Below are 72,089 nucleotides of genomic sequence, written 5' to 3'. Positions count from 1 at the left end.
TCTTTTGACAAGGTTAAGTAGTGAGCGAAATTTGAGTATGGAATGAATTAGAAAACATATTTTAGGTGAGGGCGATATTTGCAATAAAACAGGGCTGAGTGAAATGGAAGTGTTTCGACATGAAGAGGAATGATGAATGGAGAGGAGAGGGCGATCTTTGAATTATATCACAGTTAAACCCCGACTTGGTTGACAAGACACTGATATTTTCGTTAAAACCCAAGTCGTGTGAGAATAATTAAGGGTAATCATTATTCTGTATGGCATTAGCAACAATAACTCATCATTTATTTCATAATTCAAATGTTCTACCTTTATTATATAACTTAATATTTACATACCTTTGATCCTTTGTCTTACTGATTTTGATTTGTCTTTTATAGGTTGTTAGTTTTCTCCAGCTGTAATCTTCATTGAATTTTCTTTTTCCATAATCTTCATCTTCCTTGGTCACAATTTGCCAAGTCAGTTGCAGAATTATATTAGAGATGCAGATTGTTGACAATTCCATAGCTTCTTTATTTTTGAAAATAGAAAAGAGGGTTAAAAAGAAAACGGGACTAGAATAGGGAAAAGAAAATCTAGGCTGCCAAGAACTCTTGGTTTTCAACCTGGATTTTCTGTATAAACATGCCAACAATGTTGGTTTTCATGTATATATATATATATATATTACAATTTTTTTTTTTTTTTGAAAAATAAAATAGAAGACTAAGTTGAAGAGGAAGAAGAATCTTCCTTGACCAACTTCAAATCAAAATTATCTTGTAGATTTCTTATAAATTCCTCCCTTGTTAATGGTTTATGATATATTCGTAATCTATGACCACTTTCAAGGAAGGTTACTTTTTCTTCATAATGGTTCTGATTTTGACTGCTCCATTATCAAAGATAGTTTCAATCTCATAAGGACCAAGCCAATGAGTTTGAAAAATTCCTTGAAAATATTTAAATTTTGAATCAAAAAGAAATGCCCAATCACCAAGCTGAAATTTCCTTTATTTAATGAACTTATCATGCCACCTAGATCTTTGTTGTTGGACTATATCGGTTCTATGAATAACATTTTGTCGTATCTTATCAAGTTCATTCAATTGCTCCATTCTTTGTCTTTGGGCTTCTAATAGATAAAGACCCAATTTGGTTGTTGTTTTAAAAGTCTTTATCTGGAACTCAATAGGAAACAGGACTTGCTTTCCATAAACAAGTTCATGAGTGTGTCTTGTTGTATTTCTCCATGTGGTACGGTATGCCCATAAAGCTTCGGGAAGATTTTCTACCCAATCCCTTCTATGCAGATGCACAGTCTTGGTAAGAATTTCTTCAATTACTTTATTGGTAGATTCAACTTGTCCATTGGCTTGTGGATGATATGGATTTGACTTCCTATGCTTGATTTTGTACTCCTCCATTATCTTATGTACCAACTTGGATGTAAATTGAGTGTTTTGATCTGTCACAATTTCCCTTGGGACAACAAAATGAGTGAAAATATCCCCAAAAAGAAATGAAACTACAACATTTTCAGTAGCAAAAGGAAGTGCTTTAGCTTCTACCCATTTTGTGACATAATCTATACAAACAAGAATATACCTTTTTTGTCTTGATGGTGTATTGATTGGACCAACAAAGGCTAAAGCCCATTTCTCAAAAGGTTCAATAAGTACTCGAGGTCATAGAGGCATTTCATCTGAAGGAACAGGATTCCCCATTCTTTGACAATTGTCACATCTCTTAACATATTCCTTGGCATCCTTAAAAAGAGAAGGCCAAAAATATCCTAAGAGAAAGACTTTATAAGGAGTTCTTTTATCAGTGAAGTATCGTCCACATGGTTCATCATGACAAGCCTTTAATATTTCTGGTACTTCATCTTCTCTAACACACCTTCAAATGATTAAGTCAGGTCTTGTCTTGTACAATTCTTCATTTATCCATGAATAAGACTAGTTTGAATAACCTTCCTTTTCTCTCGAGGAGACAAGTATGATGGTAGTTTCCATGTAGCTAAATAATTAACAATATCTGCAAACCAAGGAGATTTAATAGATACTGCAAAAATATATTCATCGAGAAAATTATCTTCTACATGAACATCATTATTATCATTTTGGATTATAGATAGAAAATCAACAACTGTGTTTTGTTTTCCTGGTCTATCCAAAACAGTAATATTGAATTCTTGTAATAACAATAACCATCTTCTAATTATGCCATTAGTAACTGATTTATTCATTAAATATCTAATTGTAGAATGATTTGTGTGAATGAAGGTTTCATAACCAATTATATAATGTCTGAATCTATTCATGGCATGTACAACAGCTAAAAAATCATTTTCTGTTGTTATCACTTAAGAATTCCAATTCCCAAATTGCTCACATTAGTTTGATGGTAAAGGTTCGGTGCTAGTCTAGGTTTGATTTTTTGTTTGCCTTAGAGTCTGGGTCTTAGGAGTCTTGATGGTATACTTAAATAAAGGTCAACTATGCATTCTCATTCATCACTGGTCTCAGTCCTCAAGCTGCAAAAGATCTTCCAACAACAACTGGTCATCAGGCAGAAACAAGATCCAGGAGGTTTGCAAAGTTGAAGGCTAGGAAACAAGTAAAGGAATCCACCAAGCCACTGATTATCCAAGATACACCCCAGCAATCCCTTAAAGAGAAAACTCAGATCAAAGAAGGTGCACATGAATCAAACATAGGTGAAGGGGTCCAAAGAAGAAGGACTAGGAGCCAGGTAGCTAAAGAAAAAGGCAAGTCAGTGATTATTGAGGAAAGCCCTGTTTCAAAGGGAGACTTGAATGATTTACTGCAAGCCATTGATATTGAAGAATCTCCCCTGGTTCAAGAAGATTTGATAGAGTCAGGAAAAGACAAGGCTAAGAGAGTCAAAGCCTCGAAAAAACTCAAGTTTGAGCCAAGAAGACCCATAACGAGGAATTTCAAACACATACAGGAGGTACTGCCAAGAGCAGATGAAACAGAGGAGATAACACAGTCTCATGAAGGAAAAGATAAAGGTAAAGCAGTTACCCTTCAAGAAGAAGATAGTGTTGAAGAGTTGAAAAGGAAGTTGGAATTGGAAAACTTTGAAATTGCTAGACTGAAGAAAGCCTCCAGGAAACATGCAATCAAGGAGGCTTATTTTAACCAAATGCAAGCTCGATGGGAGGACAAAACATTTCAAATACCCGAGGTGGTTGACTGTAATGTTCAATTCCGTAGCTGGACTGTCCCTGCAATAAAGGAAGCACAATTCATCAGAAAGGTCAATACAAAGCTGAGAGCTGGGATCATAGTCATGAAGAAACAAATTGAGGACTTAAAGATTCAGTTAAGCCAGCAGAAAGAATCTCCTTAAGGAAGTCACACATCAAGTAAGGTTATGTTCCAAATTTTGATGGTTTTCCTTATTATAATCTTTCTTGAAGAATCATACATTTCCACTCAGTTTTGAAAACCTTTGGAGCAATTGAAAAGAATGTTTAAATATAAAGAAGCTCAAGATAGCAAATTTTTGGTATTAGGCTGTGTTTTGGTGATTACACAGCAGTTTCGTAGCGCGCTACGAAACTGCTGAAGATGATGCCTAACGCACAGCAGTTTCGTAGCGTGCTACGAAACTGTTGTAGCTACATAATTAAATTCAGTCAACCAATTTTGAGGGACCGAGGGGAAATTTTTGAAAAAGGAATCTCTTCAAAGGATCATGTAATAGGTGTCAACTTTCAACAAAGGAAGAAACAGGTGGAAGAAACCTATATTCGAACTCTAAACTTTTTGTTATAAAGTGATCAGAGTTACTATAGTTCATGATATGTCAGACAGCTTGGAGGAGGTCTTGTCTTCACACATGGAAAAGGTTGACAGCACATCAAGGATGTGGCATTCTAATATATTTTTGTATAATCAAAGAAGAAGGGCATGGTTCATTAGTTTCGAATATCTTTAAGGAAAACCAAAAGTAGATAAACAGGGGCAGTCTCCTACTTTTCAGGAGCAATGGAGAAGATGTGACATTAAGGGCCAGCAGGCAGCTACAAACACCTACCACAGCCAAACTAAAAAAGACCACTTGTCAAAGAACGAGAATTGATTGTAATTAAGGCTATTATTAGCATGATATGGAGTTAGACTCCTATTTGCCTTAGATCTCTAAAAAGTCTAGTTAGCAGTTTGTTACATTTAATAGGTAGTTAAAATTTGAATAGGTGTCATAAGAAGTAGAATTCGAGTTCCCCTCATGTTGGAGGAGGAATCTCAGCCTTGTAAAAGAATTCTATATATAGGAGAAAGAGCAATGTACCAAGGGTTGGAAATTTATTGAAAAAAGCTCTGCTATTGTGCTATGTATATGACTCTGTTTTAGTAATACAAGACTTGGCTTTACTTCTCAGGAATCAGAAGGAGTTTACTGTTCAGAATGTTGTGTATTATCTTCTCTTCAATATTTGCAGTGGTATAGATGTGTGATTACTTAGAAATCACTGATTGTGCTCTAATTTCCTTCACATATTTATAAACTGTGTTGTCCTGTATGTTTCTGGTGTATTCTGAATGGTTAAATTTTGTATGCCCTGACTTCTATGTAAGGTTGATGTCATTGTTATTCTGAAACGAATTTGACTCCATAAGCCCAATGGATACTTTCTAGTTGTGTTTCCACCACTCATATTTTTACATTTGTTTCATAAGAGTTAGCCATCTTTATCATAATCAAAGATCATTAATCCTTTGAGAGAGCCCTCTCAGGTTGGGGAGGCTAAGCCTCAGCCTAAAGTAGGTTTGAAATAGTTACTTGAAGTCTACCTGATCAGCAGCCTGTCAGGGTCTGATTTTGAGATAACATCTGTTACAGTACAATTCAACTCAGTAGGGGTCAATTTTTTACTTGTATAATAAATGGCATAAGGAGATAAATATTTTTGTCCTAATACAAATCCTAAAGCTATATCTGAGACATCAGTCAAAATATGAAAAGGTAGTTTCCAATTTGGTCCTCTTAAAATGGGTGCTTCAGAAATTTTTTCTTTCAATGTTTCAAAATCATTTTGGCAGTCATAATTCCAAATGAATTCACAATCTTTTGTAAGAAATTTGAAAAGTGAAGAGGCAATATTTGTAAATTTTTCTATAAATCTTCTATAATATCCAGTAAAACCAAGAGAACTTCTAACATCCCTTTGACATGTAGGCATTGATAACTTGGAAATGACTTCTACCTTAGATGCATCTACTTTAATTCCATCTCCTGAAATATGGTGACCTAAAAAAATTCCCTCAGTAAACTTCATAAAACATTTTTCATGGCTTAATGAGAGATTTGCTTCTTTACACCTAATGAGAACTTTTTCCAAATTTTTAAGAGCTTCTTCAAAAGAATTTCCATAGACAGTAAAATCATCCATGTAAACTTCCACACAATCATGAATTAGATCAGAGAAAATACCTAGAACTTCCCTTTGGAATGTTGCAAGTGCATTACATAACCCAAAAGGAAGTATTCGGTATGCATAGGTTCCCCATGGACATGTAAACGTTGTTTTGTCTTGATCTTATGGAGCTACTTGGATCTGGTTAAAACCATCCAAGAATGAAAAGTACTTTTTCTTGCCCAATGTGTCAAGAACTTGATCTATAAAAGGAAGTGGAAAATTATCTTTTAAAGTAGCTTTATTCAATTCCCTACAATCAATGCATACTCTCCATTTTCCATTTTTCTTCAAAACAATTACCAATGGTGAAATCCATTGGCTGTCTGATATTGGATAAATGAAATTCACATTTAACAATTTTTGTAATTCCTCTTTAATAATTTCCCTTAAATTTGGATTCATTCTCCTTTGTGGTTGTCGGATTGGTCTAGCATTTTCTTCAATATAGATATAATGCATACAAGTGTTAGGATCAATTCCTTTTATATCAGTGTATTCCCATGCACAATCAGAGGAATGTTCTTGCAATATCTTTATTAATTCTCTCTTTTGAGATTCTTCCACATTATCATTAACATTCAAAGTTTTCCCTGGAAAAAAATCTATTAAAGAATTGCCAAATTTCTCCATAGAATGTAAATCCATTTGACGAGATGATAGATATTCAATAGTACATTGTTCTTGAAAACTGTGATTTTGTTCACAATATGAGGAAGATTCATTATTTTCTATTAAATTCAAAATTTGATCTTCTTCATCTATTTGTGAAGTGGCAAAAATTGGTTGTATGTCAAAGTTTTCATTATCATCATCTATCCATGCTTCACTTTCTACTTCTATCATTGTTTTTGCAGGAGGATATAATGTGAATTTCTTTGTCGAACTTCCATCAGAGATAAACATATCACCATATATACAACTTATAAAAGCATCAGTTGTAGCTAACCATGGTCTTCCTAGAATCAATGGGTGTCCTCCTAGATTATTCTTGGGTGTTAAGATCATAAAGTCAACAGGATACTCCCAAGAATCTAAGGATACAAATACATCTTCTAACACACCATCAGGTTTGATAACAGATTTATTTGCTAATTGTAATAGTGTAGGTGTATATTGAAGATTAGGAAGTTTCAATTGATCCATAATATGTTTATTCATGATGTTGATAGCTTCTCCTAAATCAATCAATGTGTTTGGAATATCAACTCCATTGATGTGTGTTTTCATAATGGGACTTCCTGGATCTAGATAATTTTGAATTGTTGTCTTTCCCATCATGATATCTGCAATTTTTCGAACAAACATGATTCTTTTAACTTCTTTCCTTTTCCTTCCTAGTTTTTTAATACTTAACTCCGTGATTGTCTCTGCAAATATTGGCATTTCTTTGATAGCTTGTAACAAAGGAATTTGTATACAAACATTCTTCAATTCATCTATCATATCATAATCAGGTAAAACAATCTGTTTTTCTACCCCTTTATCAATTTTCAATCTTTCAGGAAAAGGTGGGTTTTGAACAGAAACTGAAGGTTGTTCTATAATGGGAGTTGAGTTTATTGGAATATCATCATAATGTACAAGGGTAGTTTGTTTTTGAGAATTTTATTTTTGATGAGAAGATGTCACTTTCTCAGAGATGTCATCTTTTTTAGACTCCTGGATAACAACAGATGGTGACTTTTTTTCCAATACTCTACCAGATCTAAGTTGGACATTGTTTAGATCTAATGGAATTATCATATAGGTTTGGAAATTTTGTCCTTCTGATTCGGATTTAAACAGGAACGCAACAAATTATAGAGATAACCATAAATACAGAGATGCAGCGGAAATAATACTTCATTTCATTAATGTAAAATACTGAAATATGCTTACAAACAGAAATGGAAATAAACCAGCTAGGGCGATGGTAGCTTATCTCTGAGAAGAGATGTGGTGGCTACATGCCTCTGAACTGTGTTACAATGAGGCTCGAAGGCCTATTTATTATTGAGAAACAATGGAAAACCCTTAACATCCCAAAACCTAACCCTAGAAGATGAAACGCCAAATTGTGGGCCCCGTTTTGGGTAAGTTGGTACATCAACTTCCCAGGGTCGTAACTTTGGCACCCGATCTTCATTTGACGCGTACAATAGCTCGTTAGAAAGATCTATCCAAGCACTACAACTTTGGGAAGAGAAACATCAATCCATGGACCCATGTTGCTCCCATATTTCCAAAAAAATGTCGTTTAGGGCCTCAAAACAGCTCCGGAAATTCAGGACCCGAAAAACTACTAAAAATAGTAAATTGTGCTACAATTACGGAAACTGAAAAACTAAAAGAGACAGTTGTGGGGGTCCAAGTGGGATAGGTGGGTGGCCACCAACATCCACCTGGATCATTCCTCCCCCCTTAGGAAGCAATGGTCCCCATTGTGTTGAGTTCCTCCATATGCTAAACCTGGTCCCTGGTGAGCTGTTCTGCAATCTCTGATGTGTCCAGTAATGGTGGGAAGCATGGTCGAGGGCGGTACACATTGAAAAATTGGTGCAGGCGAAGGAATGGAGGAATGTTGTGCTCCAAAGCATTATTTCCTACAGCCTTGGTAATGGTGTAAGGACCATGTCGGCGTGTTCGGAGCTTCTGATGGACTCTTGTAAGGCATTCTTTCTTCAGATGCAACCAGACTTTGTTGCCCACCTAAAGCTTGTGTGGTACCCCTGTGGGTGAGGAGAAGTTGTTCCTATGCTCTGTCATGACCATATCCCTTTGTTGCTATTGCTGCGTGGAGGAACCCTTCACAGGGGTCATGGATGTGGTGACGATCTTCCCCTTACTTTGGGAGCGAACCAGACAGAAAATGAATTTCCTAGTCTGGGAGATGAGCTTGCTGCCTTTCTTGGCAGTGATCAAAGAGGTGGCGGTAGGTGGGGCTACCTTCGGTATCCTGTATAATGAATTACACAAAGAAATAATGACAGCGCGAGGCCTTGACTCATACATAGCATGTCGCCTCCACAAGTATGGTTGGCCTAATAATACATCACAAACATCCAGAGGTGTAACATCACATAATACCTCGTCTGTGAAGGGCTTGATGCTGTAGGGAAGGCAGCACTGTTGGCGAACTTTGAGATCTCATCCTTCATGAAGCCACCCGATACTATACGGCTACCGGTGTGGTGTAGTCGATAGACCCAACCACTTCACGACCTCTGCTGAAATGAGGTTCTTTTGGCTACCACTATCGACAATGAATTGCAGCAGCAAACCCTTCACCCACATTTGTGAGTGGAAAAGACGCTCCCCCTCCTCTGTGTCTTTGGGCTCATTCTTCTGGATCTTGGCGGTGGCCACAGTGACACTGGGCTCCGCATCAATGATCTGCTTCCCTTTGCCATTCCCCTTGTCGGGTTCTGACTTAGGGTCGGAACATGCATATGATTCTGAAGCCTTCAACTTGGCCACCAGCGACTGCTTGGTCCGACACTCACTTGTGTTATGAGTGGGACTCTTGTGGAACTCACACCACTTTCCTGTGTCCTTCTTCGACTTCATGGTGTTGTTCTTTTCTTGCGGCTTCGACGGGTTGTCTTGGGTCACCCCGCCTTGGCTTTGTCCTTTGGTCTTCGGATTTGCAGATCCAAAGTCTCGCTTCTTCTGTTTGAACTTTTGCTCGATTTTGACAGTGTATTGGTACGTCATGCCGAGCGAGGAGATGTTCAGGAACTCCATCTCTTCCTGGATGTATCTGTGTAGGCAGCCGCGATATTTGAGTACCAAATGCAGCTTAGAGTCCTTGATACCCAACTGTGTGCGAAGGGTATGAAAAATGTTTGTGAACTCCAGCACATCTTGGTCCCTTCCCTGCCGCAGTGTGGTCCATTTGATGTATTTGTCCTCATAGCTTTTGACAGGGTAGTACTGCTCCTTGACAACATCCCGGAATGAATCCCAAGTGGGTGCGGCTGAAAATAGTGAGCCCGTACTTTCATTCTTCTGCTCGCAGTAGGTTTCCCACCAGTCCTTGACGTGGGGGGCTACTTTGAGAAGAGCGAAAACAATCTTTTCCCGACTCGAAAATTCATGAACAGAAAAATACCCATCTAGCAGATTTAACCATTTATCTACGGCATCTGTGTCTATTTGACCCTCGAAGATGGGGATTTCAAAATTAACTTGTACCTTAAACGTTGTGGCATTTCCAGAGTAGCTGTTGGAAGCCGATGCGTCGCCTCTGGGTAGCCACTGAAGGATGTGCACAAAGCTATCCATCATTGCGTTCCTTTGCCGCTCGAGGGCTTCTTCGAGCAAGATTTTGATAGGATCTCCTACCCCCTCGTCTTTCTTTTCATCCACCATGCGAGGCCGTCAGGATTTGCAAGGCTGGTCTTGCAAAGGTTTGACCAGTTCAAGCCCTAACTCCTTATATCCTGACCTTGTTGGGGACATGCAAAGAAAAATAGAGAAAAAGCAGACCGCTTTGATACCACTGATCCGGATTTAAACAGGAACGCAACAAATTATAGAGATAACCATAAACACAGAGATGCAGTGGAAATAATACTTCATTTCATTAATGTAAAATACTGAAATATGCTTACAAACATAAATGGAAATAAACTAGCTAGGGCGATGGTAGCTTATCTCTGAGAAGAGATGTGGCAGCTACATGCCTCTGAACTGTGTTACAATGAGGCTCGAAGGCATATTTATTATTGAGAAACAATGAAAAACCCTTAACATCCCAAAACCTAACCCTAGAAGATGAAACGCCAAATTGTGGGCCCCGTTTTGGGTAAGTTGGTACATCAACTTCCTGGGGTCGTAACTTTGGCACCCGATCTTCGTTTGACGCATACAATAGCTTGTTAGAAAGATCTATCCGAGCACTACAAATTTGGGAAGAGCAACATCCATCCATGGATCCATGTTGAACCCAGATTTCCCAAAAAACGTCGTTTAGGGCCTCAAAATGGCTCCGGAAGTTCAGGACCCAAAAAACTGCTAAAAATAGTAAATTGTGCTACAATTACGGAAACTGAAAAACTGAAAGAGACAGTTGTGGGGGTCCAAGTGGGATAGGTTGGTGGCCAACAAGATCCACTTGGATCACCTTCCATTTTGTAAACAGACTGTGAATTTTTATTGTTTGGATTTGGAAGTAGTTGACCAGGCAGTTGATTTGGCTTTTTGTGGAAATGGTATTGAAAGTTGTGGGTTTGGATTTTGTGGTTGAGAGAGTTGAAGAAGCTGAGGAAAATATTGTGGTGGAAAAATAGGGTAAAGTTGAGGATATTGAGGATATTGAGGGTATTTTCCATAAGGTTTTTTCAATCCTTGTGCCCAAGGTTGAGGCCAAGGTTACCAAGGCATGGGTGCATTCCAATTTATTTATGATGGTTGTGCATATGTTTTAAGTGTTGAAACCTTGGGTTATACTCGATTGTGGATTTTTCCATGGTCTCTTAGAAATAAAACAAATAGGTTCTACTTGATTTAGCATTACTTCCTCTTGATAGACAACTTTAAGACCTGGTATTGAAGGACATTCCTTTGTATCGTGATTTTCTTCACACATGACACAGGTTTCTACACTTTTTAAGTCAAGAGGGTATTCTCTCAAGGCATGCTTCTTTCTATGTTTTGGACAAAAGATAGATAATGCAATATTTTCAGCTTTTTGCTTGTTTTGTACTTTAAGGGTATCAATTTGTTCACTAAGACTCCCCAAAACATCATTTTTAAAGTTGTCAAGAAAATTGCTTATTTCAACCCTACTTATTGTCCCAACTGCAGATTTATTAATCCTAGACATAACAGGGTCTCTTGAATTTTTCTCAGTTCTTGCCTTTCCTCTTGAAATGTGTATGCATAACTCACAAATATCTACAAATGATAACTGAGAATAATCCCCCTTACCCATCAGATTGAGAAGTTTTATCCACTCATCTCTGATAGATTTTAGTAAGAGAGCTTTCAAAGTTTCTTCATCTAGATTATGAATTTTAGCCCTTTTTACATTATAAGCAAATCTTTCAACGAAATCTTCAAGATTTTCATCTTATTTTTGCATCATTTTAAAAAATCCATCTTTAAGATTATGAGGTGTACAATAATCCTTGTATTTTTCTAAGAATGTTGTTTTCATTTCTTCCCATATTCTTATAGAGTGTACTCCTAAGCCCATCAACCATTTTAATGATGCATCTTTAAGAATGGCTGGAAACAATTTCAACTTTTGAGTATCAAGCAAGTAGTCATAAGATCTACACAAAACTTCAAACACAAAGAGAAATGTTTCAGGATCCTCATTTCTTAATCCATGAAAATTAGGAAGGATGGAGGGTGAGATATTTTTCATTGTGATTGTGGTATCTTCATCAAGGATGGGAAATCCAAAAGGTTTTGGACCTCGTCTACCACCTCCTCTATTTCCTCCTCTTCCACCTCCAATCCTAGTTTTTCACCATTTACATTATAGGATTCCCCCTCCAAATGCCAAAGGACTGGAGAGATATGTTCCTAATCTGGCATATTTCCCCTTCCCCTTCTCCTGCCATTATAGATTATTTAGAACTAATGTAAGGTTCTAAAATTGGATTTTCTAGTTCCTCCTCTAGCTCTTATGGTTCTTCTATCAATGGAATGTTAAAATAGGTTTCTTCTTCTTCCTCTTCACTAGGGATTTCTAGTTCTTGTCCTAGAAGTTGTTCTCCAATTGAAGATAGAAAAATTACTCCTTCAGTTGGGGATGTAGGATCTTCTTCTTCTATTACAACTTCAGTTGAAGAAGTTGGTGAATCTTTAGGTTGGATTTCATATCTAAGTACCTTAGGAAGTCTATGTTTTCCTACAATTGATGGAATATGAGTTTGGGTGGATGGTGTGGCACTACGAGGTTGTGGTGGGGTGAGTGGTGATGTTGGAATCGAACCCCTACCTCTACCTACAAATCTACCTATATAATATCTTTCCATATGCATATCATTTTTATTATTTATTTATTTTAATGAAAAGAAAAAAAGAAATAAAAAGACTCCTATATACACTTCCCCGACAACGACACCAAAATGTTTGGTAATTTAATTGATGTTAAATTACTTACATGAATTATCAACCAGGGCTAGTAAACTAATGAAATGTATGTTCATTTTATGTGCTAGGAGTCTTTGTCACTCATGAAATTCCTAAGTTAATTTGAGATATCGAAATGCACATGTTTCTCTACAGCTATGTAAGTAAATAAATCACTCATAAAAATGGAACCAATTCTATTTCTCTTACTTAAAATAATGATCACACTCTTCTTAAAAGAAACTTCACACTTAAAATAAAATCACACTCACACTTTGCTTGAAATAAGATCACTCACACACTTGCTTTAAAATGAAATCACTCTTGCTTATAAATAAAATCACACTTGCTTAAATGAAAATCACACTTGCTTATAAGTAAAATCACACTTGCTTAAATGAAAATCACACTTGCATTCAAATGGAATCACTCTTGCTTATAAACAAAATTACACCTACAATAAAATCACACTATAAATGAATCTTCTTCAACAAAAAGAAAGATTAGCTCTGCAAATGAAAATCCTATCTATATCACTACAATGTAAGGCTATTATACTTTGTCCATGTGCACTAGAAATCTCTCTTCTCCTGAACAATGAAATGATTAGATAACCTGCTACAAAACAATCTTAAACCTATATCTAGCAATCAAAACTTAAATCATTAAATGAACTGATAGAAATCTACAGGAAACATAAAATGAATTTCTAACTGTAAACAAAAGGAAAACCTTACTATCTCGAGGGGGGCCTCCTACAAGAAGCAGGTAGCACTATAACACTTTCACGAGATGATCAACCACACATTGAGATCGCACAACAAGAAAATGGAATGAAACAAAGTTTGTATAACAAAATAGAGTTTTTACAAATAAAATTCAAGTCTGTCTCAGTTATGCCGAGAGGCATATTTATAAAACCCTTACACAATAAATGTTTCATATAATTATGTCTATGATAATCAACATTAACTATAATTAATTGTAAAAGATAAGATATCGTGATCTTCTCATGATTTTCTATCAACACAACAAATCATGAGGCGAAAAATATGCATCTCGCTTGCTTGATTTGCCTTCTACGATGGTTGACTTATCCTTTGACCGAGTTGTTAGAGTACCTTCTTTATTGATCTAGCTTCTACAAATAGGAAAAAATCGTTGTCCCAACTAATTTCCAACTACCCATATGCCCAGTTTCTCAGTTGAAGCTCCGCAACCTATCAAACCTTGGACTTAGCTACAGAAACATACATCAACTACAGAATCGTTGTAATTCAGTAGCTCAGGTAGATATTAAGTTAAATAATAAAGAAATATGATATTTATGAAATAGAAGACGATTATGTACTTGCTATTCTATCAACCTTGTAAACTGATACCCAAATTGTAGTTATGAAGGTCAAAAATGGAGGAATAGAGTCAAAAAGAGTTGTAAAAAGAAGCAATTATGGGATTCAACACACGGAAAGAAACAAGTGGCAAAGTGGAAACTGATGTATTTCCTGAAGAAGCCTTTTGAAGCATAGCAGGTGCAGAAAGAGAACCCATAAGCCTAGTTAGGAAAAGTATGGGTAGACTATTTTGTACAGTTTGCTTTCTTTGTAAAATTGTAATTACTTGTTGTATATTCCCATTTGCGTACTTTGTAAAGTGAAGTCATGTACAATCACTTATATACAACAAGTGTGTTTTCTTTGGCATGTTATGTTATCTTGGCTTGATGATGAGTCCATTTGTTTGGGGACTTTTGGGATGAGCATTTGAATTTCATCCAGTATGTCTACAATTGTCTCAAGCACTCACTCATACAAGTATTTAGATATGAAACTTGTTTGTGAATTTGATCTTTAGTAAAGATTGTGCAGAAGATGACCTTAGTATTGTGGACAAAGCTATGCATGTCATTGAACGAATGTAGCCAATTCATCTAAGAGTACAAATGTGGCTTGAGGACAATGAAGCAAAGTACAAAGCAATGCATGGCAAGCATTTAGTTGCTTATGATTTCCAGTGTAAAATCAAGTTTGGGTTCAGCAAAAAGAAACTTCAAGGTGAAGTTTGTTTGAGCCAAAGAAATATGATTTTGGAGAGAATGTTCAGATTCCATCCATGGAAATTTATGTTCCTCCATGTTTAGAAGAATTGCAGCAAGCCACAAATCTTGTCAGGAAGATAAAGACTTCACACAGAAGGCAAGGTAGAGTACGTTGATTGGAGCTAAGGCACCAATTGAAACAAAACAAGAAGGATTGAGATTGGAAAAGTTATTGATATTTTTCCTCACAAATTTGTTGAGTGAATATATAATTTTGGAGGTCCAAAATTTCTTAGTAGAAAGGTACGATCCAGAGATTAAAAATAGGCTTAAAAATGAAAGTGCTTAGAATCTCCCAAAACCAACATCAAGCCATAGTGTTCATTGTCCTGATTCCAACAATGTTTGAATCGCTTAATTCTGACGTCATATGAAGTTATGGTGTTCTGAAGTTTTTCATCAACAACTAAAAAGTCAACAACAAGGTTGACTGGGCAGTCCATACAACTGATGCCATCATCTGACTATGCAGGGTATGGTTGGTGGTGGACCAATCAAGTTTTGATATGTGGCATCAATGTACAGATTGCATTTGGCACATTTTGATTGGTGTATTGGTTTTGAGGTGGCCCAATAAGAGGCTAGCACGTGGCCCAATTAAGGGTGCCATGTGGCCCTCTATGATTGGACAAAAAAATTATATCGGGCCCAAGGGCCTCATCGGTGTTCGACCCCTCGACCTGCCACAACCAAACTCCACACTCTATCAGTGGGCCATTACAATGGTTCTTAATAACCATAGACCTACACATATATTTAAGTTCCAATGGTTTGGCATTTTGGGAGGAGAGGCCAAGCAGTTAGCCTCGGTCCCTGTTCACGTCAATACCATTGATGGGCTTCTAAATTAGACATAAATTAAGGCCCATGCCTCTAAATTAAACATAAATTAAGGCCCATATAACCATCCTTTAGCATATTAAACCTCTCTTTTTGCATTAGATAATGTATTTTTAACTTTAATATGTTCATTAGGAAGGTTTATGAATAATTGCATATTTGTGCCTAATATTATTTATTTTTGTGGAATATTATGAGAATATTAGGCAGATTATGAAGATTTGGAGGAGGAGATAATTTAGGGAATTTCTCCCTACTACAGGAGGATCAATATTAAATAATAAATCAAAAAGATATTATGGAATTATGGCACATATTGTGGAACTCCAATGATTGAGAAAATCTAGGAATGTGTTCCCTGCCATTTAATGTAGATTCATAGTATTAGGAACTTGTTAAAATTGGAAACTAGGCCAAACTCCATGTAGGTCACCTCATTTATGGCAGCTGATATTTTTATTGCATTCCTCTCATTGAGAGGTGTAGGATTGATCTAACGATCATCCGGTTCCGATATGTATTCATGGAGATATGAATTTATTTGTATTTCTTGACAATTTGCCAAGGTTGGCCAGCAAGCAAAACAATGTTTTACACCCCCGTCTTATCCTCAACGTGGCATATAAAAGGAGGAGACCTTGAGGAATTATGACACTCATATCACCATCTCATTCCTCTCTCTCCTAGTCTATTTGGGTATGTGTAGGAGGAGGCAGACACTCACACTTGGGAAGAAGGAAGGACGTAGGCCTGATTTAGGGTAGCGTTGACCTAGGGTTAACCGTGGAGCAGCAGGGTTGTATTTTGACTACGTTGACCAACGAAGAGGAGATTTGATTGTGGTTTTGGGTTGGGCAACCTCTCCTAGGCTAGCTGCATTGCTGGGCAGCCAAGAGTTGACCTGTTTGACCATATATTTGACCAGCATTGACTATGGAGGGCTAACCACAAACTTTGACTTACGTAGACTGTTGTTTGACCTTCATTTCAGGACTATTTTGGGTTGCCTGTACTTGATGTTGGAGGCCAAGTTGACCAAGGTTGACTTGAGGTCATTTGTGAGATGTTTGACCAGCTTTGACTTTATTGGTTAGGGTTTTATTGCTTCTATTGTAAAATCACAGATTTGTGAAATTGTACTATCTCTCTCTCTGCTGAATTATTGAAGAATATAGAAGAATTGATCAAAGGGTTTCCCCGCATAGGGGTTTGTCCCTGGCTGGTGCCACATCTTGTGTCTCTTGTCTTGGCTTGTCTTCTATTGTTTACATTTATGTTCTATATTCATTTTACTATCAAGTTAATGTGATTGCAATTCTGGAAATTGATATTGGGCCAATAAGAAGATTTGAAGTAAATTACTCTTAAGCATAGAACATACCATAATTTAACATGGAATCAGAGCTGAGGTGAAGACAAATCCCGAGCAAGAGTGAAAGAGAAATCACCAAAGACAGTTGGAAAGGTCAAAAAGGCTTCATGGGTTCCTCATCACACTTCTCGGCCAAAGACAAGCTCCGTGAGAAGTCTGACTATCACGAATGGAAGATGTCTCTTGATTTGACGTTGGAAGAGAAGGAAGTGTTGGACTATGTGAGGGGTAGAATTATGGAACCTCCATCAAATGCACCGGCTACTACAAAGAACAAGTACACTAAGGGTGAATTCAAAGTGAAGAAGATCATCCGAGACTCAATTGACAAGCGTCTAGTGGCCTACATTTCCGAGCTGAACACCTCCAAGGAGATCTACGACAGACTGGTAAGCTTGTTTAAAGTTAGTGATGCAAATCAAGTTTTGTTCCTAAAAAATAAGTTGATGGATATTAAGAAGGGAAAGGTTGAGGATATTCAATTGTAATTTTTAAGGATCACTAAGATCAAGAATGATCTCCTATCAATTGGAGAAGTCATTCCTGATAGGGAACTAACTATCACTACCCTTGGAGGGCTCCCATTTGAATGGTATATATTTAGAACCACTCTTCTCAATAATGATCGAATTCTGGGATTTGAAGAATTTATGTCGAGATGCATTCAAGAAGAGACAAGGATGGTGGAACAAGAAATTCCTTCAAGCAAAGGCAACCCCACTCCTTTCTCCTCTCATGCCAAAAGGAGAAATAATTCTGGGTCTAAAGGTCATTTAAAAGGAAAGCCTGGATCGAAGGGTGGAAGGACGGGAAGATGCTTCGCTTGCAATAAATTTGGCCACTATGCGAGGGAGTGTCCAAATAGAAAGGACACATCACATGAAGATGATCAAAATCACTTTAGGGGCAACTCCAAACACAATCAAAGGAATGGTAGGTTCAATGCCCAAGGAAAGAGGAATGCGGGAAATCAAGGAAGTGGTCATCCCTCCAAGAAATCAAGGAACTCCAGGTATGAATCAAATGTTGTTAACAATAAGCAAGATGAGTATTATCTGATAGCGGCCCTCTCCACTACCTCTCCTCCGGATGCGTTGGGAAATTAACTTATTGGGAGTGGTGCTTCAAGGAACTTCACTGGTTACAAGGAAGCTCTCTCTAATCTGATAGAGAAAGTGACAAACTTGGAGATTATTCTTGGAGAAAATTCCACCTATCTCGTAAAGGGAGTAGGGAATGTTACTCTTCAATTAAATCAGGGTAACACAATCCATTTGCAAGAAGTCTTATATGTACCTGATCTCAAGAAGAACCTGGTGTCCATTTCGGAAATGGAAGATAAAGGCTACAAGGTGGCCTTCATTGATGGCAAGGTATGTGTGTGGAAAAATAATTTTAAAGATGCTTTCACTCTTGGGTTCCGGGTTGACTCTTTATATCAAGTTGGAGGAAGTCCGTTGGGAGTCATGTCTTGCGACACATCTCTATAGTCTGAACTATGGCACCGAACGTTTTCCCACCTTCATTATAATGCTCTACCCGATGTGAGACAGATGGTGACAAGGATGCCTGAGTTCAAAGTAGAGCATGAAGGTGTATTTCCAGGGTGTGCCGAAGGGAAGCTTAAAAGGGGACCATTCCCCTCAAGCCATAGCAAGACCTCCGACATTTTGCAGTTGGTTCACTCCGACATATCTGGTATGATGCCCGTGAACTCTTTGGGAGGATATCTATATTATCTCACTTTTATAGATGATTATTCTCGCAAGACTTGGATATAATTCTTGAAAAATAAGGATGAAGTGTTTTCCTGGTTCTGTCACTTCAAATCTTTGATCGAGAATCAAACCGAGAAGAGTATCAAGATTTTAAGGACTGATAATGGGACTGAGTATGAATCCAATGAGTTCCATGACTTTTGCAAAGAAGTTGGCATTAACAGGGAGACCACAACACCATACACTCCTGAGCAGAATGGTGTGGCTGAGAGGAAGAACCGTACAATTATGGAAGTTGTTCGTTCCATGCTCCATGATCAAAGGCTTCCAAAGTCTCTATGGGCCGAAGCTGCGAATAACGTCGTATATGTTCAAAACCGATGCCCTCATCAAGCATTGGATTCCAAGACTCCCGAAGAAATGTTCACTGGTAAGAAATCCGATGTCTCTCATTTTAGAATTTTTGGAAGTCTTGTATATTTTCATGTGCCGAAAGAGAAAAGAAGCAAATTGGGTGCATCTGGAAAGAAGGGAATCTTTGTGGGCTATAGAGAAAATTTTAAGGGCTATAGAATCTATGTGGCTGGTCAAAGGGAAGTCGAAATAAGTCATGATGTCACCTTTGATGAAGATATGGCTCTTAACAAAGTTGACAATCTTCTTATTCTAAGGAAAGATAAAGAAGCTGACACCAAGAAGCTGGATGAGAAGGAAAATGAAACGATGCCCAATGTTGAAGAACCTATGGATCCTATTGATCCCCCTCTACAAGAGCCTTCCTCTTCTAGGAAGAGGCCCTCATGGCTTAGGGGGACTCTTGAAGATGCCGAGAGACATGTTGCACCAAGAGGGACTTCCCGTGAAAGCATGAAGCCGACCAGGTATCAGGGATACTTGACCATTATGAGCAAGATCATTCAAAATGAGCCTACATCATTCAAAGAAGTCATGAAGCATCAAGCATGGAAGGATACTATGAATGAATGATACGAGTCCATCATGAAGAATGATGTCTGGGATGTGGTCCCCAGACCCCAGGACAAAACAATTTTCACCTCGAAATGGCTTTACAAAATCAAGCATGGAGCTGATGGGAGTGTTGAAAAGTACAAGGCTCGCTTTGTTGCTCGAGGATTCTCTCAAAAGGAAGGTGTGGATTATGATGAGATATTTGCACATGTTTCCTGATACACCATCATCCGCTTGATCATAGCCCGTGTTGCTTCACAAGGATGGAACCTACATCAGATGGATGTCAAGACCGCATTCTTGCATGGTTTGATTAAAGAGGAAGTCTATGTGGAACAACCCAAGGGGTTTGAGATTCATAATCGAGAATCTCATGTATGCAGGTTGAAGAAAGCCTTCTATGGGTTGAAGCAAGCACCCTGAGCTTGGTATGAGAGGATTGATAGCTATCTAATGAAGCTGGGATTCACTAGGAGTGAAGCCGATCTGAACCTTTACTTTAAGGTTGAAGATGATAAGCCTCTCATACTAGTGTTGTATGTTGACGACCTCTTTCTGATAGGTGCACACCCTCTCATTCACAAATGTAAGAGGGATTTGGCTTCCGAATTTGAGATGGGCCTAGGACTGATGCACTATTTCCTAGGGCTGGAGGTCTTGAAAAAGCCAGGAGAAATTTTCCTATCTCAAGGAAAATACGTGGTGAAGATATTGGAGAGATTTGGTATGGTGGAATGCAAGCCCATGACTACCCCTATGGAGTTTAACTTCAAGAAGTTATGCGGTAGTGTTGTTAGACCTATTTTGGGAAATGCTTTTGAGTATCATCAACTCATAAGAGCATTGATGTTCTTGGTGAACTCCTGTCCGGACATATTTTTGCAGTCAACATGTTGAGCCAATATATGATTGAGCCTCATCACTCACATTGGATTGGTGCCAAGAATATTTTGAGATATCTTCAGGGCATAATCACTCATGGACTGAGATACACTGCCGGAGATGTGAGGCTGTATGGATATTCCAATGCTGATTGGGCAGGCAGTGTGGTGGATCAAAATAACACTTTCGGGTGTTGTTTCTCTTTGGGTTCTGCTTTGATATCTTGGATGAGAAGGAAGAAGAAGTCGGTGGCTCGAAGCACCGCTGAGGCAAAGTACATAGTTGCGAGTATGGCCTCTTGTGAGGCTGTCTGGTTGAGGAAGCTCTTTAGTGAGCTGTTTGGACAGATGTTGGATACTACCGTGATCCCCTGCGATGACCAGAGTGGGAATCATTTATCAGAGAATCATGTATTTCATGATCGTTCCAAGCACATCGATATCAGGTACCACTTTATCCGGGATATGGTACAACGAGGAGCAATAAGGCTCCATCATATTAGGAATGATGAGCAGGTCGACGACATTCTGACGAAGCCCCTCGGAAGGGTCAAATTCCTGACTTTCCGAAAACGACTAGGAGTTGTTGAGAGACCTTCTTATGAGGGTCATGTATGCTACATACATTGAGCTCTGGGAGCTCCGGGGGGCTTGGGGTACTTCTTGGAGCGACGAGCGACTATAGGGTGACATACCCTCCCCTAGTGGTGCGCTATGTACAGGGTGAATGGTTCATCCTTCCCCTGTGATACCCCATGGCGACATGTAGACAGGATTAGTGGTTCATCCTTCTCCTGCCGATGCATCCCACCCATGCAGTCTGGGACTCATGGGAAGTACCTCTCATCTAGCCAATGAGTAGGAAAATGAAGATAGGGACCATAGTAGTACCGATGGAAACATCGTGTATCTACCGTACTCCCTATGCTAGGATGACATGGATCTGGGATCAATTGGAACTGACTTCGAGTCAGTAAGAGTGATATAAATCACTCTCTTTTGGAACTGGCTTCAGGTCAATAAGAGTGGTATGGGACACAGTCTTTATTTGGAACTGATTTCGGATCAGTAAGAGTGGTATGACACACTCTCTTCATTGGGATTGACTTCGGGTCAGTAAGAGTGCTATTAGACACTCTCTTTTATCTGGGACTGACTTCGGGTCTGTAGAGGATGGTATGATACATTCTCGATCATTTATTGTTTTTCATACTTCAGAAGAGAAGAGTAGAACAGTGCAGGGCAGTGCATTTGATGGTAGAAATAGTACCGACAAGTAGATGGAGTTCTCCTTAGTTGAGAGGGAGTGTTAAAATCAGAAACTAGGGCCAAACTCCATGTGGGTCACCTCATTTATGCCAGCTAATATTTTTATTGGATTCCTCTCATCGAGAGGTGTAGGATTGATCTAACGATCATCCGATTCTGACATGTATTCATGGAGATATGAATTTATTTGTATTTCTTGACAATTTGTCAAGGTCGACCAGCAAGCAAAATAGTGTTTTACACCCCCAGCTTATCCTCAACGTGGCATATAAAAGGAGGAGACCTTGAGGCATTATGACACTCATCTCACCATCTCATTCCTCTCTCTCCTAGTCTATTTGGGTACGCGTAGGAGGAGGAAGACACTCACACTTGGGAAGAAGGAAGGACATAGGTCTGATTTAGGGCAGCGTTGACCTAGGGTTAATCGTGGAGCAGCAACCTTGTATTTTAACTGCGGTTTTATGTTGGGCGGCCTCTCCTAGGCTAGCCGCATTGCTGGGAAGCCAAGCATTGACCTGTTTGACCATATATTTGACCAGCGTTGACTATTGAGGGTTGACCACAAACTTTGAATTTCGTTTACTCTTGTTTGACCTTCATTTTAGGACTATTTTGGGCTTCCTATACTTGTTGTTGGAGGCTAAGTTGACCAAGGTTGACTTGAGGTCATTTGTGAGCTGTTTGACCAGATTTGACTTTGTTGGTTAGGGTTTTATTGCTGTTGTTGTAAAATCACATATTTGTGAAATTGTACTATCTCTCTCTCTCTGCTGAATTATTGAAGAATATAGAAGAATTGATCAAAGGGTTTCCCAACATTGGGGTTTGTCACTGCCTGGTGCCACATCTTGTGTCTCTTGTCTTGGCTTGTCTTCTACTGTTTACATTTATGTTCTATCTGCATTTTACTATCAAGTTAATGTGATTGCAATTCTCGAAATTGATATTGGGCTAATAAGAAGATTTGAAGTAAATTTCTCTTAAGCATAGAACATACCATAATTTAACTAAACCAGATCCACTAATAAAGGGATTTTGGTGGGGAAAGCTTCCTCCTTTCATGGGGAATGATTCCTAATCATTTTGTATAAGTACCAAGTCGAATTTTCCTCTAGGGATAGATTTTTATTAGTCTTCTTATGGAGAGAACTCGTATTTTTGCAGCTCCATTGTATTTTCTTGCAGGGATGTAATTGTATTGATGGAAATAATGAAGATTGGTGTCATGTTTAGCTTCTAAGTCTTGGTATCCTCCATAGGACTCTGAGTTTCCTTGGGCTTGGCCATCCCTCCTTTTGTATCATTTTCTTTTCTTCTTGTCACTTCTTATTCACATGCATCTCTTGTTCTTGTTTCTTTTTATTTCTGCATTTAGTATTAATGATTTCTTGTTGTAGGATTGGGTTAAATGGTTGATCTAAGTTATTTTGTAGGATCACAAACATCATTTCATCCTTGGAAAATCTTTGGAAGGTCATAGTGATCATTGAGCTACTTGGATTAGTTTTCTTATTCCCAAATCTAGATTTCTGGAACTCCTTTGTGGCAAAGAACAATAAATTTATGCTATTTTTTAGAGCATGCTAACGAGCTTCAATTGAGTTGGTTCCACTTGCATTAGATCACAAAAACATTCTATTTAATAACAAAATTTACCCTATTTCATTTTCACTTGATTAGGTTAGGCATTTGATAGATTTACTAGCTCACTAGTTCTCGAATTTCTGGATTTAGACTAGTAATTGTCTGTTATTGAATAAATCTTTCCCATCTATAGATGAATTTGTGGATAGATGCAGACAATAATGTGTGTTGTTGCAGGAGCTTCTACATTGTAGGGAGACCTCATCTCGTTTGCCTCATCAAAGCCTAATCCCCATGTCGCCAAAATCCACTAAAATCTCAATCCGAATTCTTATTTTATAAGCAAAAATTGTCATTTCCATTGAGCAAATCCACCCATCTTGAAGCCCTTGCTTGAGTTTTGGGTAGTGTCCACCACCTCCATGCCTTATTATTCCATTATCCACCTTTCCCAAGCTCCATTCCACCTTCTAGACCACTTCCTAAGCTTTTGGCCTGTTCTTGTAATAAAACAAGGGATCCTATAGGAACTAGTACATCCTATAGACATCATGTAGGAAATCCTGTAGTAGCCTGTTTTGAGCCCGAATTGAGAAAAATCATCATTTAAGCTAGGATTAGGCCTCTACTTGACCTCCAAGCCATCAAAACCATTGTACCCCTGTTCCTCCACACCTGTCTCCCCTACCAAAGAATAATGAAAGATTAGCATTTGCATTTATAAAATGAAAAGATAAAGAAAAATAGTTATTTTTATTTCTTAATTAGCACATGCATGCAGTAGTTAATACTCCCTAGATCATATTCCATGCTCAGTTAGTTTAAATCATCACATGTGATAAATAGGGTTGAGTTAGGTTTCTTTTACATTTAGTTCATGATCTTTATGCAATTAGAATATGTTTCTTTCCTTGTACTTTATTTCTTGCAATAGGTTAGGGTTTCCATTTCGAGCAGTTCATTTTCTACAATTAGTTTAGGATTTGATTTTAGTACATGCACTCCATTACATCATGACAACAAAGGAAAGACACATTGTATGTTGCACATATAGTGTCGATACCTCTTAAGTTTGTTTGAACCCTGTGTTGATAATTAAAGTCGGTAGCCTTGGGAGTTGCAGCATTCTTGTTGCAATACCGAGGCTCATCACTTTTTGGTGCCGTTGCCGGGGAGGTGTCAAAGTATGCATTGTTTTCTTCCCTAGTTGATTCATTTCTTTTTACTTTTTCCAAAAGAAAAAAAATATTTGCATTAGGCATATTTCATTTCAAAAATAAAAAAGTGCATTGTATTAGTGTTTTCATTGAACCATAAAAACAAAAAAAAATCTCCAACACCAACCCACCCCCCCATTTGATCATGTGGTGCAGTAAGATCCACATCACCATCCACTTTTGCAGGTACAAGAAGAAGAGATGGTAAAGAATGTAGAAGAAATGGAGGGGGATGATGACAATGAGGAAGATCCTCTCGGATTTCCCATTCAAGATACTGATGGTAGTGTGCACATGAAGAACATCCCTCCATCTTTTCTTCCAAAATTTCATGGTCTATGGTCAACAGAGGATCTAGAAACATTTCTCTTTGAATTTGAAATTATTTGTAGATCTTATGGTTACTTATAAAAAACTCAAAAATTGAAATTGTTTCCGGCAACATTGAAGGATAGAGGTCTTAAATGGTTCATGAGTTTAGGGACTAATTCAATAAGATCATGGAATGATATGCAAAAGATATTTTTACAAAAATATAAATATCATGATCTTAAAGAAGAAATCTTTAGAATGAATCAAAGAGAAGATGGGAGCCTTGAGGATCTAATAGAGAGGTTCATGTATAATTTTAAGAGGGAAAACCTACGTCATTTAGGATCTGACACACTAAAAACCCTCTTACTTAGAACAATTAGGGATGAGTGAATTGATCTCTTTGATCTCATGAGTAAAGGTGATATATACCAATTATCACTTGAAGAAATTTGTGAAACATGGAAACACATATCAAGAGGAAGGGCAAGACTAAGTCAATCAACATCAAGATTGGTAAGTCAAGCTAAACTTGGAAATTTTCTTGATAACTTTAAAATGGAAATTCTTAGCAATCTAAGTGAACAAGTAGAAATGTTAAGAACGCAAGATAAAAAAAAATTTAAAAAAAAAAAAAAAAAGATGTTGATATTTGTGTTGTCCATGCAAAATCACATAATGTTAAATATTGTCCATCATTACCAAGGTTGAAGGAAGTTTACCAAGAGGACAATGGAGCAATTCAATCACCAAAGCAACTATGTTATGTAGCTCCAAGAGGACCATGGTAGCCTAGTCAACCTAGTATGATGCAAGAGCCTAATTCACAATTTCAAGTTTATGCATATCCACCTCAAAGTAATTGGAACACACCATTTCCTTGGCAACATTGGCCATCTCAACCCCAAAACCAATATTGGAAATAAGGTTGGCAAGGAACTTATGGGAGCCATCCAAAATATCCTCAATATCCTCCATACCCAACTCGATGTTATCTCTACAATTCACCTCCACCACAACCACAACCCCAACCACATCCATCTCAAATATCCACTCCCACTCAACTACCTGTACCACCATTTCCAAACCCATACAATGAAGTAGTTCAACCCACTTACAATGTTGAGGTACAACACTTCCAGATATCTCATTTCGATCTCAATGGTATTCATCTCAGCTCAAGAATAATATTCAAAAAAAGAGATTCTCTTGATGCCATTGAAGGACAACACACAGAAAAACAAGATTCAAAAGAGAAGATCAAAGGATCATGGGCCGCACTTGATGAAGAGCAGACAACAAAATCAGAGATTGAGAAAGCTCCCTCATGGTTACCATCAAATCCTCCATGTGTTCAAGAGAACAATCAGCAAAAAGAGGAAGATTTGAAGGTCATGGAAGAAGAAGACATCCAAGATGATCCAAATCAGCAAGTGGACCATGGGCATCACAACTATATTGAAATATGGTTCCAGACAGTCATTAAGTTGCAGCAACACTCTCTTCTTCAACTGTGCTTGATCCTTTCAAAGTCAAATCATTTGGTCTGTGAAATCCAGGTACATGTCAAATCATATATTGCAAGCCTACACATCATTTTATCTTTCATCTTGATGTGCACATGGATCCATTGGAAGTATTCTTATACTTGAAAGTAATTTTGTTTTTCAAGTAGGGTAGGGTAGAAAAAAAAATGAAAAATAAGAGGAAAAAAATAAAATCTCAGGTGAAAACCTCCTTTGAGGCGCCTGAGATTGGCTCATTGATTGAAAACCTCTATGAGGCAGTTAATGGGTTGGGAAAAAGAGAAAAGAGAAAAAGAGAAGATCCTAGGTGAAAACCTCCTCTGAGGTGCCTAGGCAGACCTACTAGTTGAAAACCTCATTGAGGCGGCTAGTAGGCCTAGAAGAAAAAAATAGAAAAAATAAAAAAATATGTGCTCCATGTATCTCTCTGATGAATGTAGGTGTCCTCCAACATCTGCAAGCAACAAAAACAAGTTGGCACTAACAAAAGAAAAATAGGTCAAACCTAGTCAAATTTTGACTTTCTCCTCCTTTGTTCAAATGCTCCAACATGACCAAGGCCATGAAAATCCATCACCCTCATCTATTTCCACCATCCACTCATCATTTCCAAGATTCTACCACTCATTTTCCTTGTTGTCCTAAAAAACTACAGGAATGCTCTGTTTTACTACAGGAAACAGAAATACATAGAGAAAAAAACTATTGTTGTCATATATTTCAAACCATGCATCCATTTTCCAAGCTGTTTTAGGGGGAGATGCATATGGATGATGGTAACATGCTCAAGCAATTTCAACAAATTCCAGTGCACAGTTTTCGAGAAATCAACCTCCATCACCAACAACCATTTTTCAATTTTATCGATATCCATGCATCCATTTAAAACGTTGTTTCATGGGGAGATGCATATGGATGATGGTAACATGTCCAAGAAATTTCAGCAAATTCTAGTGCACGGGTTCTAAGAAATCAGCCTCCATCACTTTCATCCATTTTTAGTTTTTCTTGAGATTCATGCATCCATTGGCCAAGATTTTTTATGGGGAGGTGTATAATGATGATGACAAGATGCTTAGAAAATTTTAGGTCAATACATTCTACCATTTGGGAGATATGAACAAAACAAGTCTGCTACAAGAGGTTGTCCTGAATTACTACAAGATCTCTACAGGAAGGCCGAGAAGAAGCTACAAGAGGCAATATGATGGAGAAATGGGTCAAAAGGTCAGGTATTCTTTAGGGAAGGTTGATATCGGTCCCCCAACACCTGCACATCAAAAAGAAGACAACCCATCAGTAAAATGAGATCAACAAAAAAGAAAAAGGCTGTCAAGAAGATGTACATGAGTCATTAGTAGCACAACAACATCAATTGAGTAGCAGCATGCATGTCTCTCCAACAACCATAAGGTAGGTACAGGTATGAAATATTCTTGACCTCTTCTATTGAGCATATTATAGTTAGAAATGTGTTGTCAATGCATGAGAGATGAGGTTTTATAAGCTAAATAAGGATGGGTCAGCAGTCTCGACCACCTTCAACTAGTTAATTTCAACTCACTCATTCACTCATGCAATGTGGAAAAGTCAAGTTATGAAGGGTGATGATTTCAAGGAATGGGGACAACAGTTAAAAGAAGAAATTTTTGCAAAGGCCAAGTCACCACAGCACTCCAAGCCCTCCATCCACTTCATATTCACTGTCTATCCATCATTCATCATAATTTCAAGAACAAACCCTACACTTTGTTTCACCCTGAAATTTTCTTGAAAAAAAAAAAAACAAAGCATCCTCTCCATTTTCACAAACCTACACTACTCTCTCTGAGCCCTAGCATCATCTTCCAAACCCTCTACATCATTTCTCATCACTCCCATACAGTTAAAAGACTATGAAATAGAAGGAATGACTACTACAGGAAGACACAATGTTGCTACAAGAAGGAAGAAAAGAACAAATGGTGCTAAAACCAAAAAAAAAAGGTAGTGCCTAAGAGAGACCTAATCAAAACAGAAAACTCCAAGGCCATTAGGCAATCATCTAGGCCACAAAAGAAAAGAAGAAGACAAGTTAATGGTCTCAAGAAATAGTGATTTTTCTATGCACAAATATATTTTTGGGTTTGTCCTTGCAGAACTTACAACCAAGATTCTTAAGAGAAAGGACTGAGGAATGCACAAGAGAGAGGCCACGAGGGCCATGAATGAGGCACAATGAGGTCACTAAGTTTCTCAGAGGATGATCAACACTTTCAGCAGGGGGGTATGATGGGCCTCTAAATTAGACATAAATTAAGGCCCATCTAACCATCCTTCAACATATTAAACCTCTCTTTTTGCATTAGATAATGTATTTTTAACTTTAATATATTAATTAGTAAGGTTTATGAATAATTTCATATTTGTGCATAATATTATTTATCTTTGTAGAATATTATGAGAATATTGAGCAGATTATGAAGATTTGGGGGATGAGATAATTTAGGGACTTGCTCTCTACTACAGGAGGATCAATATTAAATAATAAATCAACAAGATATTATGGAATTATGGCACATATTGTGGAACTCCAATGATTGAGAAAATCTAGGAATGTGTTCCTTGTCATTTAATGCAAATTTCTAGTATTGGGAACTAGATCCACTAATCAAGGGATTTTAGTGGGGAAATCTTCCTCCTTTCATGGGTAATGATTCCTAATCATTTTGTATAAGTACCAAGTCGAATTTGCCTCTAGGGGCAGATTTTTATTAGTCTTCTTGTGGAGAGAACTCGTATTTTTGCAACTCCATTGTATTTTCTTGCAAGGATGTAATTGTATTGATGGAAATAATGAATATTGGTGTCATGTTCAGCTTCTAAGTCTTGGTCTCCTTGATAGGACTCTGAGTTTCCTTGGGCTTGGCCATCCCAGGAGCCTCAGATCCCTTTTGTATCATTTTCTTTTCTTCTTGTCACTTCTTATTCACATGCATCTCTTGTTCTTGTTTCTTTCTATTTTTGCATTTAGTATTAATGATTTCTTGTTGTAGGATTGAGTTAAATGGTTGATGTAAGTTCTTATGCAGGATAAAAAACATAATTTCATCCTTGGAAAAGCTTTGGAAGTTCATAGTGATCATTGAGATACTTGGATTAGTTTTCTTATTCCCAAATCTAGATTTCTGGAACTCCTTTGTGGCAAAGAACAATAAATTTCTGCTATTTTTTAGATCATGCTAACGAGCTTCAATCGAGTTGGTTCCACTTGCATTAGATCACAAAAACATTCTATTTAATAAAAAATTTACCCCATCTCATTTGCACTTTATTAGGTTAGGCATTTGATAGATTTACTAGCTCACTAGTTCTCGAATTTCTGGATTTTAGACTAGTAATTGTCTGTTATTGAATAAATCTTTCTCATCTATAGATGAATTTGTGGATAGATGCGGACAATAATGTGTGTTGTTGCAGGAGCTTCTACATTGCAGGGAGACCTCATCTTGTTCACCTCATCCAAGGCTCATCCCCATGGCGCCAAAATTCATTAAAATCTCAATCTGAATTCTTGTTTTATAAGCTAAAATTTCCATTTGCATTGAGCAAATCCATGTACCTTGAAGCCCTTGCTTGAGTTTTGGGTAGTGTCCACCACCTCCATGCCTTATTATTCAATTATACACCTTTCCCAAGCTCCATTCCACCTTCTATACTACTTCCTAAGCTTTCGGCCTGTTCTTTTAATAAAACAAGGGATCCTATAGGAACTAGTACATCCTGTAGGAAATCCTATAGCAGCCTGTTTTGAGCCCGAATTGAGAAAAATCATTATTTAAGCAAGGATTAGGCCTCTACTTGACCTCCATGCCATCAAAACCATTGCACCCCTCTTCCTCCACACCTGTCTCCCCTGCCAAAGAACAAGGAAAGATTAACATTTTCATTTATAAAATGAAAAGATAAAGAAAAACAGTTCTTTTTATTTCTTAATTAGCACATGCATACATCAGTTAATACTCCCTAGATCAGATTCCATGTTCAGTTAGTATCACATGTGATAAATAGGGTTGAGTTAGGTTTCTTTTACATTTAGTTCATGATCTTTATGCAATTAGAATATGTTTCTTTCCTTATACTTTATTTCTTGCAATAGGTTAGGGTTTCCATTTCGAGCAGTTCATTTTCTGCAATTAGTTTAGGATTTGATTTCAGTACATGCACTCCATTACATCATGAAAGAAAAGGAATGACACATTATATGATGTACATATAGTGTCGATACCTCGTAAGTTTGTACGAACCACGGGTTGATAATTAAAGTTGGTAGCCTTGGGAGTTGCAACATTCTTGTTACAATACCGAGGCTCATCAACCATACGACCACAAGTGGAGTAGAGAGGGCGAGGCTTTAAGCCCTGGCCCATGGTCACGATCGGCACCAGAAGACCCTACAGAAGAGAGCTTGATGGAGAGGGCATGGATTAAGCCATAGGACCCTGCGGAAGAGAGCTTGGTGGAGAGGGCGAGGATTAAGCCACAGGCCTTGGTCTCATGCATTACCCATATGCCCACAGCATAAAAGGAATGAGGTGAGGCGTTTAGGCCCTGACCCCAGCTCGTATGCGTCACCCACATGACCGCAGACAAAGGTAAACCAGAGGGGGTGAGCGGTTAAGCCTGACCCCCGTTTTTTGTTGTGCCATGAGTCCACAAGCCCACGACAAAGGGGGAAGACCTGCTGGCACCTGGCCCACCCCAGTTGCTGGTCCCATGACTATTATGTGACCATGACCCTGGAGTGGAAGGAGCCAGAGTTGGCGGAGGCAGATAGTTGGCCCCAATCCCCGACCCTATCATGACAACGTGACCACATGTTGATAGACCAGGAGCTTAGCTGATGGGAGTGGGCCTCAGCCTCCGGCCACATGGTTCCACGTGACCCCATTTTCGCGCTTAAGGGGTTATGGCATGTTTTAATCAAGTGACAAAATGCACCTTCTTCATCAGGAATCACGCTAGTCCTTGACGAAATTGTCACTCGATAAATTGTGTAAAGGATGCAATCGTCTCGCAGTTAGCAGGTTTTTCCAAATTGTAGGACATATAACAGAGCTTGGCCTTGAGAAGCATATCTGGCTCAATTTTTAACCTTTTTGAGCTCAAGACGAGCCTAAATGGGGGTTTTTGAGTGTCCTGTACTCAATGGAAGCCTCATTTTTCTTATTTGCGTATTGTACGATGGAATTTTTTACAGATTCAAGTCCTTTAGTGCTAGAGACAATCAGAGTTTTGCAATTGCAGCAAGAAGAAGGCATTTTTTAGCATGGAGAGATCCTAGTCAAAGGTTTTCCAACCTTCCAGTTTCATATGCAATAGTTGTTACTTCTGTAGAGAAGCTCTTTTTAGTATTTTCTCAATGTGTTTAGGAGAAAATCCATTTTCAACTCTTCATTGTGAAGATGTTGCATGTTTATGCTTTTGATTTCAGGTGGACTACAAGGACCTATTGTGGAAGAGTCATTTTTATGTTGACATTTTCATGACTTATTGTAGGGAGTAATCTTTATGAGTGAGAATTATTTGTAGGAGAAAGAAGCCACTCTAGTGTCAACAAGTTGTAATGTACTCATTTGTTGTCAAAATCAATATAGTGATCTAGTCATTGGAGAAAGGCTCGGAGACGTAGCCCAGGAGGGGTGAACTTCGTTATCAAATGTTGGTTTCTTTTCTTCATGTTTATCATCTTGAGTTGCATATGAATTTGTTTCTCTTTTAAGTTCATGTGAAAAATTAACTCACCATATTGAAGAAGTTGTGAAACATATTTTGTCTTTAAAGACCCATTTTTGTTAACTTGCAAAGTATCAGAGGATGATCAGTTTATAGGAGTTTTCCTCCAATTTTCAGATCATGCACACCTTTGCTTTCATAAGTGTTTCTTTCCCTTTTTAGACGGTCATTTTTTCTTGCTTTCATTTTAGCAAGTGGTGCTTTCATGTTATCCTCACTCTAGCATGTGTCACTTTCAATTTCTTTAGCGTTTGTAATTTTTGTTTTCACGTTTTCTTATTGTCGCAAGTGTCGCTTCTAACTATTTCCACTCTTGTATGTGTCACACCTTTGCACAACACTAGAGGCATATCTAGTGCACTTTTCTGCATTAGATGGTCCCACATATTATAATAATATGTGCTATACACATTCCTATAGCTTAGCACACATTCTAATCATAGTTGACACTTTTGTCACAACATGTATTGTAAGTGTCGCAATGTGGTGCTTCAACAGTTTCACCTAGAAATAAGAGTCGCTTTGTTTTCATTTCAAGGTGTGATTGTTGTTCATGAGTCTTATGCATTCCCTTGGCCTGTATTGATGCTTCCATATGTGTGATCTATGTTTGAGTCTCGTTCGGGTTCTTTTCCCTCTCTTACTCTACTGATCCCACACTTGACCATTTTGGAGCTCTTCTTGGTCCTACTGCCCAGAGCAAGTTATGAAGGAATTGACTCTCTTACAAGGTGATGAGCATAACATATCCATGAGCTTCATTGATGAGACCTCTTCCTCCCATACTTGTGCATTGAGTCTTCCCCAAGGTCAGCTCCTATCATTGTGCATTGAGAACCTTCAAAGCATAGTCACCTAACCCTTGTTGTTTGTACTGACTCACTACATCGATTTTTCATCACCTCTGCCTTTTATAGTACATGGAGAATTTCTAGTGGTCCTTTGCAAAAACAAACTATGCAATACAAGGTCTCTTCCCTCTCACAATGCATTAAGAATCTCCTAGGAAAAGTGACTTACCTTCTATTGCCTGCCTTAGCCAAATGCGCAATCTCCTTTTCCAGTGAGCCTTCTTGGTTGCATGTCGCATTTCTAGTGGAGAATTAGCCACTGCAGAAGCAAATTGTGCTAGCCTGGAAACCTCCCTCTCAAGTACTATGGATTTTGTAGTTGCAATGCTTAGTCCTGCTCCCACTTTTGATTACAACCCCTCACTGCACTATGTCTTGTTATGATTTCCTTCCCATCACATGTCGCGGTTCTAGTGGACATTGAAGCCTCTCTTAGATCACTACTGAAGAAAAATGTTCTCTTCCTAAAGTATGCCTCACAGTCATAGCGCATGTCACAATTTTAGTCAACAAGCCGTCAACCCTTGTCCACTAGACTCCCTCACTATGTAGTCATTAAGTCCTACCCTGCCTCCTGAGTGCATGTCGTAGTTCTAGTCCACAGTCAGGGACTCTCTCAGTCATTGTGATGCTCAACTAAGCTAGCATTGTCTCCTTCTCCCTTGAGCCTTGCGCACTGCGTAGTTTTAGTCAGCAAGATCATCACACTGTCTCTTGCACTTTCCCACTGTGTTGGACCCTGAAGAGCCCCTCTTTAGAGCACATGCCACAGTTCTAGTGAGCAGTGGTGCCTTCCTCAGCCACTGCTAAGCTCAACTGTGTCATTCATAGAAATCCTTTCCCTTCAATCCTTACACAAGCCCATCAAAAGCAGCTTCTTCCATGAGAAAAGTAGGGATGGGATAGATGGTTTCCAAACTAGTCTTGCCTTGTCATGAGTGAACTTCATTGGTAGGTGTACCTCCTCAACCAGGCAAGGTGATTCTCAAGGAAGATGTCAAAGAGAAGGAACAAGGAAGCACTTACATAGAAGAAGCACAAAGAAGAACTATCATGAAGACATGAAGCAGATCCTGGAACATGACAGAATGAATACATTTCATGATGAGTCAGAAGGTCCCAATACTGATCCAAAACCCTTTGGAGGGTGAAGATAAAGAACAAATCATATCTACCATCAAGAATGATAGACATAGTAGTGAGGAGATCAGCTTGGCATTGCCACATCATCTTGAAGTTCCATGTCATCATTGCCAAGCTATGGCTTGGACAAGTGTCATCATAATGTCATATGTATCAATGTGTCTTGCCACATGATGTGGAATGTAATGATGTATCATCAAAAGGAAATTACAAAATGTAAATATGTGGAAGTCCAAGAGTCACATGTGGACCAAAGAGTCTTATAGAAGTTCAAAGGTCATTTAGGAGTCCAAGAGTCATGAGGGTAGCTCAAGAGTCATAGGGGATATGAAATTTCATTCCTCTTGTTATAAAAGAAACCTCATAACTCAAGCAATGGGATTTTGGAGTCATAGACTTTGGAGAGCTAGCCTTAGCTTCTTCAGCTTGACATAGCAGAGAAGATCATTACTGGAGAAGCAAGAAGTGACTTAATGTTCCACTACTAGAGCTAGTGGCTCACCATTGTAACTATGTACTTGGATCTTTCACTTAATAATTAGAAGCTCATTGAGCCAACACACTTTCATGTATGTATCGTAAATGTTGTAAGATTATTCTTTAGATGTTTGTGATATACATTATGTTCATATGTACTAAAGAAATTGAACTACTTCATTGGCTTTGGTGCTTATCTTGTTGAATGTGTGTTGTATTTGCTTTAATGATTGTTGTGTCTATGCGAACTATTTTGCTGGATAACTAATGAATCTTTCCTTGCTCTCATGTGTCTCTCTTAGGATAGTACTATAACTTTCCTCCTAGAAGATCACTCTTTATTTACCTCTTGTGAAAGCCTCCTTTTACACATTGTAATTGGCATTTCACAATGTCAAATTACTTGTTTGTTCAAAGTTTATGTGTATAATCTCTTATGTTATCCATTGAAACCAAGGCAAACCTTAGAGTTATGGTGGTCGGGTCGATACTCTAGATGGGGCTCCTACTTTAAACGGTGTGAGGTCTAACTGGGACTTCACATCGGAGAGACCCCCTGTATGTTGGTGGTATCCTGCACCATCAACATATTGATAATTAAATTAAAACTCTGAAAACCCTACATGCTTATCAACATAAAAATATATATAAAATAAAAAACTCATTAAAACTCTAAAACAAATTTATAAATTTATAAAAAAAATAAATTGTAATTGTGTTAGTTTTGTTGGATACAATGTTTTGGCATGACATAGTTTTGATTACAGTTTAGTGGTCAGTCAATGGGATCAAACTTCCCACAGTGTAAGAATGATAGAATGATTAGGGCCACAGATAGGGTTACCCAGTAGTCGTTCACTAAAATGGTTATGATTTGTCCTTGTATATTCATTTCAAAGTTCAACAATAAGAGTATTATTAATCAATTGAATATTGAATATTTAATTAGTGCAATCGTATAAATTAAATGATTGGTAAATATTGATGGACATCAAAACACATATATCATAATACATCTCAAATTACCAAAATTTAAAAAAAATCATAAAAATTAACTAAAATTATAACTTTATTATTTTTATTATTAAAATAATTAATATATAAGTTAAATACACATACACACACGCGCGCGCATATAAATACGAGAAAAAATTATTAACCATAGAGATTCACCCCTACTTTAATATGAAGATTATTAACTTATAAATAGATTTTGTTACAATTCCATGAAGCAATACCGTGACTTAGGAATACGACATGCCCAAAAAATCATGACTCATTTCACATTCACAATATTTTAGATAGATTTTATTTTAAATTAATTTTATAATATTTTTTTAATTTAATTGAAAAAAAAAGGGCATAACTATTTTTGAAATCAATTTCTACCTCTATCTAGACTATTATTAAAATCATTCCATAGATGTTAAATCCCTACCATCTATTTATTAGTTATTGACAATTAAATTAAATTCAGACCTTAAGAAGGTAAGAGAGTAATCAAAATTATTTAGCATTTAATTTCTATGCTCAAAGAAGTTAGAGAAGAGTTCCGAGATCACCTTAATTTTGTTGACTTAAAAGCTTAAGAAGCTTGGTAGTGTGACAAATATTTTGAAAATTAGACAGAATGAGGGTATAAGATGGAGAATCTAAGAGAAAGTGATTTTCATCTTCAATCATCTCAATATCGCACAGTTGACAAAGTCGGAATTGACCAATATCTAGTTTCACTATGAAGATCGTGAGAATTAATCTTTTATCTTAACAATGTTTATTTTCTTCTTAACACTAGTCAAGATAAAAATATATTGTTAGTTTTCTAGATTGGCGCTGATCACCGCCTTATAATATCTTAGTTTCCATTTTCCCTCTAACTCTTTATGGCCCCATTGTTTCTCCTTGAATTTGGAAGTAATAATACTTTTAGTATTATTTTTATTTTGCAAGATGAGCTCCTCCTTTATCCCCCAGTTGTTGAGCCAAAAATGAGCATCCTTACATGCCATCCTTGCTTGAATCATTGGTGTGGGTTTTGACTAGAGTTAGAAGGAATTTTAGGAAACCTCTTAGCTTCCATGTTGTAGAAATTCATATAAATAAGATGCCTAGTCATAGCCATGCTTTCAATGGGGGAAGACACACTTCAATCAAGAGGAAAGGATAGGGATTATTACTTTTAATTTTGAGGTTGTAGGTTCTAAACTAATTTTCAATTTGTCCAACCCTTCCCCACAACTCTTTGGATATATTGCAACCCTAAGTGTCACATTCATATAAAATAAGAGAAGTGACTTCCTCCAAATAATAGTTATCATGAATGAAAGTATCATTAGTGATATTTTTGGATTTAATTATAAATTCTTATAAATGAGATGTCTAGTCATAGTGATTCTTTTAATGGGGGAAAGACATGCTTCAATTAAGATGATAGGGTAGGGAGTTATGTATTTAATTTTGAGGTTGTATGTTATAAATTACTTTTCAATTTGTTCAATATTTCCCCACAACTCTTTGAATATATTGCAACCCCAAACGTCACATTTGTATAAAATAAGAGAAAGAACTTCCTCCAAATAATTGTTATCATAAATAAAATTATCATTAGCAATCTTTTTAGATTTAATTGTCATGATTTTAGTTTTATCAATATTAACAATTATATTTATAAATAAAATTTAATTAATAGATAAATATTCATAAATTAATTTAATTAATATTAATTAATTTTATATTTATAATTCTTATATATATATATATATATATATATATATATATATATATTACAATTTAAAAAACAAACAAAATGATATAAAAATATTAATTATATGATTATTATTTTATGAGTAAAATTGTGTTAGACATACACACAAATAATGGACAACAAATTAAGATAAGCATTGAATGCATTATTATTCACAATGATACATATTTTTATAAGTCTGGTGATCCTTGGTTTCATATTCCAAGTGGTCTCTTGGACTCCCTTTGATTGTTCAGCTTCCACACCAACCCTTAGAGGATTAAGTGTCCAATATTCCCTCCCTTAATCCGAAGGGGTATATATGAGTCCAAAAAGAGAGTTGTAATACAAAATGTGCAAAAATATGCATGGCAACACTAGGCTGAATGTGTTCGCTGAAATGTTGGTATAAGGGGGTGGTTTAAGGATGACCACCAACACTAGAATGCTTAGTGCAGTTCCTGGAACACTTCCAAATCTGGCAAAAAGTTGAAATCTTCTGTTAGAAGAAGTGTCCATAATGATTTGGAGAGGGAGACCTTGAACCTAGAAAAGGGAGGTCTACAACCTGCTGTGGTTTAAGGATGACCACAAACTTTGGAATGCTTAATGCAATCCCTGGAACTATTCCAAAATTGGCAAGAAGTTGAAGTCTTCTGCTAGAGGAAGTGTCCCAAATTCTTTGCGGAGGGAGAAGCTCAACCTAAAAAGGGAGGTCTCAACCCCGCAAAGATGGTTTAAGGCTGACACCAACCAAAGGCATGTTTAAGGGCATCTTTGTCTCTGGATACAACTCTGAATCTAGTATGGCAGGTTGTGACTCAGGCTGAATTGAATTGGCTTTGAAGCTTCTATATGACCATCACTTCCCCCCTTTCAAATATAAGGTAAGAAGATGAAGAGATCTCAATTGCAAGACTTTTCAATATTCAAGAACAAATCCTATTGTATGAGCGAAATATCTTCTTGTGTTGGAAATAATACTGAGAGGGGGGGTGAATCAGTATTATCAGATTAATCAAACTTTTCAAATGCCCAAAACATATACGCTACTTCAGTTAAGTGAACCAGCGTGTACACGCTACTGTGACGAAGTAAAACAGCGTATAAGCAGAAAACTCACAATTTAGTTGGCTTATTCTTCAATTAAGTGCATCAGGACATTATTCATCATATTAACAGTAAACATGTGCAGTATAACAGAACAGATAAAAAGCCACACACATGAACACCAAGATATAAGGTGGAAACCCAATGTGGGTGAAAACCACCTGCTGCAAGTTGTCTCTATCTTTCTTAATATGAAACTTCAGTTTACAATCTTTTGTACTGGTGCAGCCTTATACCAGTACGCAGGCTACAACCTGCAGAAGGCTTCAACCTTCTCTCGTTCTCCAAACTTCCTTGGAAGGGAGCTCCAACCCCCTTTTGCTTTTGTACTAGCCAAGATACTAGTACGTAGGTGCTGACCTACAATCTTCCTTCTTCCAGGTATCACTTTTCATACATTTTCAGACTTGGATATTCCTGAAGCACAATATTACAATCTGAAGACCACAATTCATTCAATTTTCACAACAGATCATTGAAGCATAAAACAACCAACTTTGAATCACTGAACCACTGAACCCTGTCAATCACCAGTTACCAGAACACAGAGCAGACTACAGAACTCTGTAATAACAGTCAGATCCCACTGTAAACCCAAATCAAGCTTCAAAAGATATACGCTACTTTAATGAGCAGAAACCGCGTATACACGCGCTTTTACCGAAACCAACCTGCGTACAGATCTAAAAATAAACTTTCTCAACTTGCAGCTGTACCAGATATTAGTTAGACTCAGAACGTAACATTGCGACAATATGCAGATCTAGAAATACGCATAATCAACCATAACATGATAGTGCATTTCAAACCATTTGATCCCGATCTCTCCTTAGATCTAGTTCTCCATCAACCGATGAGATCTCTCCTTAGCTCAGATCAACCAACTCAGAACCTGCATATCAGATCTCTTTCTCTCTTAGATATTCATGCCTTGTCGAAAGATAATGTTTGCCTAATGATCTTCTTCTCCTTATATAGCCTTAGGCCTTTCTCAATACCAAGAGCCAAAACCATAGTAACACAATACCATCAACTTTAAAACTAGGGATCGACACGCCCGTCGAGACATAATGGTCCGAAATCATAGGCACAACTTCCAAGGTCTAACCACCATGAACCAAAGGAACCTTTCCACATACACGCGCTTTTTCTGAATCGAACTTGCGTGTACACGCAACTTGGGCTTAACGAAACAGCGTGTATGAGCTTTCTTGCCATGCTGTACTGAGATCTGTCTTCTGATTAAGTTGCCATCACCTGTACTAACCTTTGAGCACCTGTACCATCCACTGAGTGAGTTGCCATCAAGGACAACACTTGAACCATAATGCCAACAATCTCCCCCTTTGGACTTGATGGCAACCACCACACCAAGTCACTCTCCCCCTTTGACATCAAGGGCAAAGGGAGGACCAAGATATTCTCTTCCTTGGTAATCCTTCTGCTGTCCATACTGCTGTCCATACTCCCCCTGAGTACATGCTGAAATCTCCAAGTGTGCTCCCCCTTTGTGAATGCCAAAGAGTACCAATCTATCCATCCTGCTCACCAAGTGCTGTTCATGCTCCCCTTGACTGTAGGCAAGATCTGCAAAAGATGTTCTTCAAGAAGAACATGACTCTATACATCATAAAAGACCTTCCTATAACCAAAGACTCATACATACATCCATTTCTCAACTAAGTGAGGATATACAAAAAAATGACTCATCCACCCAACCAAGTGGGGATACATCAATATTGACTCATCCACCTAACCATGATAATACATGAACATTTCATCATTCATCCCAGGCATAGTGGGGAAACCAACAAAGGTCGTTACATGACCTTGACACCATAAAAGAGACAAGAGAGATACATGACATAGAGACAACAGATCTAGACCAAGACTTAGGAAAGACACCAGCAGCATCTGATAAACATCTTGTTAGATCAGCAACGAGAATTTCTTTCTGAGCTCCTTCTTAAACCAATCAACCAAAACATCTGAATGCCAACAATGCTTTATGAGACTTTTGAGCTGCTCCCCCTGAACCTGTGCCTGTTGCACTCCCTGAAACTGTGCCTGAATACTTCTGACATTCCTATTGCTGTTCAGAACTTCAGAGTTTTCCTTTGCTGTTCAGAACTTCATATACGCGTTTTATCCTGTATAAAGCAGCGTATGTACGCGGATATTCTTTCTGCAACAAGCGTCCAGCATACACGCGACTTACTCAACATAAATCCGCGTGTATACGCTCATATCCCTTTCGTAACCTGCGTATACCAACTTTTCTGTAGAACAAACAAATTTCAACAACAGGATGAAGCATCAACTACTCCCAGCTTTTGTCTGAGATATTCAAAAGTTTCCCTGGGCAGTGGTTTTGTGAGAATATCAGCAACTTGCTCCTTAGAAGGAACATACTCCAATTTGACCTTCTGCTCAAGCACTTGTTCCCGAAGAAAATGGTACTTGATTGGTATGTGCTTGGTCTTTGAGTGCATGACTGGATTCTTTGAAATGCTGATTGCACTTGTATTATCACATAAGATAGAGACAGGTGGAGTGCAAGTGATTTGAAAGTCCTGCAAGGTCTGCATCATCCAAAGAAGTTGTGTGCAACAAGATGCTGCAGCCACATATTCTGCTTCAGCTGTAGATAAGGCAATCGAACTTTGCTTCTTGCTGAACCAAGACACTAATCTGGAACCCATGAAGAAAGCACCTCCACTTGTGCTTTTCCTATCATCCACACTTCCAGCCCAATCTGCATCTGTGTAAGCATGAAGAGTGAGATCTGTATTTCTAGGATACCATAAGCCATAGTTTTGGGTCCCTTGAAGATATTTGAAGATTCTTTTGACTGCCTGAAGATGGGTTTCCTTTGGGTTGGCTTGAAATCTTCCAACCATCCCTACTGCATGAGTAATATCTGGTCGAGTACCTGCCAAATAAAGCAAACTCCCAATCATGGATCTATAAGTGGGTTGGTGAACTGCTGCTGATTCATCATTTGCACTGAGGCTGCATCCTGTAACCATGGGTGTACATACTGGTTTTGACTCTTCCATGCCATACTTCTTCAAGATCTGCTTGAGGTATTTGGTTTGAGACAAGAAGATACCTCCTTCATTTTGTTGGATTTGCAATCCAAGAAAATATGTCAATTCTCCAAGAAGTGACATTTCGAACTCTTTCTGCATAACCAAGGCAAAGTTTTGACTCATAGTTTCTTCATTGCTGCCAAAAATAATATCATCTACATAAACAACAAGAATTAGCAATTTGTTATTTTCAACTTTTATATAGAGATTGCTATCTGCTGATCCTTTTGAAAAGCCTTGTTGGTGAAGATATTTGTCCAACCGATAGTACCAAGCCCTTGGGGCTTGTTTGAGCCCATAGAGAGCCTTTTTCAATCTGCATACAAGGTTTGGATCATTCCCAAGAATGAACCCATCTGGCTGCTCAATATATACTTCTTCTTCTAAGTCTCCATTCAGGAAGGCTGATTTCACGTCCATTTGAAATACCTTGAAGTTTTGAAAGCTTGAGAGAGCAAGGAACATTCGGATGGCCTCTAGTCTTGCCACAGGAGCAAAGGTCTCTTCAAAATCTATTCCTTCTTGCTGTGCATACCCTTTACAAACAAGTCTGGCCTTGTTTCTAATTACTTCTCCATTTTCATTTAACTTATTCTTGAAGACCCATTTTGTTCCTATTACATTCTTATCTTTTGGTCTAGGAACCAATTCCCAAGTGTTGTTCCTTTCGATTTGCTCAAGTTCTTCATCCATTGCTTTGACCCAACATTCATCTTTGCATGCTTCTTTCACATTTTGTGGTTCAATGGAGGAGAGTAGAGCCAAGTAGCTTGAAGCTTCTGCAAGTGTCCTTCTTGTTTGTACTCCTGCTTCTTTCTGCCCCACAATCTGAGTTTCTGGATGATTCTTTTGGACATATCTGGATGGAGTCTTCTCTTCTATTCTTGTCTGCTCCTCTGGTTCTTCTTGAGATTCTTCTTCTTCTTGAGGTTCTTCTTCTTCATCATTTCGCCTTTGAGAGTAACCTTCATCTTCTTCATGATGAACTTGCCTAGGAATATATCCCTTCTCATCAACCACTATATCAATACTGTCAACAATTCTGCCAAGTCTTTTATTGTAGCACTTGTATGCTTTGCTATGTGGAGAATAACCAAGAAGAATGCCCTCATCTGCTCTAAGTTCAAGTTTGCCAAGTTGCTCATCAGTGTTCTTAATATAACATTTGCTCCCAAAGATTTTGAAATGCTTCACGGAAGGAGTTTTACCACTCCAAAGCTCATGAGGTGTTTGAGTGCTGTTTACTCGGACATTTGTTTTGTTAAGAATGATAACAGCAGCATGTGCGGCTTCTCCCCAGAAGGTTGCAGGAGTACCTGATTCATCGAGCATAGCACGAGCCATTTGTTGGATAGTTCTGTTCATTCTTTCCACAACCCCATTTTGCTGAGGAGTTCTAGCTGTAGAGAATTCTCTTCTTATCCCATGTTCATCGCAGAAATCAAAAAATTCATTTGATGTGAACTCCCCACCTCTGTCAGATCTGAGGCACTTGATTTTGTGTCCTGATTCATTTTCGGCCAATGCTTTGAAGGATTTGAATTTTTCGAATGCTTCATCTTTGTGCTTCATAAGCCCTAACCAAACAAACCTTGAGAAATCATCAATGAATAATATCAGATATTCTTCTCCTCGAGGTGACCTTTTCCTAAATGGACCACATACATCTGTATGGACTAGCTCAAGAGGCAAGCTAGCTGACCCTTCCTTCTCTGGAAAGTTAGTTCTGGTCTGCTTTCCAAACTGACAAGATTTGCATATGGTGTTGTCTGGAATTTTGATATCTGGAAGATCGCGAACTGCCTGATATTTGCATGCTTTCCTTATTTGTGAGAAGCTTAGATGTCCCAACCTTCGATGCCATAACCAGTGCTCTTCATCCTTGCTAAGATAGCATTGTTGTTGTTCTTCTTCAAATATGTACAGATTATTTGGAGTTCTTTTGCCTTTGAGAACTGTTTTACCTGTATCAAGATCACGAACAAGACATCCATTCGATCTGAAAATAACCTCTGTTTTTTGATCACACATCTGGCTGACACTTAGAAGATTATGTTTCAATCCATCAACATACAAAACATTTCCAGCCTTGACCTTTTCTTTTAAAGGAGCAATACCTTTTCCTTTTATAGTAGCAGGAGTATCATTTCCAAAAGAGACTTTCTTTCCCTTTTCTAAAGTAGAATAAGATTCAAGTTTTTCTTTATCACCTGTCATATGTTTCGAACATCCACTGTCAATGTACCATAGATTTTCCTGTCCTTCTGCATAAAATGCTATCCCACATCTTTCTGTTTGAGGTTCCTTTATTCTCCATGTTTTGGTGCTTGTGGCTTGTTCCTTTTTCTCTTGAAACCTGCTCCTGCATTCAGAGTCTTTATGACCAAAATTATTGCAAATAGAACATTCAACTTCATTTTCAAGCACCGAAAAGTTGTTATAGGTCCTTTTTGTAATCCCTGTCATACTTCTTTGTTTTTTAGCTTCCCTAGTCATGATTGTTTTATATGCAACACATTGAGCTGCTCTGTGACCAAAGTTGTGGCAAGAAAAGCATTGTCCATTGAAGAAGCTTCTGCGGTTATTGAATCTACCAGCCAACTGATTGTAATTTCTATTTTCATCTGTTCTTGAGCCAAACTGAGAAGATTTTACCTGTGGTTGGTTGTAGCTTTTGTTCATCCTTAAGGAGGATTGTCCCTGATAGTTTCTGTTTGTAACACGTCCCTGCTTTACCTGATTATCTTCATTGTTCTTCCGCTCATTTCCTCTTGCTGCATCAAGATAACTTTTTGAGGTGGATGCTTGAGAGGTTTCTCCATTATAGCCCAAACCTGTTTTGTTTAGAGGAGACCGCTGCACACTAATAATCTCATCCAAGGTTTCAGATCCTTTGACAAATTTAAGATTAATAGTTTTTGTTTTCTCAATTTCTTTTCTGAGACCAACAATTTCACCTTCTAGTTTTTCAAGATGTTTTTCCTTTTCATCAATTTGAAATTGCAAAGTATCAATAATCACATTCCTTTCTTCTATGCTTCTCTTGAGTCTAGTGATTTCATTATAGAGATTATCCACATCTATAGCATCCTCATAATCATCATCTTCAAATGCCATTAACAGCTTATATTTATTACCTTGTTCATCTTCATCACTGTTTGATAAGCCATCACTATCTTCATGGGTGTAGTAGCTTTTCCTATTTGCACTTTGTTTCTTGTTCCATCTAGCAGGTTCTTTTCCTTTATCCTTATAAGGACATTTTGCAGCATAATGACCTACTTTCCCACAAGCAAAACATTTGAAAGGTAGCTTACCTCTGAACCTTCCAGAACCCCTTTGAAGATTTCTGACAAAATTTGATTCTTCTTCCTCTTCTTCTGGAACATGGCTTGCTTCATAGTAATCTTCTTTTCCTGATGCCTTAAAAGCAGCTTCCCTTCTGTCAGATGGACCTCCCTTTCTCATTTCATAAGCGGTTAGAATTCCATGTAGCTGAGACATAGTGAGAACACGGAGATTTTCTTTTTCTTCTATTGCAGATACTTTAGATTCAAACTTGGGGGATAAAGATCTTAGAACCTTTTGAACTACTATAGTTTCTCTTATTTCTTCACCCAAGTTTTTCATACAATTAACAATCTCATCTACCCGGAGAAAATAATTAGCCACACTTTCATCATTATACATCCTGAGAGTCTCATATTGAATCCTGAGTGTTTGAAGTTTAGCTTCCTTTACCTGTTCATCTCCTTCATAGCTAGTGATCATTTTGTCCCATATTTCTTTTGCTGATTTGAAGTGCATGACCTTCATGAATTCTGTTTGAGATATACTTCCTAATAGGGTAGCGACTGCTTTTGCATTTGTTTCATATGCCTTTTTTTCATCTGGATCTGTAGGAGTAGCTGAAGGAAAAGCATAGCCTTTTTCTACAATGTCCCAAACTTCTGTACCAAGAGATTGAAGATATGCAGTAACTCTTACCTTCCAATAATTGAAATTTGTTCCATCAAAAACCGGTGGCCTGATTGATGCTTCTTTCTCGTAGTTGCTCATGATGAATGATCTTCCTTCAAGCGATCAAGCTTCTCTGAAGGACCTGCTCTGATACCAATTGTTGGAAATAATACTGAGAGGGGGGGTGAATCAGTATTATCAGATTAATCAAACTTTTCAAATGCCCAAAACATATACGCTACTTCAGTTAAGTGAACCAGCGTGTACACGCTACTGTGACGAAGTAAAACAGCGTATAAGCAGAAAACTCACAATTTAGTTGGCTTATTCTTCAATTAAGTGCATCAGGACATTATTCATCATATTAACAGTAAACATGTGCAGTATAACATAACAGATAAAAAGCCACACACATGAACACCAAGATATAAGGTGGAAACCCAATGTGGGTGAAAACCACCTGCTGCAAGTTGTCTCTATCTTTCTTAATATGAAACTTCAGTTTACAATCTTTTGTACTGGTGCAGCCTTATACCAGTACGCAGGCTACAACCTGCAGAAGGCTTCAACCTTCTCTCGTTCTCCAAACTTCCTTGGAAGGGAGCTCCAACCCCCTTTTGCTTTTGTACTAGCCAAGATACTAGTACGTAGGTGCTGACCTACAATCTTCCTTCTTCCAGGTATCACTTTTCATACATTTTCAGACTTGGATATTCCTGAAGCACAATATTACAATCTGAAGACCACAATTCATTCAATTTTCACAACAGATCATTGAAGCATAAAACAACCAACTTTGAATCACTGAACCACTGAACCCTGTCAATCACCAGTTACCAGAACACAGAGCAGACTACAGAACTCTGTAATAACAGTCAGATCCCACTGTAAACCCAAATCAAGCTTCAAAAGATATACGCTACTTTAATGAGCAGAAACCGCGTATACACGCGCTTTTACCGAAACCAACCTGCGTACAGATCTAAAAATAAACTTTCTCAACTTGCAGCTGTACCAGATATTAGTTAGACTCAGAACGTAACATTGCGACAATATGCAGATCTAGAAATACGCATAATCAACCATAACATGATAGTGCATTTCAAACCATTTGATCCCGATCTCTCCTTAGATCTAGTTCTCCATCAACCGATGAGATCTCTCCTTAGCTCAGATCAACCAACTCAGAACCTGCATATCAGATCTCTTTCTCTCTTAGATATTCATGCCTTGTCGAAAGATAATGTTTGCCTAATGATCTTCTTCTCCTTATATAGCCTTAGGCCTTTCTCAATACCAAGAGCCAAAACCATAGTAACACAATACCATCAACTTTAAAACTAGGGATCGACACGCCCGTCGAGACATAATGGTCCGAAATCATAGGCACAACTTCCAAGGTCTAACCACCATGAACCAAAGGAACCTTTCCACATACACGCGCTTTTTCTGAATCGAACTTGCGTGTACACGCGACTTGGGCTTAACGAAACAGCGTGTATGAGCTTTCTTGCCATGCTGTACTGAGATCTGTCTTCTGATTAAGTTGCCATCACCTGTACTAACCTTTGAGCACCTGTACCATCCACTGAGTGAGTTGCCATCAAGGACAACACTTGAACCATAATGCCAACATCTTGGTTATTGAAGCCCATTGCCAAGAAGTGATCCATCCAAGGTGAATCTTTGTTCTTGCAAGCGTTTTTTTTTAACCATATGTTTGAAGAATGAGTGTGTTGATCAAAATGCTTGCACGAGTGAAGATCAAAACAATGATATTTCATATGGAAAACTTTGTCACAATGTTGCCATTTAACAATCTATTATAGTTGTTGTGGAAGAGGAGTAGAATTTGGAATAACTGAAGGTGAATTGTCATGAAGAAACCCAACACTATGGAACTGGATGGGATTTGACTAATCTAGAATATGAAAGGACGCCTCCTTATCATATCCAAGGCTTGTTTTGTGCTTGTTGTTGACAAGCTCTTCCCAAGATCTAATGATTGTTTTGGGAAGTGTAGACTGAATTTCCACACTTGTATTCAAATCTGCTTCTGAAATGAGCACTTGATATGAATCAACCTCAACATTATTCATTTGATGACTTGCTGATCATTGATAGGATCCTGTTTCAAAGTCAAATAAGGGATTTTTTTGAAAAAAAACAAGTTCAAAAGGATGCCTTTTTTGTTGTGACTCATCTTGCTGAAGTTGAGACTCTAGTTGCAAAAATTCAATGTTTTCTTGTGCATTTTGCAAACAATTTTTAATGTCAGAAAGAGTATTTTTGTTGATTTAGATTGTGTTGTTAGTAAAAGAATGTATTAAAGTATTGGGTAACTCTAATACTTCATCAATCCTAGCCATTTTGTCCAACCTTACAATTATTTTTTTAGACTACAAATTACACAAATTTTTTTCTAGCTACAACTTATAGCGCTTTTTTTTAATGTTCTCTACACTCTTCGATTCTTACTCTTATGAAAATGCTGCAAAATTCAACTCATCAACCAGTGCAATTGAATAATATATATCAATGCAGTGTGCAAATATGGTTCAACTTAGGCATATGACATACATACAATATTGACCAATGCAATCTCCTATTCAAAGCATATGACAACACTCGCAGATGAATATGCGTGATCCTTCAACGCACACACTAGGCTTCAACGCACTTATTGGTTAGATATACATACAAGGAACATGAACCCTGGGCGTATAACATCAACAAACCATATACATTCCACGACTTAAAAAGAACAATGACATATAAAGTCAACGAATCAACACACCATCTATAGTCCACAACTTGTTTCAACTTCAATGCACTCAAATCTTAACATTTAACATGACTTGTGTTTTGAGAGAGAGAGGAGAAAATCGTGTTCTTGACTTCCAGCTCTAGCTCCAACGTTCCTTCAATATGTCGACATTCCAAGAGACTGATGCTTCTTAGACAAGCATGACCTTCTCAGACAAGGACTTCCACTAGTGCGAAAATGCACAATACTGTTAAATTGTAATTTCAACAGCGCGGTGGTTTTGGAAAACCGCCCGGTCTTCCCCGCACCGCCATTTGCAAATGGTTGTTTCCGTATGAAGGGTGCCGCCGCAATCAAGCTCCGCCACGCGTCTCTTGTACGACGCCCAAAACCGCTTTCCCCGGACGGTAAAGGTCGTTTGGTTTGCCCGAGGAGGGTGTGCGAACCACGTCGGATCAGCTGGGCGCGCGATCTCCGCCGTCGATTTCCCGAATGTGCATTCCGCCTGCGTCAAATCACATCTTGCGTGGAGTGAAAGACTTTTGCATTGACCGCCGAGAAGGGAATTCAGTGTCTTTAATGTTTTACGTAGTTTTTAGGTGGAGGCTTTAATTTTGGTGATGGGCATACGTCCCATATATATTTTTTATATATGTTTTATGTAGATTTAGGTGAGGCCCTTTAATATAGTTATGGGCATGCATACGTTATATTTTTTTATGTTTTCATATATGTGTTATGTAAGTTTTTTTTGTGTGCGTGGTATGTATGGTGGCTGCGCAAAGCAGTGTGTGTAATTTTTGGTGCACAGCAGTGCGAGATTTCCAAAAGAAACAGGGGCTGTAATGTTTTGTTTTTAGCCATTGAAGAACAGAGGACAATTTATGTAATATCCACAGCAGTGGAAAATCTGTGAGAGAAGCAGAGTTTTTTTTTGTGATTCCCTCTTTGAACAGAGGAAGAAATATGTAACAGAATGTTTGTTTTAATTAATAGAAATGCTTTGTGACTGTGTTGTCTTCTGAGTCAATTTGTTTTAAAAGCTTTCCTGTGTAAAGATCCTGGACAGAGGAAACAGAGCATTGTCTCTGTGGTGAATTTTTATTTTGGTTTTGGTATTTCTCCATTTAAAAATACCCAACAGTGGTATCGGAGTAGGACCAGGCTCTTTAAAGAAGTTAAAGAAGCTGAAGGGAGAAGGTTGTTGCTGCAGGAAAACTTCTCAGGCAGACAGAAGACTTAGACAGCGAAGGATTCAGGTATTCCCCAAAAACATTTCTCTTGTTATTGCTGAAGACAGTCAGTTGTTTTTTTAAAAAAAAATCACAGTCAAGGATTTAAAACCATAGTTCAAGATGCAAGGAATGGCAAGCACAAGCATGGGTATGTTCAACACCCAGCTCCCACACTTTAATGGGAAGAACTATGACTACTGGTCTATAACCATGAGAGCTTTGTTCATCTCTCAAGATATATGGGAACTAGTAGAATATGGGTTTGAGGAACCAGCAGATGAAACAGCATTTAATAACCTAACTCAGGGAGAGAAGGACCTATTGAAACTCAATAGGAAGAAGGATGCAAAGGCCATTGTCTTGTTGTATCAAGCAGTGGACCAGAGTATATTCCCAAGGATAGCAGCAGCTACAACATCACACAATGCATGGCAAACCCTAAAAACTGCCTATCAAGGCATGGAGAGAGTGAAGACAGCAAAATTGCAAATGCTGAGAAAGGATTTTGAAAACTTGAACATGAAGGAGTCAGACAACATTGAATCATTCTTCACTCATGTGATTGGTGTAATCACACAAATGAGAACTCATGGAGAAACAATTGAAGATAGAAGAATAGTGGAGAAAATATTGAGGGTCTTACCCTCAAGGTTCGATGCCATAGTCACCACCATTGAAGAGACAAAGGATCTCTCAAACTATTCAGTTGATGAGCTACATGCATCACTGATAACTCATGAGCAGAGGTTGAGTAGGAATGAAAACTCATCCCTTGAGCAAGCCTTCAAGACCCAGATGTCCTTTGGAAGAGGAAGAGGTCAAGGAAGAGGAAACCGAAGAGGAAGAGGCAGAAGCCAGAACAGAGGTGGAAAGAACAGCGCATCAAATGCACAAGGAAGAGGCAGCAATCCAAATCAGAACCAAGGTCAAGGCAGCAGCCAACAAAGAGATCAGTATCAGGCTCAAGGACAAAGGTATGATAAATCTAATATTCAATGCTATTATTGCAAAAAGTATGGACATTATGCTAGTGATTGTAGAAAGAAACATCATGATATGAACAACAGACAAAATGCAAATGTTACAAGAGAAAACAGCAGTCAAGAAAATGTCCTGTTAGCTTGTAACATGGCTGAAACACATAGTGAGGACATATGGTTTTTAGACTCAGGTTGCAGCAACCATATGACAGGGAATATAGCCCTCTTTTCAGCCTTAAATCAGAATTTGAAATCAGAGGTCACACTAGGAACTGATAGTAAAGTGTTTGTTATGGGAAAAGGGGAGGTAAAAATATTTACAAAACAAGGAGAAAGGAAAACCATAGCAGATGTCTACTATGTCCCCGGAATGAGATGTAACCTATTGAGTGTTGGACAGCTTATCCAAAAGGGCTACAATGTTTACTTTGTAAATGATGTGTGCACCATCATGGATATACCACCCAGCAAAAGATGCATTGCTGAAGTGAAGATGACAAGGAACAGGATGTTCCCTCTCCGGATCAGGGCAGACATGAAGAACAAAAGGGAAATGGCAGCAGTCACCCAAGAGGCCTTCCAAAGCGTGCCAAAGGATGAAAATTGGTTATGGCACGTGAGATTCGGGCATCTAAATTTTGGAGGTCTAAACTTATTGAGCAGAAAAAGAATGGTGAAAGGATTACCATTAATAGAGAAGCCGGACAGCCTTTGTGAAGGTTGTATATTGGGCAAACAACATAGAGAAAGTTTTCCATCAGGGAAAAGCATAAGGGCAAAGGCACCCTTAGAGATTATCCACTCAGATTTGTGTGGACCAATGCAAGCTCCATCATTAGCAGGCAGCCTATATTTCTTAACATTCATTGATGATTTTACAAGGAAGACTTGGGCATATTTCCTTAAAAACAAAAGTGAAGTGTTTGTGAAATTCCAAAATTTCAAAGCACTTGTGGAGAACCAAAGCGGGCTGCATATAAAAGTTTTGAGAACTGATAGAGGAGGTGAGTATATCTCCAATGAATTCCTAAAGTTTTGTAGAGAAAATGGAATTCATAAACAGTTTACAGCCAGGTACACCCCACAGCAAAATGGAGTTGCTGAAAGGAAGAACGGAACCATCATGGAGATGGCAATGAGCATGTTGAAGGCAAAGCATTTGCCAAATGAGTATTGGGCTGAAGCTGTACATTGTGCAGTTTATATTTTGAACAGGTGTCCTACAAAAGCAGTCATGAACAAAGTGCCAGAAGAGGCATGGAGTGGGAGAAAGCAAGGAGTCACCCACATGAGAGTTTTTGGATGTGTGGCCTATGCACACATTCCAGATCAGCTAAGGAGGAAGTTGGACAGCAAAGGGGAGAAGTGTATCCTTGTTGGATATAGTGATGAATCCAAAGCCTACAGGCTGTATATCCCATCTACCAAGAAATTTTTTGTAAGCAGGGATGTTCAATTCATTGAAGAGGAAGCTTGGGATGGAAGCATCGAGAAAACAGTGAATGTTAAAAACTGTTTGTCTCATGATGAGGATGAAGAGGAGGTGGCTGAAATGAATCCTCAAACAACAGCATCAACACAAGAACAGCAAGGTACGCCATTGAGGATCAATGAGAGTGCTTCTCCAAGCACACCACAAGGAGGAAATTCAAGTGCATCTTCAAGCACTTGCACACCAAGTGAACGAGGTAAGAAGTTTAGAAATCTAAGTGAAATTTATGAAGAAGGAATGAATTCCTTATTTGCCTTGTTTTGTCATGTTGATGATCCTATTCATTTCGAGGATGCAATTAAAGATAGGAAATGGATAGAAGCTATGGATGAGGAGATCAATGCCATAGAGAGAAACAAAACATGGGATTTGGTTGAGTTACCAAAAGGCAAAGAAGTCATTGGTGTGAAATGGGTCTACAAGACCAAGAGCAATGCTGAAGGCAAGATTGAAAGGCATAAAGCAAGGCTGGTTGTCAAAGGCTACAAGCAGCAGTATGGGAGAGATTATGAGGAGACTTTCGCCCCGGTTGCAAAAATGGAAACCGTGAGAGCAGTGCTGTCTATAGCAGCTCAAAACAAATGGAAAGTCTACCAAATGGATGTGAAATCAGCATTCCTAAATGGAGTGTTAATGGAAGAGGTTTATGTGGAACAGCCTCTCGGATATGAGAAGAAAGGAGAAGAGCACAAAGTGTGCAAATTGAAGAAAGCTCTTTATGGGCTGAAGCAAGCGCCAAGAGCATGGTACAACAGGATAGATTCATATCTCTTGGATAATGAATTTGACAAATGTGAAGGAGAACCCACAGTCTACATCAAAGAAAAAGATGGTAAAATTTTAATTGTTGTCTTGTATGTAGATGATGTTATTTTCACTGGAAATGATATTTATCTTATTGAGAATTTTAAATCAGTCATGAAGGATGAATTTGAAATGACTGACATGGGTTTATTGAAATACTTCTTAGGCATAGAAGTAGATCAAAATGAAAAAGGAATTTTTATATCTCAAGCAAGATATGTAAATAAAGTTTTGGGCAGATTTAAGATGGAAGAATGCAAGGCAGCAATCACTCCCACAGTGATGGGATTAAAACTCAGCAGAGATGACAGCAGCAAGGATTTTGATCCTATTTTGTACAAGAGTATTGTTGGCAGCCTTATGTATTTAACAGCAACTAGGCCTGATATTATGTATACTGTTAGTTTGATTTCCAGGTTCATGGAGAGGCCGAAGGAGGCACATTAGCAGGCAGCAAAGAGAATTTTGAGGTATGTCAAAGGCACTAAAATGTTTGGAATTTTATATCATGCCTCAGAACATTCAGATTTGGTTGGGTACACAGATAGCGATTGGGCTGGAAGTGTAGATGATCGGAAGAGCACTTCCGGTTATGTTTTTAATATGGGTTCAGGAGCCATCTCATGGGCTTCTAAGAAGCAATCCATTGTAGCATTATCTACAGCAGAGGCAGAATATGTGGCAGCGACAGCAGCAGCATGCCAGGCAGTATGGATGAGAAGGATGTTGAGAAGCTTAGGCCAAGAGTAGGCAAAAGCGACAGTGGTCTTTTGTGACAATAGCTCAGCTATTGCTTTGTCAAAGAATTCTGTGTTTCATAAGAGAACGAAACACATTGATACAAGGTTTCACTACATCAGAGAATTAGTGAACAATGGAGAAATCGTCCTAGAACATTGCAGGACTCAGGAACAGGTTGCAGACATCTTGACAAAGCCACTGGTTCAGAAGAGTTTCGAATTTTTGAGAAAGTGTTTGGGAATGACCGAACGCGCGACTGTTAAAATTAAAGGGGAGTGTTAAATTGTAATTTCAACAGCGCGGTGGTTTTGGAAAACCGCCCGGTCTTCCCCGCACCGCCATTTGCAAATGGTTGTTTCCGTATGAAGGGTGCCACCGCAATCAAGCTCCGCCACACGTCTCTTGTACGACGCCCAAAACCGCTTTCCCCGGATGGTAAAGGTCGTTTGGTTTGCCCGAGGAGGGTGTGCGAACCACGTCGGATCAGATGGGCGCGCGATCTCCGCCGTCGATTTTCCGAATGTGCATTCCGCCTGCGTCAAATCACATCTTGCGTGGAGTGAAAGACTTTTGCATTGACCGCCGAGAAGGGAATTCAGTGTCTTTAATGTTTTACATAGTTTTTAGGTGGAGGCTTTAATTTTGGTGATGGGCATACGTCCCACATATATTTTTTATATATGTTTTATGTAGATTTAGGTGAGGCCCTTTAATATAGTTATGGGCATGCATACGTTATATTTTTTTATGTTTTCATATATGTGTCATGTAAGTTTTTTTTTTGTGCGTGGTATGTATGGTGGCTGCGCAAAGCAGTGTGTGTAATTTTTGGTGCACAGCAGTGCGAAATTTCCAAAAGAAACAGGGGCTGTAATGTTTTGTTTTTAGTCATTGAAGAACAGAGGACAATTTATGTAATATCCACAGCAGTGGAAAATCTATGAGAGAAGCAGAGTTTTTTTTTTGTGATTCCCTCTTTGAACAGAGGAAGAAATATGTAACAGAATGTTTGTTTTAATTAATACAAATGCTTTGTGACTGTGTTGTCTTCTGAGTCAATTTGTTTTAAAAGCTTTCTTGAGTAAAGATCCTGGACAGAGGAAACAGAGCATTGTCTCTGTGGTGAATTTTTATTTTGGTTTTGGTATTTCTCCATTTAAAAATACCCAACAGATACCCAGTTTCGATGTTTTTGTTGGTTACCATACGAGCAAAACTATCAGTAGCTTGATTCCAGAAATTGTTGTACAATCAACAGCCAGGCGGGAACATAAATAACTTAAACTGTGATTGTTATTGTTGCCACCTTTCTCACAAATAGCTTATCAATGCTCACAACATTCATGCTTGAAATTCCTGCAAATACAGTTATTCAACATGTGATTTTGTGCATTGCCTGCGGAATTCATCCTCAAAAACACGAAATTCATCCTCCAACTCACGTTTAGTGGTCCGAGGATCCAAATTGCCAACATACACACGTGACATGGCTTTAAAATGTTCTTCAGAGAAGACCTTTGAAAATGCTCGCAAAACAGTAGCTGAAAAAACCCTGAAACTGCACTAACAGAACTCCAAATACTCGCAGATCAGATGGAACTGGATTTACTCAAATAGGGGATCAAGAGTGATTTCGATATACGAGAGACTAGTCTACATACTCGACTATGAATTGGGAAAATGTTGTGGTAGTTATATGCAACGAGTCTGAAAAATTCACTGGTCCAACGTTGGCAAGTGTAAAAAGCGCTCAAACAGGTTTGGGGAATGGTTTGCTTGAGAAGTGCCCAGGTCCAGCACAAACACAATTAAAACAATCAGGGGCGTTAAGTCCCCTTTGAGAATATTAAACACACTTCACATGAGATGTGCAAAGATTAAACATACATAGTTAGCTTTCACTCCATCTAAAACGTTACTTTTCAAAATATCTAAAAATAAAATTCCCACATCCATTTATAATTAACATGTAGATTCTTGATATCACAATCATTATGGAGCAGTATAGTATTGACGACTCGCATATCCCACACAATTTACAACAGAGATATGCGTTTATTTAAAGTTACATTTTTTTAAGAAATGACCGTTCAGATTCCCTCTTCGCTCACATTTTTAAATGACGGGCGTTGAGTTTACCTGTTAATCAAAGTTGGTATGCGAAAGCTGTGTTAATGTGGTCACCACTTGGCGCATATTTGGTCGATTCTCTGGAGATTCCGCACTGCACTGTACACCGAGGCGCGCTAAAGCTTCTAACATCATATGACCGCGAGGGGAGTCTTCATTCCTAATATCATCGAATGCCATTGAGACCCAATTTGAGAGTGTAACTCCACCTCTGAACATCTCATCCGTGGGTCTCTTCTCTGTCACCACCTCCAACGTCAAAATTCCATAACTGTACACATCCCCCTTTGAAGAAATTTCGCCCCCTACTCCATATTCTACATTAAACAAATTCAAAAATTAATAATTTTAAACATATCGTAGAAGATGCAAGAAGCTACTAATAGACATTCCGGATACATAAAAAAATGGGAGGAGTTGATACCAGGGGCGATATAGCCAACGGATCCCTTCAGTGTTGAAGTTGTCGTGGATGCCACGTCGGATTGGGCGAACATACGGGCCAATCCGAAATCAGCAAGATGAGCTGTCATGTCTTCGTCCAGTAACACGTTATGCGGTTTCAGATCACAGTGCACAATAGGCGGACAGCTGTCGTGATGTAGATACGATAACCCGTGCGCAACATCCAACAGAATGCGTAACCGCATCTCCAAACTGAGCTTCTCAGTCCCCACCCCGTGGAGATGGCCGTCCAGGTTCCCGTTGGGCATGAATTCTAATACCAAAGCCTTGAAATCCGCAGTGGAGCACGCCGTGATGATTTTCAGTAGATTCCGATGCCGGACTTTGCCCAACGTTCTGCACTCCCTTCCGAAGCTCTTCTCTCCGTCTTCACCGTCTAGACCGGCGAACACCTTAACGGCAACAGTCTCGCCTCCTGCTAAAGTTCCCCTGTAAACCGATCCGAAGCTTCCAACTCCCAGTAGATTCCCGGGGCTGAAATTTTCTGTTGCTCTGCGGAGTTCTTCCCTTGAGATTCTCAAATGGGATATCAAGTCTACCGGATTCGATGCTGGGTTGGACACGGTCTTGGATGCTCCTTGTTTGAAAATCCAAAATATGAGTCCAATGCAAAACACCACACAGATACCCACTCCACAGGAAATCGATATTACTATTATCTTCCTCTTGTTCTTCTTGTTTGTAGAACTGGGCTTGTCCAGCAAGCAACCCGTTAAGCCAAAACACTTCCCACAAAGTCCAGGATTGCCTATGAACGCCGTAATGTTCAGGTTCTTGAATGCACCAGAACATGGAACCGAGCCCGATAAATCATTATAGGAGAGATTCAAGATCCAAAGCATTCCGAGCTTGGATATGGAATCGGGAACCTGCCCTGTTATATTGTTGTGAGACATATCTATGACCTGAACGAGTGACAGTTTCTCCCCGATCGATGCAGGAACAGAGCCTGTGAGACGATTGAAAGAGAGATTGAGGTACAGCACGCCGACCCACTCCGTCATTTGGGGAGGGACGTCCCCGGACAGCTTGTTATTGGAGAGATCTATGAGCTGAGCCATCTGCATTCCTCCCACTTCTGGAGGCACGGGCCCTGTCAAAGCATTGACCGATAGATCAAAAGCAGTATGCAGGTTTCGAAGATTTGCAACCTCCGAAGGAATGACGCCAGAGAGCTTATTCTGCGAGAGATCGAGGAGCTCCAGATACTTGCATCCCCCGATTTGCGGCGGTATCCTTCCCTCAAATCTGTTCATGCTTAAGTTGAGCTCTCTGAGATTTTTGAGCGCGCCGATGATCTCAGGAATTGAGCCTGATAGCTTGTTAGCAGAGAGATACAGATATGTGAGGCTTTGGTTCATTCGTTGGAATTCCATAGGAATGTTGCCTTGGAATCTATTGCCGCTCAGATCGAGAGCTTGCAGAGTAAGGAGGTTTGTGATTGAATAAGGAATGGTACCGCCCAGGGAATTTCTACCCATGTATAATATTGTCAGCATGGAGAGATTGCCGATAGTTTGGGGTATGGGGCCGTTAATGGCGTTTTTCTCTACATTAAAGAATGTTAAAGTCTGAGAAAGTTGGCCGATGGCGGGAGGCAGAGTACCTGTAAGATGGTTGTCGGACAAATCTAGCTCCTCCAATTTGGTACAGTTGGAAAGGGCTCCAAATATAGCGATTCTCCCTGTGATGAAGCTGCTACTGGACAATATGAGGATCCTGAGCTGAAGCAGCCTGCCCAGTGCTTGAGGTATGACTCCAGTGAGCTCTCTGGATCCGACTTCAAGACGCCAGAGACGGGAGCAGTTCATCAGTGATGCCGGAATCCGGCCCTGAAGATTGGTCCCGAACAGAAGCAATACCTCTAGTTTCGTCAGCCTGGATCCTATTTCTGACGGAATCGGCCCGGAGATATCATTGTAGGTCAGCGACAGTCGCCGGAGCTCTGTGCAGTTGAGAAGAGATGGCGGAATGGCGCCGGTGAGATAGTTTTGGTAGAGATTAAGAAACCGGAGACGAGTGAGCAGGCCGATTTCCGAAGGGATAGTTCCCGTCAACTGATTTAAAGATAAATCAATCTTGCTCAGCATTGAACAGTTTCCGAGGGTCCCAGGAATCGAACCTGTGTGGGCGTTCCCGTAAGAGGCCAGCAATTGCAGGTTCTTTAAGTCGCCCAACTGGTGCGGAATTGTCCCTGTGAGAGCATTTGCAGAGAGGTAGAGCTCCCTGAGTTGCCGCAGACGTCCCAAAGCCCCGGGTATGTTACCCGTAAATCCGTTATGGGAGAGATCGAGAGACTGCAGGAGCGATAAATTCCCCAAGTGGGAAGGGATGGTGCCATTCAGGCTCATCCTGCTTATATTGATTCCTATAACTCGCAATTCGTGGGTGTTGCTGCTACATTTGACACCCGTAAAATTGCAGAAATGGTTGGAAGTATAATTCCAGTCGCGCAGGGAGAGCAAGGGATCATTAGTTATTGCCCGTTTCAACGCCATCAGAGCCGCCGCATCTGCGGTTTCACCTCCACGGGAGGGTGGGTTGTCTGTTAGCAGAGAAGACGCCATTATGAATGATAAGAAGCAGCAGAAGATAAAGATTGAGCAACCCATTGTCGTCGCAGTAAACCCTAAACCTCAAATTTGCAGACCCTGGCTCTCCACTTATACACTTGCAGCAGTAGCTCGCTTGAAATCCTGTATTTGACAAAGGTCGTGGTGGCGCGTTTGAAAGTTTGTGAGTAGGGTTTAGACGCAAGATACTATTTCCACCACTGTAGGAAAGTTAATGCACCCTGACATGCAGGGGGATAGTGGATGCCTTGCTGCTAACATGCCAAAGTTGACTTTCGCAGAAATATAAATGCAAGGGACCCACTATCCCCCTGCATATCAGGATGCATTAACTTTCCTATAGTGGTGGAAATAGGAATTTCCGGATTTAGACGGCAGGAGTGGATGTCGTTGCGACTCCCACTAAAACTACGAAGGTCACTTTCCAAGAAAGTGATCAAAGCAAGTTGCGACTCCCACTAAAACTACGAAGGTCACTTTCCAAGAAAGTGATCAAAGCAAGTTGCAGGTTGCAGAGTGGTGAATAATCCTCAAAATCCCCCAAAACCGCGAATATCTTGACTGTGAAAGAGAATCTTTTGAGTCACACTTGTTTCTGGATTATACAATTAGCGGGTGAAGTCAATAATTGTATGTGACTTGGACAAAATTGTTCAAGAAACCCTTAAAAAAGAGACCTCTAAAAGGGAGTATCTTGACTGTGAAAGAGAATATTTTGAGTGTTCCTACGCTTGTTTCTGGATGATAGAGTAAGTGGGTTTAAGTCAATGAATGAATGTTCAAGAGACCCAGAAAATTGAATGATGTGTAGGAACGTGTTCTGGAGAAATAATTGTTCATTGAAATACATTATTAAACATATTATTAAAATTAGCTATTTTTATTTTATAGTTAGAAAATATTTCCTTGAAGGTTAAAGAAATGATATTTTAGCTTTTCCGTACTTCTTATTAGTCCCTGCCATTTGGCAATGGCCAGGGACTATAGTAATTGGAAAGAACGATGTTAACATTAATTCACTACTTCTTATTAGTCCCTGCCATTTAGCAATGGCCAGGGACTATAGTAATTGGAAAGAACGATGTTAACATTAATTCACCTGCTTGTGACCTGCTTCTTAGCGCCGGTTGAGGGAGTATATCCAAAGTTTTTTCATACATAATAATTCACTGTGTTATTTGGCCTCTTCCCGAGGCTAGAGGCAAAAACATAGGTTAAACATAGGTTATAAATAATTTGTTTTTGCCATTCAGTGTTAGAGCAGTTTAATGCTAGCATTAATCCTAAGCGTTTAATGCTTGGGATAATGCTTGGCACATTGTACTATCAGGTTGACGTACAGGTACAGGTTGCTGCGTGAACACTCTTGCAATGTGTCTGCCCTGTGTCTACTCTGCGTGAACACTCTTGCAATGTGTCTGCCCTGTGTCTACTCTGCATGGCTACTCTGCATGTTGCTCTAGAACAAGTGCACCTGGTCATTCAGGCTGCAAAAGCGGCTACTCTGCATGTTGCTCTAGAACAAGTGCACTTGGTCATTCAGGCTGCAAAAGCAAAGAGGGTTTATGCCGAATATCTTCAACTCACACCAAACTTGCATACCAGTAAATCGAAGATGTGCCGGAAGTAGATCTGCATATGGATCTGGCAACTGGCTAACAGAGGGCTTATGCCGAATATCTTCAACTCACACCAGACTTGCATACCAGTAAATCGAAGATGTGCCGGAAGTAGAACCTGGGGCCAACGGGATCTGGAACGGGTCCAATTCGATCTGCATATGGATCTGGCAACTGGCTAAAACTTGATCCAGCATCCTCACCCGTTCGAAAGCTAGCAGCCTGGGTTGAATCAGCAGTTTACCTTGTTTAAGCAGCAACACATCCAGATGCAGATACTTATCGAGATGGAGATTCAGCTCTGCAACAGGTATGGGTACTGCTGCTATCTGTATCTTCGCAGGCAGAAGACGTAGATTCAGCTCTGCAACAGGTATGGGTACTGCTGCTATCTGTATCTTCGCAGGCAGAAGACGTTCCTCCATACGAGAAGAGGGATATCTGTATCTTCGCACGCAGAAGACGTTCCTCCATACGAGAAGAGGGATACGATCACGAAAGACTCCCGGTCTTGAGCTGGTGTGCGATGGTCCAATGGCTCAGTTGGAGCTTGAGTAAGGGCATCAGAAGTAGATTCCACAATAGACTTATAATCATCAGGTTGCTCTTGAGAAGATTCCACGGAAACCAGTGAAATGTGGAGGAAAAGTGAAATACCTGCATGGAGTGGAAAGGACGGCATTGCTTGTGAAACAGACCAGCAGCTTTCAGCAATGGGGACTTTTCATAAGCCGCCTTTCAATAATGGCGGATGCCCAATTGCTTGTGGTGGACAGACTTTCGGCTTGGACTTGCTTCCTGCCTGACTGTGCATGCAAAGGAACAGTTTTTGCTTTATAAACACTCTCCAGTCGGTGATGCTCTCCACCGGACTTTTCATAAGTCGCCTTTCAATAATGGCGGATGCCCAATTGCTTGTGGTGGACAGACTTTCAGCTTGGACTTGCTTCCTGCTTGACTGCGCATGCAAAGGAACAGTTTTCGCTTTATGAACACTCTTCAATTGGTGATGCTCTCCACCATCTTCCATCTTAACACGCCGGGTAGCACGTTTCACCACCCAAGACCTACTAAGTACCCTTTAAAGGATATATAAAACACAGCCATTTGAAGGATCTACCTGAATTTCATTTCTCTCACCTTCATTCTTGCTCGTTTGCTGATCCTCTTCTTCCAAATCTGGGATCCCTTCTTCTTCCCTCACCTGATTCATCTCCCTGATGCATCTTCATCGAAAACTTGACTCAATCTCATCTGACCATTGTATGTATAAAGACTATCGAGCGAGAGCGAGCGCGAGGTAAATGGATTGAAGAAATCCCAGGTTGAATCTTGAGGAAGCGAGGGTAGTGGGGAAAGGCCCATGGAGTTTTCCTCCCAAGCTCCACGACTCCTACAGGACACAAGCTCACAACTCCTACGATGGGATCGATCCGCGGAGGTGTATGATACAAGCTGCCACTGGTACCTGTCACGGTTGTCCTGCGCTTCAGCCATGTTTCAATCATGCATTATGAAACGTTATGTTGAACCACGTAGCTTGTTATGTTCAACCATTACTTTTAACGATTCAAACTTTTGTTACGTTCAACCTTTGCTTTTAACGATTCAAACTTTTTCTCGCCCTTCACTTTTAACGATTCAAACTTTTTCTCTGCAACTTTAATTTCTCCATTGTGCTGCTGGTTGATAAATATTCTTCAAATAACAGAAGTGTGTCAGCCCTTTCTCCGTTGTTTGGGTTCCTCTTGAAGGACTGATTTTGGCTGTTTTTTCAACATTTTAGTATTTAATTTCTTAACTGTGTGCTCTGTTGTTTTTGCAGGCTGTGTGTTGTAAATTGAAGCGTACTGATCGCATTCAACAATGGTGCTTAAGCATTAACTAGACGTCGAAAACGATAAAAATGCACATTTCAGATGCCTCCTCTATTCTGTATGTCTCATGTTTCTCTTGAAAGGCAAGGGGGAAATATGCCTCTTGCTCCCCCGAAAGGGAAAATGCCTGTACTCATGGAAGCCAATGGTCCATCGGAGAAATCAATCAAGAATACAATAAAGCAGGATCAAGGTGCAAATAAAAGTCCAGCATATCATGCTAGTCCTAGAAATTCCGTCCGTTTGAAGAGCTATTTTAGCGGTGGCCGGTGCAATGAAAATCTTCAAGTGGATATAAATGGCACAAGGTCCCCCTTGAATAGTATTTCTATTCGTTTAAGGACTCCAGAAGGTTCATTTAGAACCATAGGTTTGCAACATGGTGGGATCGAAATCAGGTACGTGCAGCAATTTAAAGCTTTCTATCTTCCTCACTTTGTTTTACATCGTCTTCCTCCTCTGCCATTTGACCACAGCGAGGACAATTAATAGCGACCAACGACCTGTGCTAGATCAGGTTGCTGGAGCTCTCATTTCTGATCAGGAAAATAGAAAGGTACGGTCGCATTTCAACGCATTGTCTCAAAGATTATCTATAAATGTTATTATATACGTGTTTGGGGGTTTCGCACTTCAAGGCCTATGCTAAATTCTCAGAATCTCGCTTTACGGTGCTCAATATGACGGTCTCCTTGCATTTCCATGGCAATTTCTTTCATCTTTAATTTCTGGTGTAATTTTAGTGTCAGTATGTTTATAAGTTAAATATAAATGTTCGGACTGAGCTTTGTGTCAGTGTGTTTATAAGATAAATTTAAGTGTTGGGATATAGCTTTGTGTCAGTTTATGCTGTAATGTCGTTCACAGAAGTCGTTGGTTCAATTCCTTGGGATCATTTCAGGCCATGTGTTATTTTCTTCTTCTTTTTTTCACTTTTTGCATTCGCGTTGCTATAATTACTCAGTGGTGTGGAAACTTAGGCGACATGATGCCTTTACCATGAAGGATTGCATGGAAAACAACAGCTAGTTAGACAGAAGGTTGCAAAACACACCCGAGTTTCATTTCTTGCCACTGGATTGAGAGCTTGCCGGAGTAATTTATCTGACTCTGAATTGGAGAATGACTCTGAATGGCTGAAGAGTAAAGTTTACAATGTCTACTTTAAATTTTCAATAATAATTCATTTCAACAATAATAATTCATTTCAAATGACATAGATGATACTGTATACTACAAATTGCCACGGAATTTGGACAATTGACAGGTCTGATAGTAGTTTGTTGTGAAATCAGCTCAGGAAAAACAAAAAATGTGTGTTGCTTCTGTTTGTGCCCTTTATCTGTGAGGGCTGTGGTTTAGTAGTTGGGATTGGGGGATGTTATGCAAAGAGCCCAGGTTCAAACCCTAGTGGGTGTAGAGTCGTTCCTATTAGACTACCTAAAAATTAGGGAAACTTCTATTAGTACAGTTATGAATTTGAGAAAGATACCCACAACTATCACAACTACTACAACACAATGTCACAGTGTGTGCATAGCAATTTTAAATATAAGTGACCAAAGCAAATAGCTACTCTACCACCATACTCTCAATGGGATCCCTCACTACTTTCTTCAAGTAGTGAGGATTCCAGGTGTCTAGCTTTGTTCTCGAGGGAGGTATTAGATCCTAGGGGCAATTCTACAAGGTTCACCAGTTTAAACACTGTTTGGATTTCCCTTTTCCTCAAGCTCGAAGAGTTGGGCAAGGACACCAAGCCAAGCCAAGCCTTATGTTCGCAGACTTGTGCTTGTTTATCACAACCTTGGAAATTGGTCCTCTAATTATTGCAATAATATTGGGTTTGGGTTTAAGCTCAGACTTAATCTTGTGGCACCTATTTTAGGACTTCTAGCGTATGATTACTCAAATTTAAGCTCTGGTAATATTGAAGAAATTGATATTTTTGCCTCTAAGAAACCCATCAGCATTAGCTTCACAAGTGCAGTTTTTCCAAAAGAAATTACACCAGAAATTAAAGATGAAAGAAATTGCCATGGAAATGCAAGGAGACCGTCATATTGAGCCCCGTAAAGCGAGATTCTGAGAATTTAAGAGTGGGGGTAGACCCAGCAGGGATGGGACCTTGGCAACTGGCTTGTCGCTTGACTTCACAAATGAAACAATGCCCTGTTAGCAAATACAGGAATTTGAAAATAATTAATTTCAGCAGCTGGAAATTACAAATTCTATTAATCGTAAAATTTTACTGTGAGAGAATACCATTATAATCAGGGTGAGTGGTTCCGTAGATTAATTCGGTGCATTTTGAACTCTTTGCATTGCTCTAATGTGTCTCAAATACTGAGGTTTTTTTTTTTTTTTAATTGCTTAAATAAGAAGGGAACTTGTGTCTTGGAATGAAGAAAATTTTGAGATATTTTAGCCATTAATCTTACATTTTACTTATTGATATGCATAGACTTTCTTTTTGAGCTGGTAAATTTCAGGCTTTAAGCATAACTCCATGTTTTCTAGACACCCATGCTCTCACCCTAACTCCATGTTTTCTAAACACCCATGCTCTCACCCTGACATGGAAGGTGTGCACCGACTGCTTAAAATTTTTTAATCACAATGGTGTATTCAAAGATGATGCCTCTGTGCAAGAAGACTAAATGTGTTTCATTATTCTAAGCACTAGATTTTCAAGCTTGAAAATGTCACATAGGATGACAGAGTTAAAGATGATTTTAAGTTGTCGGGTTGTGAACCAGGGTCTATTGGATTCCATTCAACTGGTTTTGTCTTCCTGAATGGTGAGCTGTTTTTCCTTCCCCACCATCATGTCATGCATGCTTGCTGTTTTGTATGATATGGAACTGACTTTTGATTTGACTGAGCATGAAATTAGTTTGGCTTCTGCTTCCCTAGAACTAAAAATTCTAGTTTAAAATTTGTATTATTTGATAGCCATGGTGCTTCTATCTTCTACAAAAAAATAACAGAAGCCAGTTTACTTGAAACTATTTTCTAAAAGTACGCAATTCCTCATGTTTTCAAATCCCATATAACTTTATGTGCCTAGAGAAAAATATGCCCAATATGAAAATCCAGTCATGATATTGCATTAGTGCGCAATTGAACCTGTGAATTCTTAAATCATGTCTTTCCCATCTATTGCATGCATTCATTTTTGTTGGGAGCTTCAGGAAACATGCCTCAAAAAGTTGCACTGCAAAAAAAACTGAATTTCTTTGGAAGGCAGGTTTGAAGGTATCCATTTAGCTTAAGTCAAAAGAGCTTTACACTCGGCCTTGTCTCTTTGTAAACTCAACTCACTCCTTAAGAGTGGGGGCAGACCCAACGGGGATGGGACCTTGGCAGCTGGCTTGTCGCTTGACTTCACAAATGAAACAATGCCCTGTTAGCAAATACAGGAATTTGGAAATAATTAATTTCAGCAGCTGGAAATTACAAATTCTATTAATCTTAAAATTTTACTGTGAGAGAATACCATTATAATCAGGGTGAGTGGTTCCGTAGATTAATTCGGTGCATTTTGAACTCTTTGCATTGCTCTAATGTGTCTCAAACACTGAGAATTTTTTTTTTTTTTTTTGCTTAAATAAGAAGGGAACTTGTGTCTTGGAAGGAAAAAATTTTTGAGATATTTTAGCCATTAATCTTACATTTTACTTATTGATATGCATAGACTTTCTTTTTGAGCTGGTAAATTTCAGGCTTTAAGCATAACTCCATGTTTTCTACCCATGCTCTCACCCTGACATGGAAGGTGTGCACCGACTGCTTAAATTTTTTTAATCACAATGGTGTATTCAAAGATGATGCCTGTGTGCAAGAAGACTAAATGTGTTTTATTATTCTGAGCACTAGATTTTGAAGCTTGAAAATGTCACATAGGATGACATAGGAGTTTAGCATGCTCTTTCTTAACTGTAACTGGCAAATGCTTAAAAAGAGAGTTCCCTTGCTCTAGCTTTGAACAGCTAGCATGCAGGAGTCGACTGATTTTCTTCACGGTGGTATTTTTTTATTCTCTCTGAGGTCTGATGCACTCCTCTCATTAAATGAATTCTTTTCTGGCTGGAAAATGTAAATGAATCAGATCTTTACCTGGTGGCAAATGCTCTCATCAAGGTTTTTTGCCATGATCTTGCTGGCTTGGTTTGGACCACCACTGCACAACAAGTCTCGAGCAGTGTTGTGAGACCTGGTTAAGATCCCTGAGACTTTCTATGTGTCTCCAGCTCAATCTTGAAATGGGTAATCAAAGTAACGTGTATTTGCTTCTTACAAGGTCATTCCCATTAAGATATGGTATGCATGGCAGTAGTTGAAACTTGAAAATCCCCAACGCAGGGACTAGCTGCGATGCAGCCTCCCTTGTTTGTAATATTTTTCCATTCAATGTTGAAAAAATAATATTATATTTCTTTGTATTTTGTGCAAAGTATTCCAGACCCATCTCTAATGATTATCTTTTTTTAATGATAATATTTGTCTATACATTACAATAAACTTACTTTTATTTAGTAACTTTTAAGGATAAATACAATAAACCAGGAAAATCCAGCGATGTCTGTCATTATTCAAGTTTTGGGGATAACTTTGTTTCATGGTAAATAAAGGGTTATGTAAATTTAAAATTGAATTTTAGAGTGAGCTTTTTTTAATATTTCCATAGATAATTTTTTAAAGAAATAATGATTAAAAATCATAGGAATGTTTGGTATCAATAATGTCATATTAATTACGTTTTCTTGTTAGTTGAAAAAAAACGAAATTTTTATTAATGAGTAATTAAAAATAATGATTAAAAATCAAAGGAATGTCTTATATTAACAATGTCATATTAATTAAGTTTTCTGGTTTATAAAAAAAATTAAATTTTTATTAATGAGTAATTAATGTTGAAAAGTTTTTATAACACATTAATTTATGATTGATTATTTAATTGTAACCAATTACAATTTCAAATGGTGTTGTATAAAATGTTTTTAAATTTATAAAAAAAAACTAATTAAAAAGTGATATTAATGAATATTTTATAAATCACTACAGTTCTTGTTGGAAACTCGAGGATTTGGTTTTGCATCATTTTATGGTATTAAGTGGAAGATGAAAATTTAAGAAGACATCAGTGGTTCTTATATACTTTTTACTTCAAAAACTAATGGGAATAAGTCTTTTAATTTAGTTGATCATTTTATTTGGTTATTTAAATAGGAATAATTGTTTTTAATATGTACATAAAGACAATACATTTAGTATTAAAATTTCCTATTAAAAATACCCAATCATTATATAAATAATTTTTAGTAATATTTTAAGAAGAAATGAGATATATTTGATATATTTTGATTAATAAAAAGGTATTTATAGAATTATATTATTGATATAAATTGATTTCTTACTATGAGAATTATTTACAAAAAATAAATTTAGTTTTTTGGGTCATAGATTCATCATTCTTGTTAGTGACCTTGATCCTCTCATGAGAGATTGAGTCTTTGTATGCAAATACTATATTAAGGAAAGTCACGTGAAAAAAAGAATCAACATTGTTGTCAATTTGTATACAATATTTAAATAGCAAGGCAATCATTTAGAACAACCCCTTTTCAAAACTTTTAACTAACATAAGCTATAACTTCTTCTTGAGGATTGGGATTTTTCGTATCACCCCTTCATGAATTTGGATTTTTCTTATATCACGAGTTGATATCAGTTTGCCTCCTATGGAAAAGAGTGTCTTTGATTTAACAATTCACTTGTTCTCAACAAATAATTTAGTGACTCATAACATACCCATGTTGAAACCTTTAGATTTTGCAAATGCAAGATATGTTGTTGACTATACAAGATGTATAAAAATTGTTAATGTTGATGAGAATGAATTCAAATCAAAGTATTCTTCTAATATGGTCACTGTGTTATGTTAACATATGCCAACTTGTGAGGTTTACTTAATAGTGCACTTGGTTACATTCATAATATTTTTTATATGCTAACTCAACATCCAATATACCAATGTTCTTTTTCATAAGTATATTGATGCTCCATTGCACCAATAACACGTGCTATCAGAGAAAATCATATATAAATTCTTCTAAAAATAGCATGTACCTTAACTATACTCAAATCATAGCAATTGACTTTATAAAGAGCCACAATTTATATTGTGGAAAAAATAAAAAATAAAAAATTTGGCAAAGATTGATAGTCATAGACATATTAAGAATCAAATTGATGAATAATATACACATACTACTACCTTTTTGTTTAAATGTTATATCAAAACAAAATATATTATATTCTAGTTAATATCTTTATAACATTCCATGTAAATATTTTTAGTGGAGCAAAAAATGTCTATTTAATATTTGGTTACCACATCAATTAATAATTATATTTAATTATAACAATCCTCTACAATTGTATTTCATATTGGATATATATTTGTTAGTTAAAAAACATTAAATTTCAATTATACCATTTTAAAATATAAATAAAATATATGTCACCTCATAGGTTTTATTCGGGAGCAATATCATACCACTTTAGTTCATATTGGGGGATATTTATTGAGGAAAAAATCACATAATATATTGGGGATATACAGGGGGTAAAGGGTTTTTATATTAGCAGGTATAAAAAATGGAGCTCAAATATATGAAAAATATAAAGGGATATAAAAAATGTTATTGAAAAAATAGATACCTGCCATATCTAGTGAAAGTATGGGTTTTTCAAGTTGGGAAGATGTATTGGGTTGGTATTGATAGGGGGTTAAATAATGTGAATTTTAGAGGTATTTTCCAATCTGTAGTCAAATTAAAAGTATTGTTTAATATGTCACTAACACACTTGATATGTCAAGGTTTATTGAGTAAAGCCTCTGTGATATATGTACTTAATATATAAATAAGCATGTAACATTTCATTATCACATTATTCAATAGTAATTTTTTATTGGGACAATCTACATTGATAATATTTCAAATTTGTCAATAAAAAAATACTTGCATTTACTTAAAAATTTGCTTTTTACATAGTTAAGAGTAACAAAATAAAATATTTTACTTAAAGTTTATGATAATTATTAAAATATCCCTAATAAGTTTGTCATTTTACATTGTTAAGAGTAATAAAATAAAAGATTTTGTTTAAAGTTAGATTTTATTTAAAGTTTATGATAATTATTTAAAATATTAATGATATTTTTTTGGAACCATTTTTATTAATAATATTTATTTTATTTGTCAATAAAAAGATACTTATATTGGTTTAAAAGTTTGTTTTTTTACATAGTAAAGAGTAATAAAATAAAAGAATTTATTTAAAGTTTATGATAATTAATTAAAATATTAACGATATAATAAATTTAATTTTAATGTTAAGCTTAGTAAATTAGTATATAAAATTCTTTTTAAATAATAAGTTTGAAAAAAATACAATTTCAATTTAAAATTAATGATAAAATCCATCTAATCATTATATTGGTTTATCTCTATGAGATGGGAGGTATAACATGCCTATCCTCATCAGACCTTCTATCCTTCATACCCATAACCAGGAACACCTTCGTAGACAAATTTTCACTAGATTTAAACAAGAAAAGGTTAATTATTCAATATATCAAATCAAAAAAATTATCTTAGTGGAATAATGATTCATTAAGAAATATCATCCTGAAGTCATTGTAAGTAAAAGAATAATAATTAATTAAAAATACTATTATGCATTTTAAAATCGTAGTAAACATGTTTAGTGGCGCATATTTGAAGACCATATTGATATGTTATATCAAGAGTTAAATGTAAATAATTTTAAATTTTTAGAATGAGACAATTTTGCAAACTAGGGTATTACTGCTTAACTTGGATTCTGAATACCCATGCAGCATGCAAAAGGAGGGGGACCATGCCCCTCCTATCAAAATGCCAATATTAGAAACCCATCCAGCATTGACAATCTAGAATCTCAATCAAGAGTTCGTTATAGGGATGGGTGATGGAAGATTGGTCTGTCTTCTGAAACACTAGCTAATGCGGCCTGGTAATTTCTCCTCTCTTGCAAATGCCTTCCTAAGGCTATGAATGACTGCAGATTTGAGATCAAATCCATTAATATTTCCCAATACATCGAATTCATGTAGGATCATTCCTTGATCGGTAAGTTTTTAGGGTTATGGCCTACACAACAAGCCCTAATCACTTGGATCCAAAACATATGGAATCCTAAGCGCCTGATAGATCTATAGCTTGGAGCTACTTCATGGTTATCTTTGCCATTCTAGAATATCATACCACAATCTTTGATGGTGTCCCATATTTATTTAATTCTAGAGGGCTCTGTCTCAGCTTCTAGATCGAATGTTTAAGCCCAGATAAGGAAAACTTCACTACAGAGTTTATCTAGATAAGCCTCTTTTCCCTCCCTATGGTGTTTTGGGAGGAAGAAATGCTCAAAATAATTGGGAATTTTCTAGGTCATTATGTTAAGGCCTCAAAGGTCTCTAGGTAGGGACAATACACATCATATGTAAGAATTTGTGTTTATATGGACATCTCATAGCCTCTCCCTGCTTCCATTGACATATATTATCATGATGAACTCTAGAAGTAAGCATCAGATTATGTGCATATACTTTTCCTTGCAGTATTTGTCATGAATATAGTCACCTCTTTAGAGATTATCCCTTATTGCTACCATACATGCCCCAAAAGCAAGATCTACATGAAGATAAAAATGAATTTATGCAACACAATATTCAAAGTAAGCACCCTAAAGCTCGACCAATAATAGCACTGGATCCAATAATCCCTACTCAAAACAACTCCGAAACCCTTACAGATCCTAGAAATGGGGAGATAGGGAACAAATCCACTGCAGTGCTAAGAAACCCTTCAATGGATTCAATCAAGAGACAAAATAAAGATCCTTCAAATTGTCAATCATCCCTAGCAACTATGAAACAACCAATCTTGGATCTTGTCGAGGAAACTGTAGTATTTATGATGGAAGCTATGGATCAAGACTTATAACATAGACATAATGAAATGGAACTCAATTCCATAGATATTAAAGTAATTGCAGCATAATGGAAAGGAAAGGACCCTAAAGATATCTTGAAGCACCAAATCCAAATCTTTAAGAGAAATTCTCAAATTCGGGCTTCACCAACTCTCTGACTCTCCCGATAATACCCCCTCTTCTTCTAATTTGGGCATTAACTTGCAGAATATCAAAGAAAAATAAAAAATAGTCAAAGAAGAAAAACATAGAGGATGAAGAAGCAACAAGCAATTACTTTAGGTGCTTGGGGAAATGCTTATTAACACCAGTAAGATCACCTTGATGACAAATGTTAGGTAAAATTTGATTGAATGAAAGATTCAAAGTTGCTCAATCAAACAGTGGTGGTTTTGGGCACATGGTTTTGGTTATCCATGGGTTTGAGCCCATAGATTTCATGTAATGAATCCTTTAAAAGGCTTGGGAATAATTTATTGTAATGTGTCAGGGATGTGAGGGATGAAGGCTCACTTGGTCAGCTTGGCCAAGTTTTCCAGGGGACAATAATATAACATTTTGTTATTTGGATTTTCCTCATATCGAGGTTTTCCAAGATAAACATTGTGTTTATGTGTGTTTTTTCTTTTTGTTGGTAAATGTATCTCTCTTACTTAATTTGTCTCGATAATTTTAATTCCCCCTTAAACTTGACTCGAGGAGATTAACATGGTTCCAATCTCACTGTTGAATTCCATATAAAAAAAATTACCATCTACCAAAATACATGGGTAAATAGTTGTTGTATCTGCCAATTTACTAGGATATATTTTATCATACATGGTTCATCAACCATCTTAGATCTTGATATTTCACATTCCCACCCTCAAGCTAGCATAAAAGTACACATGCCACCCTCATGTGCCACAACTTGAGGCAC

At 38.1% G+C, this 72,089-nt stretch overlaps 1 protein-coding gene across 1 annotated transcript; it reads right to left on the bottom strand.

Moving 5' to 3' along the window:
* Window positions 1-54,646: 54,646 nt before the first annotated feature.
* On the bottom strand, window positions 54,647-58,789 carry LOC149219699 (uncharacterized). Its single transcript, XM_089384455.1, has 3 exons — window positions 56,019-58,789; window positions 55,604-55,911; window positions 54,647-54,820 (listed from the first exon to the last, which is right to left on the bottom strand). Exons 1-2 carry the CDS (start codon window positions 58,669-58,671, stop codon window positions 55,607-55,609), a joined length of 2,958 nt encoding a protein of 985 aa, XP_089240581.1. The 5' UTR covers window positions 58,672-58,789; the 3' UTR covers window positions 54,647-54,820; window positions 55,604-55,606.
* Window positions 58,790-72,089: the final 13,300 nt, after the last annotated feature.

Source organism: Pinus tabuliformis, chromosome Q (genome assembly GCF_031772625.1).
Source record: "Pinus tabuliformis cultivar Carrire ecotype Pingquan chromosome Q, CPIR1, whole genome shotgun sequence".
Lineage (NCBI taxonomy): Eukaryota > Viridiplantae > Streptophyta > Pinopsida > Pinales > Pinaceae > Pinus > Pinus tabuliformis.
The sequence above is the reverse complement of the archived record's forward strand: the minus strand, read 5'-3'. Positions and strand labels throughout refer to the sequence as shown.

Coding starts and splice junctions, on each gene's coding strand:
- LOC149219699 (XM_089384455.1), bottom strand. CDS start 58,671: ATGGGTTGCTCAATCTTTATCTTCTGCTGCTTCTTATCATTCATAATG. Junction 55,912..56,018: donor CGTTGGCTATATCGCCCCTG/GTATCAACTCCT, acceptor TGTTTAATGTAG/AATATGGAGTAGGGGGCGAA.